The 72,089-nt window shown below is 44.7% G+C and overlaps 5 protein-coding genes across 5 annotated transcripts; 4 read left to right on the forward strand and 1 right to left on the reverse strand.

Annotated features, from left to right (window-relative positions):
• The first annotated feature begins 20,359 nt into the window (after positions 1-20,359).
• LOC127333857 (strigolactones hydrolase CXE15-like) lies at positions 20,360-21,668 on the forward strand. Its single transcript, XM_051360293.2, has one exon. The coding sequence runs from the start codon at positions 20,402-20,404 to the stop codon at positions 21,443-21,445; it is 1,044 nt and encodes a 347-aa protein (XP_051216253.1). The 5' UTR covers positions 20,360-20,401; the 3' UTR covers positions 21,446-21,668.
• Positions 21,669-30,138: 8,470 nt separating this feature from the next.
• Positions 30,139-31,489, forward strand: LOC127330259 (strigolactones hydrolase CXE15-like). The gene has a single exon (XM_051356529.2). It carries the CDS (start codon positions 30,249-30,251, stop codon positions 31,284-31,286), a length of 1,038 nt encoding a protein of 345 aa, XP_051212489.1. The 5' UTR covers positions 30,139-30,248; the 3' UTR covers positions 31,287-31,489.
• A 2,126-nt stretch (positions 31,490-33,615) lies between these two features.
• LOC127333856 (strigolactones hydrolase CXE15) lies at positions 33,616-34,886 on the forward strand. The gene has a single exon (XM_051360292.2). The coding sequence runs from the start codon at positions 33,667-33,669 to the stop codon at positions 34,657-34,659; it is 993 nt and encodes a 330-aa protein (XP_051216252.1). The 5' UTR covers positions 33,616-33,666; the 3' UTR covers positions 34,660-34,886.
• Positions 34,887-40,223: 5,337 nt separating this feature from the next.
• Positions 40,224-40,772, forward strand: LOC139835650 (uncharacterized). Its single transcript, XM_071825508.1, has one exon. The coding sequence runs from the start codon at positions 40,224-40,226 to the stop codon at positions 40,770-40,772; it is 549 nt and encodes a 182-aa protein (XP_071681609.1).
• A 3,197-nt stretch (positions 40,773-43,969) lies between these two features.
• Positions 43,970-45,817, reverse strand: LOC127333855 (peroxidase 2). The gene is made up of 2 exons (XM_051360291.2): positions 45,494-45,817; positions 43,970-44,982 (listed from the first exon to the last, which is right to left on the reverse strand). Exons 1-2 carry the CDS (start codon positions 45,713-45,715, stop codon positions 44,164-44,166), a joined length of 1,041 nt encoding a protein of 346 aa, XP_051216251.1. The 5' UTR covers positions 45,716-45,817; the 3' UTR covers positions 43,970-44,163.
• Positions 45,818-72,089: the final 26,272 nt, after the last annotated feature.

The raw sequence follows: 72,089 nt of genomic DNA on the forward strand, positions 1-72,089 counted from the left end.
ACTGGCCATGCCATGAGCTCATGCACACACCATGCCATCTCCCTCTCCACTCCCCTCCAGCCTGCAGCACCATGTCCAGGAGACTCCCCTCACTCTCCTGCACCTGCCCGTCCACGTTGTTGACCGAGAAGAAGCCATCACGGGCCAGCACAGGACCCGCCCATGACCGCCAGTGAAGCCAGGGCGCGCATGGTCGCGACGCACGGGCGTGCCAGAGCGCGACGTCGCCCCGTCAGCTCCGACCGCGCCTCGCCATCAGCGCCCGCCAGGAGAGTCACCATGACACCAGCAATGCGCCAGACACGCCCGCTCTCTCCCCCGTGCCTTGTCACCATCGCTCTCATCGCCGTCGTCCGCCACGGCCTGCCAGAACATGATGACCTCACCATCGCAGGAGACCGCTGATGTCTACGCACGCTTCTATTCCTCTAGACAGTGTTGGGCCTCCAAGAGCAGAGGTTTGTAGAACAGCAGCAAGTTTCCCTTAAGTGAATCACCCAAGGTTTATCGAACTCAGGAGGAAGAGGTCAAAGATATCCCTCTCAAGCAACCCTGCAATCACGATACAAGAAGTCTCTTGTGTCACTTGTCAGATGTATAGGTGCACTAGTTCGGCGAAGAGATAGTGAAATACAAGTAATATGGATGAATATGAGTGGTAATAGCAATCTGAAATAAAGATGGCAGCGAGTAAACATGCAACAGAACAGTAAATAAACGGAGTTTCAGTGCTTGGAAACAAGGCCTAGGGATCATACTTTCACTAGTGGACACTCTCAACATTGATCACATAACTGAATAAACAAATACTACTTTCTCTACACTCTCTTGTTGGATGACAAACACCATTCATTGTGTAGGGCTACAAGAGCACCTCAATGCCGGAGTTAACAAGCTCCACAACATTCGATGTTCATATTTAAATAACCTTAGAGTGCATGATAGACCAACACAATTATACCGAGTACTAACATAGCATGCACCTGTCAACATCAGCTATGAAAGGGGGAATAGATCACATCAATACTATCATAGTAATAGTTAACTTCATAATCTACAAGAGATCACAATCATAACCTACGCCAAGTACTACATGATGCACACACTGTCCATATTACATCATGAAGGAGGAATAGACTACTGTAATAACATCACTAGAGTAACACATAGATGAAATTCAACTAGATCACAAAGAGAGAGATGAACCACATAGCTACGGTAGAGCCCTCAGCCTCGGGGGAGAATTACTCCCTCCTCATCATGGAGACAGCGATGGCGGTGAAGATGGCGGTGGAGATGCCTTCCGGGGGCACTTCCCCATCCCGGCAGGGTGCCGGAACAGAGACTTATGTCCCCCGAATTGGAGTTTTGCGATGGCGGCGGCTCTGGAAGGTTTTCTGGTGTTTCGTCAATCCGTGTCGAAGATTTAGGTCAGGACGGCTTAAATAGGCGAAGAGGCGGAGTCGGAGGGGCCACGGGAGTCCCACACACTAGGGGGGCACGCCCCCCTGGGCCGCGCCGCCACCACGTGTGGGGCCCCCAGGGCTCCCCTCTGGTCCCTCTCTGGCTCTCTGGAAGCTTCCGGGAAAAATAAGGTTCTCGGCGTTGATTTCGTCCGATTCCGAGAATATTTCCTTTGTAGGATTTCTAAAACCAAAAACAGCAGAAAACAGTAACTGGCCCTTCGGCATCTCGTCAATAGGTTAGTTCCGGAAAATGCATCAAAACGATATAAAGTGTGAACAAAACATGTAGGTATTGTCATAAAACTAGCATGGAACATAAGAAATTATAGATACGTTGGAGACGTATCAACCGCCATTTTCTGTGCCATGATGCCTGTCCTGCTCGCCATGACACCGTGCACAGCGCAGCATCCATGCCTTGCCCCTTCGCCGCTCCAAATGCCGTTGCCATGCTCGCCCCCGTGAACCTCCACAGCACCTCGCCGCTCCTATAAAAGGAGGCCTCCCCCGCTCCAATTCTCCACGCCACTCTCATTCTCCCATCTCACAACCTCTCCTCGAGCACTGCCCCCTTCCAAGTTCATCGCCACCGCACCAATTGCTCACTGGAGTGCCGTGGAGCCGCCGCAGAAGAAGAAGAGGATTGGCGCCACCCCTGGAGACGCTGCCAGTACCAGGAGAACCGCCGTCGTCGACAACCTCGCCATGCGTCGTCGCCGATCATCGCCGGAGCACCGGTGAGCCGCCGACCTCCTACCCTCGCCGCGGCCAGTACACGATCTCGTCGGAGACGATGATGACTGTGAGCCGTTGGATCTATTTCTAATCATGCGGGCCACGTCGAAACTTACCGATTCGGGGTTTAAGTGCCACTGACAGGTGGAGCCCCTTGTCAGGCGTCCTGCTCGTGCGAGACATGCAGTGGGCCGGCCCGCTTCATTTTTCTTCCCTGGCCCAGTTTCATTTCCCGCGCAAGCCCACCAGTTCAAATTCGAATCAATCAATTTAGTTTGAATTCAATACTGGTGCCATGTTCAAAATTTAATAGAACAAAATCTACTGAGCCAAAATTTCTGAATTTAATATTGTTAGAAAGCTTATGAAATTTTCTATCCAACTACACTGGTCTCAAACCTAGATTCATTGTAGAATTCATGTAGTAAAAACAACAAGGTAGTAACTTTTCAAAATTCAATCATTTATTAAAAATCAACCATGATTCTATTTGAGGTGTTTCCAATTCTCGTAATTCACATTTCAAAAACTCTAATTGTTTATGCAAAAATATGACAGTGGTGTTTACCATGATCATGGGCTAGAGCAAAATAATGGCTATGTGGCCATTTCTAGTCCATTTAAATTACCAAAATTTATTTATTAAATAGTATGAGAGGTATCCTCTCATTTAAATCATTGTCTCAAGTAATTCTATATGAGGTAATGACCTTAGTCTATATAACCTCATGTTTAATTACTTAGGGATATTAAATTGCTTCCATAGTAGTGTTTAAATTGCATGAGGTGTAATATCTCATTTAAATCATTTTCCCCAAATGATAAATATGAAGTGGTGACTTTGGTCAACATGAGTTCATACTTTATTATTTGAGGAGATTAAATCTTAACAAGATTCAATGAGAGGAAATTATTCCTCAAAGGAAATAAATAGAAACCCTAATAAATATTTCAATGAGAGGAAATTATTTTTCTTAAAAAGAAAACAAAGCCAACCACCATGTTAATAATGTTGTGATGCTAGGATTGCTTGTGATCCCTTTGTGTGTTAAGTATAGTGATTAAGATTTGTTTGGTGATTGTATACCTCGTATCCGTTTATAGACGCTAGTACCAAAGGTTTCGAAGAAGAAGAGGTCTTCTACGAGGAAGAAGAAGAGAACTTTGATCGCTGTACCACTCAAGGAAAGATATACTCTTGCAAGCTACCCTAATGCAAAGCTCTACTAGAGCAAGGCAACATTACTATATTATTTTGTGTTAAGGATCCAATCCCAAGCTTTATTCTTGCAAGCTTTTACTTTGATTATCAAAGCTTACCTTTATAGTTAACTTTGGTCTAAGTATAGAGTGTTACAAGAACATCAAAATTAGCCTAGAGAGATACAAGCTAGTTAGCACCCCTCATGATTAGTTGCTAGTGCTAAAACTAAAATTGACTACTCTAGATGGGAACATGTAAAGCAAATGACTTTGAAAACCTTGGAATGATGAGTCATTCTACTGAAAGATTTTGAAGGTGAATATGACATGAATGACATAATGAATTTGACAAAAACTGATGATTGGGTTCGGATGCGATACCATTCCAATTTTTGAGTACCCCCACAATACCTGATTATGGATAGGGCTTAACTGGAAGTTTATGTATTTTAGTATGGGTTCCCTCTAAACAAGCGTCATAGGGGTTATGCCGAGGCTGCCTCCGTGAAATGTGAAATGACGTGAAATGAGGTGAATGTCCTACCCAAGCCCTGTGCAGTTCCCAGGCTAGCAGATTGCTTTCATTGGGAGGCCAAGGTCATGGGGAGAGGTGCCTATACCAGGGTATATAAGTGAAAGGTTATGGTTGATTATCCACATAACGAGTATGATCATTCAGGGCTATCCCTGACGGATGTAATCAAAAGTTATGGCACAAGTGTGCAACCTCTGCAGAGTGTAAACCTATTCGAATAGCCGTATCCGCGGGTATGTACCGTTGGATGGCCATACTGTTTCGTTGTCAGATATTTCTAAAAATGAACGGTGAATTGAAAGGTGAAATTTGAATTGATCACAACAGAGTTGTGGGAATGACACTAAGGTTCCCACTGGAGTTAGTTAGGCAAATAAAGAGTCCTTAATACTAAGTGCTTATGAAATAAAACTGGCTTTATGCAAATGAACCTAGAGCTTAGAACCGCCTTTACTATAGTTGATAGTGCTTACACTAGTATTAGTTTGCGAGTACTTTGAAGTACTCATGGCTGTGTCCCTGGCTATTCAAATGGCCAGACTATGAAGACGAGCACCAGTATCAAGAGGATGGACAGCAGGACGTCTATGATAACTAGGACTACCCGTGACGTCAAGCGTTGCCTGTGGAACAGATGGACCGCTACTACGTTTCTTCCACTGTGTGTTTTGTAATTGATCACTAGATCAACTTTTATTGTAAGACTAGATCATGTGATCCTTTGATGTAAGACAATTATGGTTTGTAATGAATGATGTTCTGTGATATCAATCTATTATGTCTCGCAAAAACAATATTCCTGGGATTGCGATGTATGGCATAATAGGCATCTGGACTTAAAAATCTGGGTGTTGACAAGTTGGTATCAGAGCCATTGTTTGACCTTAGGAGACCCTAGTTAGAATGGACGTCTGAAAAACTTAGTTTCAAAACAAATGAGGTGAATATTTATGAAAACTTATTCTCACTCTTATCCTTGAGATCTTTTCAACATGAGAAATCCATGCTCTACCTTTCCTTGTAACCCTACATAAAACTTTGCACCCTTGATCACTTCTCTAACTTACTCATCCTAATTGTTCACAGATGGAGTACCACTATGAGCACTACCAGCTTGGCCACGGAGGAAACCTAATTTTCGAGAAGGATTTGAAGCAACTAGTTGAATATTTAGGACGCCCATATCTCGAGTTCTTTGGAGTGCCACTCAATAATCAGTCGGGAAGACAACCTCAGTGGGAAGTTACTGCAGATCTGAGAGGAAAGCTAGGAGCCCCAATCTGGGAAACCATATGGTTTTCTGTAAGGGGAAACACTTGGAAGGATGGAATAGCCAAAGCCATGCAGGAAGCAATTGCCCGTCTGTGTGGACAAAATGTGAACCAGATCAAGAACACTCGCTTCTTCTACTACCCAAGACATGATCCCATGGGAAGAACAATAACCATGCCACCGAACCCGGAGATGAACCACTATGTTGCATACCTAGACTTAATGTTGTACAAGACCCGCAAGGAGTTGGACAACGCCCGCGCCTTTCGCCAAGCACATTACCCGTGAAGACGAAGAACCTACCATTCCGAAGGAAGAGTAGTATCACTAAAACACTTGAGTAGGTGTGAGTTTGTATCTGTCCCCTTGTATCGTAGAACGAATGAATGGTTCTTAAAACCAACGGTGTGTTAGTTTGTAATGTGTGTTGTTTGGCATGAATGAAAGAGTGTTGTTGGTTTTACCCCCTCAACACTACTCAAGTTTTAAATTTTTGAAACTTTACCCAAACAAGCCATAGAAATTTCCCTCTTATCTTATGATCTATCTCAAATATTTAGATAGCCCCTCCAACCCGCAGCACCAACCAGGATGCAATGCTGCAGATGCTACAAATGATGATGGCAGATAGAGAAGTTGAAAGAGCTGAGCGACAAGCCAACCTTGTCGTACTGCAGCAGCTAGCACAGAACAACCAAGGACATGGACATCATGATCATCCTGGATCTAAGCTGAAGAATTTCCAAAACACTAACCCTCCCATGTTCAGCAAGACTGAAGAGCCCCTAGATGCAGATGACTGGCTCCAAACAATGGAGAACAACTTGGAAGTTGCAGGAGTTGAAGCTGCAGAGAAAGTGTTGTTTGCCACCCACTATTTATCAGGACCTGCCAGAGCCTGGTGGACTAGTGCCCGTGCAATGAATGCGGGACATATGATGACCTGGGAAGATTTTAAGCTCAAGTTCAGCAAGTACCATGTGCCCCAGGGTTTAATCAAGAAAATGAGAGACGAGTTCAGGGAACTCAAACAAGGAAGGATGTCCGTGGTGGAATACCATGATAGGTTTCTCACTCTGTCTAGGTACGCCCCGGATGAGACCGACACCAACGAGAAGAGGAAGGAAAGATTTCTGAATGGACTGCATGATGAGATGCAGACTGTACTTGTGAACATCCCGTTTGCTGACTTGGAAGCCCTTGTGGACTCTGCCATCCAGATGGAAGGAAAGCTTCACCAAGCCAATGAGAACCGCAAGCGCCGTATGATGCACCAGAACGGACCCAGCAATACAGCAAGGCATCGCCCCAACTCAAGTGGAGGATTTGTCCCAAGACACAACAAGCCTGCTCAGACATTTCGTCCAAACTAGACCAACAACAATGGAGGACACCCGAAGCCCGGAGGCAACAACAACAACGACAACAACAACAACCCCAACAACAACAACCACCCCAATGGTAACAACAACTACAACCCCAATACTGCCCCAAGGACTGGAAGCAATGCTGTCCCCGTCACCCCAAAGGACAAGTCAACTGTGACTTGTTATGAATGTGGAGTTGTGGGTCACTACTCCAATGAGTGCCCCAAGAAGCTTGCCAAGACTGCCCCCAATACCGCTGCACCTGCCCAGCAACAGCGTCGTGTTTCCACTGGAAGGAACCCGAGCAACCGCAACGGTCGTTATTACCGCATGAATGCAACAGAAGCCCAGGAAGCACCCAATGCCATGTAGAGTATGTGTTCCTGTTAACCCAGTTGCCCAATCTCTCTTAGGTTCCTAACTTTTCTTAAATCTCGGGATGATATTTTGTTTAAGGGGGAAGGGTTTGTAACATCCCAAGTTTTAAAACAAAGAAGAAAATGAATTTCCTTTTTACAAATTTTGGAAACAACAAAAACTTTAATTTAACTAAGTTATGTGCATAGTGCTCATGCAGGTATGTGATGATCTTTGCCATGATTTTTTGTTGAAGTAGTTGAACATGTTTCTAAACCCTAAACCTTACCCTTTTTAAAATCCAAAGAGGATCAAATAAAAAGAAAACAAAAGAAAAGGAAAAGCATATGTGAGCAAATAGCCATATTTGCAAATAATGAACTATGCCATATTTACTTTACCAAAATGGTTATGAACCATTGTTAAACCCAACCTAACACTAACTAAACCCTAAACCATGTTTATTTGAATCAATAAGAGACAAAGAAAAAGGGAAGAAAATCAAAATAGTTTCCCATATGAGGCTATGGCCATTTTTTCCAAATCTTAACCTAGGCCATTTTGACTTGTGCCAATGGTTTGGAAATGTTACTAAACACTTAACAAACACTTTTGAATCAAATAAACACAAATCAAATCAAAAGAAATAGCAAAACCAAGTGACATGTGATAATGGTCAAATCTGCCAATTTTAACATCTTACCCACTTTGAGCCCCTGTATTAAGAAATTTTTAAACTAAACTCTCTCAACCCTTTGCACCTCATCCAAGACCTCATCAAGGTGAACACTTTTGGTAAAGAACACCTTTGCAAATTCTTTCTCCTCTGCTTAATATAATCAAGCAAAGTGGCAACACCAAATCAGAATTAAGATCATACCCATTTTGGGGTTTTCTCAAACCAGCATCATATTGCAAACCAACACCACCACTGTGTGCCAAATATTATTTGAATCACGCCCATGCAAAAGTTTGGCAAAATTCAAATTTTCATCTCATGCGGCCATTGTGTCGAGCACTTGGTGTGCACAAAACTATCAACTCAATACACTCTATTATCCACCAGGTTTTTGCCTAAACCATCAAGCTTAGGTCACCCCTCACTCCCTCTGGCATTCCCTGGACAGAACCATCCACTTGCACCCATGGTCAAAGCAAAGAAACTGACCAGAACTGGCCATGCCATGAGCTCATGCACACACCATGCCATCTCCCTCTCCACTCCCCTCTAGCCTGCATCACCATGTCCAGGAGACTCCCCTCACTCTCCTGCACCTGCCCGTCCACGTTGTTGACCGAGAAGAAGCCAGCACGGGCCAGCACAGGACTCGCCCATGACCGCCAGTGAAGCCTGGGCGCGCATGGTCACGACGCACGGGCGTGCCAGAGCGCGACGTCGCCCCGTCAGCTCCGACCGCGCCTCGCCATCAGCGCCCGCCAGGAGAGTCACCATGACACCAGCAACGCGCCAGACACGCCCTCTCTCTCCCCCGTGCCTTGTCACCGTTGCTCTCGTCGCCGTCGTCCGCCACGGCCTGCCAGAACATGATGACCTCACCATCGCAGGAGACCGCCATTTTCTGTGCCATGACGCATGTCCTGCTCGCCATGACACCGTGCACATCGCAGCGTCCATGCCTTGCCCCTTCGCTGCTCCAAATGCCGTCGCCATGCTCGCCCCCGTGAACCTCCGCAGCACCTCGCCGCTCCTATAAAAGGAGGCCTCCCCCGCTCCAATTCTCCACGCCACTCTCCTTCTCCCATCTCACAACCTCTCCTCGTGCATTGCCCCCTTCCAAGTTCATCGCCACCGCACCAATTGCTCACCGGAGTGTCGTGGAGCCGCCGCAGAAGAAGAAGAGGATTGGCGCCACCCCTGGAGACGCTGCCAGTACTAGGAGAACCGCCGTCGTTGACAACCTCGCCCTGCGTCGTCACCGATCATCGCCGGAGCGCCGGTGAGCCGCCGACCCCCTACCCTCTCCGCGGTCAGTACACGATCTCGTCGGAGACGATGATGACTATGAGCCGTTGGATCTATTTCTAATCGTGCGGGCCACGTCGAAACTTACCGATTCGGGGTTTAAGTGCCACTGACAGGTGGAGCCCCTTGTCAGGTGGCCTGCTCGTGCGAGACACGCAGTGGGCCGGCCCGCTTCATTTTTCTCCCCTGGCCCAGTTTCATTTCCCGCGCAAGCCCACCAGTTCAAATTCGAATCAATCAATTTAGTTTGAATTCAATACTGGTGCCATGTTCAAAATTTAATAGAACAAAATATACTAAGCCAAAATTTGTCAATTTGATATTGTTGGAAAGCGTATGAAATTGTCTATCCAACTACACTGGTCTCAAACCTAGACTCATTGTAGAATTCATGTAGTAAAAACAACAAGGCAGTAACTTTTCAAAATTCAATCATTTATTAAAAATCAACCATGATTCATTTTGAGGTGTTTCCAATTCTCATAATTCACATTTAAAAAACTCTAATTGTTTATGCAAAAATATGACAGTGGTGTTTACCATGATCATGGGGTAGAGCAAAATAATGGCTATGTGGCCATTTCTAGTCCATTTAAATTACCAAAATTTATTTATTAAATAGTATGAGAGGTATCCTCTCATTTAAATCATTGTCTCAAGTAATTCTATATGAGGTAATGACCTTGGTCTATATAACCTCATGTTTAATTACTTAGGGATATTAAATTTCTTCCATAGTAGTGTTTAAATTGCATGAGGTGTAATATCTCATTTAAATCATTTTCCTCAAATGATAAATATGAAGTGGTGACTTTGGTCAACGTGAGTTCATACTTTATTATTTGAGGAGATTAAATCTTAACAAGATTCAATGAGAGGAAATTATTCCTCAAAGGAAATAAATAGAAACCCTAATAAATATTTCAATGAGAGGAAATTATTTTTCTTAAAAAGAAAACAAAGCCAACCACCATGTTAATAATGTTGTGATGCTAGGATTGCTTGTGATCCCTTTGTGTGTTAAGTATTGTGATTAAGATTTGTTTGGTGATTGTATACCTCGTATCTGTTTATAGACGCTAGTACCGACAAAGAAGAAGAGGTCTTCTACGAGGAAGAAGAAAAGAACTTTGATCACTGTACCACTCAAGGCAAGATATAATCTTGCAAGCTACCCTAATGCAAAGCTCTACTAGAGCAAGGCACCATTACAATATTATTTTGGGTTAAGGATCCAATCCCAAGTTTTATTCTTGCAAGCTTTTACTTTGATTATCAAAGCTTACCTTTATATTTAACTTTGGTCTAAGTATAGAGTGTTACAAGAATATCAAAATTAGCCTAGAGAGATACAAGCTAGTAAGCACCCCTCATGATTAGTTGCTAGTGCTAAAACTAAAATTGACTACTCTAGATGGGAACATGTGAAGCAAATGACTTTGAAAACCTTGGAATGATGAGTCATTCTACTGAAAGATTTTGAAGGTGAATATGACATGAATGACATGATGAATTTGACAAAAACTGATGATTGGGTTCCGATGCGATACCATTCCAATTTTTGAGTACCCCCACAATACCTGATTATGGGTAGGGCTTAACTGGAAGTTTATGTATTTTAGTATGGGTTCCCTCTAAACAAGCGTCATAGGGGTTATGCCGAGGCTGCTTCCGTGAAATGTGAAATGACGTGAAATGAGGTGAATGTCCTACCCAAGCCCTGTGCAGTTCCTAGGCTAGTAGATTGCTTTCACTGGGAGGCCAAGCTCATGGGGAGAGGTGTCTATACTAGGGTATATAAGTGAAAGGTTATGGTTGATGATCCGCATACCGAGTATGATCATTCAGGGCTATCCCTGATGGATGTAATCAAAAGTTGTGGCACAAGTGTACAACCTCTGCAGAGTGTAAACCTATTCGAATAGCCGTGTCCGCGGGTATGGACGGTTGGATGGCCATACTGTTCCGTTGTCAGATATTTCTAAAAATGAATGGTGAATTGAAAGGTGAAAATTGAATTGATCACAACAGAGTTGTGGGAATGACACTAAGGTTCCCACTGGAGTTAGTTAGGCAAATAAAGAGTCCTTTACTACTAAGTGCTTATGAAATAAAACTGGCTTTATGCAAATGAACCTAGAGCTTAGAACCCCCTTTACTATAGTTGATAGTGCTTACACTAGTATTAGTTTGCGAGTACTTTAAAGTACTCATGGCTGTGTCCCTGGCTATTCAAATGGCCAGACTATGAAGAGGAGCACCAATATCAAGAGGATGGACAGCAGGACGTCTATGATAACTAGGACTACTCCTGACGTCAAGCGTTGCCTGTGAAACAGATGGACCACTATTACGTTTCTTCCGCTGTGTGTTTTGTAATTGATCACTAGATCAACTGTTATTGTAAGACTGGATCGTGTGATCCTTTGATGTAAGACAATTATGGTTTGTAATGAATGATGTTCTGTGATATCAATCTATTATGTCTCGCAAAAATAATATTCCTGGGATTGCGATGTATGGCATAATAGGCACCTGGACTTAAAAATCCGGGTGTTGACATCATCGCTCCTCCATTCACCATAAACACGTATCCTGGTTGAGACGTTGAGTCATCTGGATCGGTGTCAAAGCTTGCATCGATGTAACCCATTACATCTAGATTATCTTCACCTCCTCCATAGACAAGATACATATCCTTGGTTCTTTTCAACAAGTATTTCAGGATGTTCTTCACATGTCCAGTGTTCCATTCCAGGATTACTCTGGAAACGATTAGTCATACTAAACGTTAGGGCCACCTAACAGCGAGTGCACAACATAACATACATGATAGAACATATGGTTGAAGCATAGGGAATGTTAGACATTTTCTCTCTATCTTGTTTCGTTGCTGTACTATGAGTCGCACTCAATTTGGTACCTTTTATCACATGCAAGAGCCTCTTCTTGATTGATCCATTTTGAAAATTTTCAAAATCTTTTCTAGGTACGTGCTCTGACTTAATTCTAGTAGGCGCATCGATCTATATCTATAGAATTTAATGCCTGATATATACGTAGCTTCACCCATATCTTTCATGGAAAATTTATTATTCAAATAATCCTTCACGCTTTTCAGAAGATTTATATCATCCTCAATCAATAATATGTCATCCACATATAGTACTAGGAATGCACCGATCTCCCACCCACTTTCTTATAAATACAAGATTCTACAAAAGAAAAACCGGTAAAACCTCCAACCTTGAACATGCAACAAGTGTTCTGTGCAAAATGCATTCCCGATGAACTAAAGCTTGTAAATGGAAATAAACACAAGCTCTAAAACATCACATGGATAAGATCCAAATAACAACAAATAAAGATGATGCAAGGATGCAAATGTTTGAGCTCTCTCCGAATGGTACAATCAAGTTACTCACTCGAGAGCCCTCTTGATAGTACGGCAATTAACCTATAAACCGGTCTCCCAACTAAACCACCCTCTTGATAGTACGGAAATTAACCTATAAACTGGTCTCCCAAATAAACCATGAGACTGGTAAGAAAGAAATCATATCAAGAGCAAACCTTAACCTTGCGCATTGCACTTGAGCTCGATGATGACGATCTTGTCTGCAACAAGATGGAACGGCTTTTCTTGATTGTTGTTGCATGAAGAAGTCTTGCGGATTGCTCCCCATAATGCCTTATGGAGGAGTTTCTTCTTCGACACATCTTCACATATCCATGATCACCATATGAATGGCAAGCTTCAAGCAGATGATTTCTTTGAATTGGCTCATCTTGAACTTGCACCTTATTTCTTCTTTCTTCATTATGTTGATGTCTTGAAGATACACATGCGAGCTCACTTAGTCTTCTTCTTGAAGACATATTTGTCACTTGATATTTTTCATTAATTTATTCTTATTGCAACCTTGAAGCCAAAAAATGGTTTAAACATTGCTTATGGACAAATCCTACAAATATAACTCAATGCAAATATTAGTCCATAGGGTTGTCATTAATTACCAAAACCACACATGCACGGGGGCTCCATGCACTTTCATTAGTATCATCTTGTTCCGCTCCCACTGAAGAGGACAGTTCCGGAACATGTTCCGTTGCGTCGTTCGATGTTTGGAGAGTAGGTTCAATGATTTCATCAAGCTCTATTTTCCTCCCACTAACACCTTCGGCGAGAAACTCCTTCTCGAGAAATGTACCAATTGCATATGTCTACACATGTACATCTCAACACCTACCACTCGCTCATTCCCAGCTACACATGTACACAATACATACACACATGTACTTGTATTGGCTTTTGATCCTATGTGAATTAATGTTACTCGCTCATTCCAAGCACCCACCACTCTCTAGCTATGATGTACCTATAGTAGGAGTAAAATAATGTTTGGGGGCAGCATATCAAGGAGATGACCGGTGGCTGATCCATTTGCATCCTTGCATCGATGTAGAGCGTCGTCACACTCCACTCAAAGTGGTTGGGGGATGAGAGCACCCCCACCAAAAAAGTTTTGTGTCGGCACTCTATTACCGCCCGCGCACCAAATTTAGGGGCAACGGTGATACCCAAATAACACCTGCGTACCAAAAACTTGGTGCCCCGGGGGTAAGGGTTGTGATAACACTGGCGCACCAATATAGTCGTGCGCTGACAATAAGTGGTGGCAGATTTCCACCCCCTGGTGGATAGCCTTTTTAGATTTGAAAAAATGATAATTTTTTTGAAAATAAAATCATTCCAAATGACCATGTGTTTCATGTTCTAATTGTTAGGAAACTTAACAAACATGGATTTCTATATATTATGCAAAATGGCGGCATGCTTTAGTAAAACGGTTTTTCATACAACTTTCGATGAAAAAAAAGTTATATGAAAATGTATCAATGGAAAAATTTACATCCGATTTCAACGAACTACAGCCGTTTAGCGACTTTTTATATTCCTCAAAATCAAAAAGAAAATATGAGACTTCCGAGGTTTAAGATTTTGATGAAAAATGTTACAGCCATCGGGTGGATGGTTAAACCATACAACATTTTCAAGGTTCAAATTAGAAGTTTTGTATGTTAGCAACACACTTTCCGTTTCTTTATTCTTTTTGAGCATGCATGCGAGGCATAAAAAGACTATATATATTGAAGTATATTTTGTCGGATTTTAAGGGATCTAGGATCTATGTTCCCAAGGAAGTGGAAATCCCGATGATACATACTCCCTCAGTTGCAATAAATAAAGATATTTCTTTTAAAAAAGTCAAGCTAAATAAAGTTTACCAAAGTGTTAGGAAAACTCTCAAGAACCACGATAATATAAATATCATATGAAAATATATTTTATGATGTATCTAAAGGTATTGATTTCGGATTGTACATTATTACTATACTTATTTGGGAACCAACTTCTTTTTTCTCATAATTTTGAGGTTTGTTAAGAATTAACCTGGAGCTGACACGTCTGAACTTCATATCTTTAGAATTATGTGTGTACACTTCCGGTGCTCACTGAGAATTTTGCAAGGTGTTTCGGTCCGTCAGGTGCTGCTTCATTTGATCCTTTCCTATGTACCTGTAGCAGCGTAAGATGGGCCCAAAATCTTGGACTTTGTGTATGCCGCGTGCGGTCAAAGCGGTGGTCATGGTTTCACCAACACCGCTTACTGCAATAGTGCATCTATCGATGGGACAAGCCAGCAGCACGGAGGAGGAGCTCCGCGCACTTCTCTCCATTCCGGGCTGCTAGATCAATCTTCTGGCGGCGGCTCGACCTGCGGGCGGCTGTGTCGGCCCCGGTGGATTTTCCTGGAGACGAAGAAAAGGTGGAGGGGAAAAAGGGAGCGGCGGCGCGAGGGATCTGCGCTAGGTTTCTTGGAGGCTTGGATGGGGTGGAGCGTCCTCCTCTCTGTCCATGGTAGTCGTGGCAGGCTATCTCGGGCACCACCGCCATGCTCTCCAACTCCTTACCCTTTCCTCGCGGGACCGGTGCCCTCCTCTCTGTCCATGGTAGTCGTGGCACCTAGCGCGGCTGGTGGCGCTCCACACCCTCCTTTCTCTCCCGAGGCGGCTAGCCGTGCGCCACGCCCCTCTTTCCCTCCTAGACGGCTGGTGGCGCAGAGGAGCTCCGCGTCCCCCACTCCCTCCCGAGCTGGCTGGAAGCACAGAGGAGGACATCGGCACAGTCCTCTACCTCTCGAGGCAACGTGGTGCTCTGTCCCCAATCTCTGAAATTTTCAATCTGCATATGAGTACGAGTGCTCTATTCACATCCTCCCGATCGTCCTTTTTTGCATACGCGCACGAAGGCATTGATGCGGGTATGAGGATTGGAAATCTCCAACCCCGCTAACTGGTCAGCCATGTCACCGCTGGACGGCCAGCGGCACTTCCGCCTGCACCTGTTCCTGGACTGCGACGTCATGTGGAAGCCTCCCTGCTACCACCCCTGGCCGAGGACCATGACGCCCACGACACCGTCAGCAAAGCGGAGTGCGGACGACCGTGCCACTATGGCAGCCGTCAGAAGAAGCTCACAACAAGGCTACTTGCTGGTACTTTACTGTATCTTCCTTTCTTCTCTTTTAGCTTGATACTCAACGATACCCAAGGCTTAGGTTCACAATCGTTTTCCCTGTTAATGGCTCTGATGGACATTGCCACTCATGTTTTGTCTTTTCATTTCGTTTATTTATATGCTTTTGGCCTACTCTGGTTAATTAGGGCCAGAGATTTACCGGATGCAGGTCTAATATGCACCTGGATGGATCTTCTTTGATACATCATCCCATATTATCGACGATTTATCCTTTGCCACTGAAGTTATGCTAATGTGTTACTCAATGGTCATGGCTGTCGCTAAATTTTCTTTGTTGTACAAAATATATTTTCATATGAAAAGATGTCGTGCCTGAAGGTTCAGGCACTTAAAACTGCTCATGATTGGTTTATGTGGCACTTGTTCTTATTCATTACATCTGTGTCACTAGAAGTGCTAATTGGGACATTTGTTTGCAGTACAAATCCCTGCAACGAAATGAATAACATATTTGACCCACCGTTAGGACCTATACCTCATTTCCTTTTCAAGAGATTGGATATTTGCAAAGTCAATATGGTGGATGAGAGATCAGGGTAATCATTCAACGTAACACACCTAGCATAGATCAGTTCAAATAATTGTTCTGGTATAAATTTCGTGCACATTAACCTCAGTAGTTTTTTGGTGCAGATACTGCTCATACAGATACTTACTGGCGGGATCATGACCCCAACAAAAGATTGTCAATATCTACTGTCAAATCAACCTTCATGCCATGCAACCATTTTGTTGGAACATTTTACTATTACAGTGCTGGCAAACAATATGCAAGATGATCTGTAAGCACGGCTTAGTAGGTAACCGTGTTTAATATCTCTGGTAGCATAGCCTTTTTTATATAGAATTTCGTAATAGTGGGATCTATATAGCCTCTTTCATAGAAGGGTGAAACTGAAATCTAAGCATCTTTTAATATATGTGGTAGCATAGCCCTTTTTGTGTAGATTTGTAGAAGGCTATAACTGAAATCTAAGCTGATCATATGTGTTCAGAATCCAGTAAAGAGTATTGTGGACCGTCTTTTCCATCTCTCTAATTTTTGTCTTCCTCTGACAAATAAGAAACTCTATTCATAAATTATCTCATCTTCTTATTCATTATTAATAATATTTACATTTGGATGTAAGGAAGTAATTATCCACGTTTATCATCTATTTTTGGCCTCATTAACGCTACTCAGTACTGACCAGGCTAAATAAAGTTCTTACAATGCTTGAATTATTGACTTCATGAAAAATTATAGGGAATATGCATGCACGTATGTCACTAATATCAATGTTACTATATGAAATAGAACTTAACATCTTAACCCAGCTTTTAAACTGTCCAACGCAACTGCTGGGTTTGGTCGTTTCTCATGCTTCCTGGGTTGTGCAACCTTGGTTGGGGTTGTAGAGAGGCCAGCTGGAGGCACTGAGCAGCCTCTCCTGGGCAAGCTGCCCTTCCCCTCTCGGCATTGAGTCAGTAATATCCCTATCCCATGTGCCTACCTCTCCCCTAAGATGTGGTACCTGATTAAATTGCATCATTTGTCAAATCTCTTAGCATAAGATTGAGTTTTGGGTGTGCCTTCTAGCCTTAGATGTGCAATTTAATCTGCTCTGTTTTCGACTGAAGATAATTTCTTAGTTTTGGATTCAGTACACTGTGGTCTTGAACAGTTCCTCAGTTGTCTGTATAGATAAGCAGGGTTTTTTCTGAATCTTAGCACGATTTTTACTTAGATTGAGATAGTTACAACGTCATGCACATGTTCAAAGATGCTAGGCATCAAATCGCCATGCTTTCCATAAAGATGTGCTTAGTATGATAGCTCTTCCCAAGAAATCATCAGATTTGTTGCATTAACATGTATCCAGTTTTTCTAAAACGTCATGTCATTATGGCACTTCGAAATGCCAACGTCTCAAACTATAAGGCATAAGTTTAATCAAAAGTCAACATATTCTAAGCTCGACCAAGTTTGTACAAAAAAAGAACATCTAGAATACTAAATTAATATCAATAGATTCACCATAAAGTATATTTTCTCAAAATGTCTATCCAATATTTTAAATATTTATATTTTCCTATGAATATTTGGTCAAACTTAATAAGGGTTGACTTGTGATTAAACTTATACGCCTCATATTTTCGGACTAAGGGAGTAAGAACAAACATCTTTGCAAGATCATGGTCCATACTTGAGTATATTTTTAGAACTATGCACTGAAAAATCAGATGTTGTCAAAGCTCTGTCAACATTATTTGCATTTCTGCCACCTAGCTACTGATTACAAAGGGTAACCGATGCATTATGTGTTCCAACAAATATAGTCTAAAAAAATTTCTGCCACCAACTTCATTTGTCCCTTTGACGATTTGCTTGGTGACTCTGGTCCGGATATGCCATTGTTGTTTGGACTTTCTGCTGTATTTATTTGATATAAGTATATGTTTCCAGAGAATAATTTGTTCCCTAAGTACATGCTGGAAGAAAACAATTTCGTTACATGATAGAACATGGCACGGTAATTGCTGTCTCAGTTTATTCGGCTGCCTGCATTTCCCCTTCGATTCATATTAGGATAAAGTGGTGAGGTTACATAGCATGATAATCAGCTAGGTTTCTTTCTTGATGTAGCTGCTGAACTGCGTAACTACCTTGATGTTATCCATATGTACGGAGCACAATTAGTTCCATGGTGTAAAGATAGTAGCAGATGAGTTTTGTTACTCCAGATAGCTTCTCCTGTTTCCATGTCCTAACAAACTTAAAGTTCGGGCCTGTGGTGTTACTATAAGAAACAGAATCCAACATGATTATTGCGGTGTGCTCCGGTAGAGTGAAAGAATGTCCCTGTTCTGCCCTCTACTCCTCAGTTATATGCATATAATTTATGATTTACTAATGTTGTCAATGTTTAAAGAACCTTGTCTGCACTTGCTTATTCATCTCTGCACATGACGTTACCTTGCAGAAACTGTATTATCATTTTTAGAGACGGAGGTCACTCATTGTTAAGCCAGTTCACTGTCATTGTCGATTAATTTTACAATACGAAACTTGGGAAAATAGTAGTACCTTCCACGTGCTAAGCTGTTGTGTGTTGATAGTTCTGAATCACTTGATGTCCTACGGTTTACTGGAAATTTGTTACTACAAGCAAATCGGCAAAGTACAGGTATGTCTTCATGCTAGCATACCTCCCATTTTGTAAATCATAAGTTCGTGGTACTTCTAGCATACCTGAAAGTTATGCAATCTCTTTGGGGCCATGAATTTAGTAATCACCAATGCCATTGAGAAAATGAATCACCAATTCTATACAAAGAAAATGAATCACCAATTTTGTTTCGTGATTTTTGGCCAAAAGTAGCTGAAACAGTTTACCTTACTCAAAACTACCGTTGCAAGCTATCAATATCAGATGTTCTCCTAGGCCCTTCACCCTTACAACTATACTATATATACACTTAACCATAGGCTTTGAATGGAACCTATAGAGGAGACGAGCAAAGAATTCTTTGCTAATCTTTGTTATTCCCACTTTAGTCTCTTTTTGATGGGTGGATGAGAAGCGAAGAAAAAAACGCATGAGAAAACTGAACCATTTCCCCTCTCCAATAGCTCATGTTCTCTGACAAGTAGCTTGCTAGAAAAATCAAAATGAATGGCCAAGACCATTTGGTCTGCAGTGGAAAGAAATGATCGACTTAGTAAAGTAATTTTGTATTTCTAATTTCTGACCATATGTGTATGTTGCAACCAATCTATTCTGCCTTTTCTCACTTTCACTCCGTTAAATAAACTGTACTAGCTATGCAAAGAGCCTTGCTCCAAGATATGCCATTACTTCACTTTTTTCGTACTAAAACATGGTGCTACAAATTGGAGTTCATGGTCCATATATATTTATTACCTCATAAACCTATTGGCAAAATAGCAGTAATATCCATGTGTATATACCATTGTCCATCACCAAATACCAACAGCTCAAACCTCGGTAACACACTCAGCATATCTGAGTGCTCTACATGGTCTGTCACTTACCAAGTGATGCCAGCTACCATACAGATCAAGGCCCCATTACACTTTACAAATTCAACACATATTTCAGTGGACATTGAATGCAAGTGACATCCAAGAGCCTGTGTTACCCCGCACTCCCTTCACTCTTTGATGATTGTCTGGTCGTTGCCTTATGTGTAACCTGTTCATATTTCCCTAACGTTCTATTTCTATCCTTATGTGCAATTATGTTGTTTCACTTGCAAGTATGTGTCTTTGATCATTGTCTGGTTGTTGCCTTATGTGTAGCGTTTTCCTTTTTTCCCTCCGTTCTATTTTTGTTCTTACAAATTGTGTTGTTTTACTTGCACAGTATAATCTATGTATATTTTCTTGTTGTATTTCTTCTGACCGGTGTCGGTTTTGTTCACAATGTCATGCAGTTGTCTGTAAAAATAAAATGATCAGATCCGTGCTTTAGATTTTTTGGCCATTCAGAACAATAATCTATTCACTTAATGTGTTTACATGATGCTTATCCCCGTTTTTTTTATAACATCTCCACTATGTAGGCTCCTTTATTCTTCAATCCTTCAACTCCGACTACCACAAGGGCGCGGCGTGCCGCCGTGCCAGTCATTGCTAGTAATAATAATGGAATGGAGATAGTAGACACTTGAATCTATATGATTTTCCTGTGCTTAAGTTTGAACTCCTCCAAACGGACCTGAAACATTGTCAATCTGATTGTATATACGGGTCCCACATATGAAGCCTCTTTCAGTTGATAGTCCAGACATCTTATCTTGACGCTGCACTTGCCACACTAGTAGTTTCTACTCTCACATAACACTTGCTTGCCCATCGCTAGCTTGAATTAAACCATGTCATCGTTTTCTTCCTGTCCGGCATCGTCCGTCTCGGCCCCGGCACCGCCGCCGCACGTGGTGGAGGACTGCCTCGGCGTCGTGCAGCTCCTCAGCGACGGCACTGTAACGCGGCCCACGCGAAGCTTCCTCTCTGACCCTCCGGCGCATGAAATCCGCCGCGACCTGCCCGTCGAGTGGAAGGACGTCGTGTACGACGATTCCCGCGGCCTCCGGCTCCGCGTGTACAGGCCTACGACGGCGACCACCAAAGACGGCGAGAAGAAGAACCTTCCGGTGGTCGTCTACTTCCACGGCGGCGGTTTCTGCATCGGCAGCTTCGAGCACCCCAGCTTCCACGAAGTTGGCCTGCGGATCGCTCACGACCTACCGGCGGTCGTGCTCTCCGCAGACTACCGCCTCGCCCCCGAGCACCGCCTCCCCGCGGCGCAGCACGACGGGGAAACCGTGCTCTCGTGGCTAAGCGGCCATGCCGCGTCCGGCGCCGACCCGTGGCTCGCCGAGTCGGCTGACTTAGAACGGGTGTTCGTCTGGGGCGACTCGTGCGGCGGCAACATGGCGCACCACGTCGCCGTCCGGCACGGCTCCGGCTGCGGCCTCGATATTGACCCGGTACGCATCGCCGGGTACGTCCTGCTCTGCCCGTACTTCGGCGGGGAGGAGAGGATGGCGTCGGAGGCGTCCTTCCCGCGCGACGTGCTCATGGGCCTGGCGCTGTTCGACCAGATGTGGCGGCTGGCGCTGCCGGCGGGGGCGACGAGGGACCACCCGGCGGCCAACCCGTTCGGCCCCGATAGCGCCCCGCTGGACGGCGTCGCGTTACCGCCGGTGCTCGTCGCGGACGCCGAGAAGGACCTGCTGCGCGACCGGACCGCCGACTATGTCGCAAGGCTGAGGGCAATGGGGAAGCCCGTGGAGCTCGTGGTGTTCGAGGGGCAGGGGCACGGCTTCTTCGTCTACGAGCCGTGGGGCGCCGCGGCAGACGAGCTCGTCCGAGTGGTACGGCGGTTCGTGCACGGTGACCCACCGGCCACCAGCTGAGTACACAACTCCGGCGACGGTGTCAGCTAGGAACTCCGGATTATTAATTAGACTTGTGGTACTGTACATTCCGCACGGAATCCGCACACTTAATCTGCGACATATTAGTTGTCCGAATCTGCGACAAAGAACGGAGGTATGTCCATAATCGATGTATACATGCAGCCGCGGTTGATCTGACGAGCCTAGCCGTCAAATGAAGGTCGCTGGAGTACCGAACGAGTCTAGCTCGGTGCATATCCAATTGCTGATCCATTCCGTCAAATGGTCTGCTTCAGAACAGCGACTGCACGATCACTGACAGCGTCTGTCTGAGAGGAGCCCTTGGACCAACACCGATCACTGGTTGCATTTTATTGTCAACACACATCAACTAATCCGGCATTATCGTCTGCATCCATGATCGAGCGGAGAACCTAGGAGTGGCCAATAAGACAATTGTGACACGACAACACAACCGCACAAGCGATGTAGGGTAACAGAGGAATCTGTCATATACTGTACTCTCCATTCAAGCATGTTGTACAATTTGTAGTGGTGCCACAATAAATGGCTATTGTATATAGTTGATTTTAGAAATAATACAGTTTTTCTCTTGTCCATTAGCACAATTACTATGGCGGGTGACATTTGTGGTATTTAATATTTAAGCACCTACCAATATGCTTAGAATTGGTTAAAGATAATGGATTTACTAAAAAAAACTACTCCACGGCCGTTCACGATTATTTCACGTTCCAGGATTAGTCAAAATAAAATTTTATAGAATTAGAGTATATATTTTTAAAATATCAACACCTACAATATAAACTACTCCCTCCGTTTCTTTCTATAGTGCCTATAGATTTTTGGCATTTGTTTCAGAATATAAGGTTGTAGCTTAGCTATTTTTCAATTACCTCCTCCCCGTTCAGCTCCCAAATCGTTCAGCTCCCAAATTTGTTATGGTAAGTTAGTAAGATATGGATTTCCCAAATTTTACGTTGATCTCAAATCGTTCAGCTAGGGCTCTTGTGTAAAAAATACTCTTGCGCTAATTTCCGTGCTAAAAAACTATAGGCACTATAGAAAGGAACAGAGGAAGTATATTATACTATAATTGATATAAAGTATATTTTCACATTATATGTATTTTGTATTATGGAAATTAATATTTTTTACTGTAATTTTTTTACAAAATTCTCAGTAAGATGAAACAATACAATATTTTCTTATCTTCTCTTCTCTATTAGCATAACTACTATGGCGTACAACATTGGTGGCATTTAATACTCCATCACCTGCCAATACTATGTATATGCTTGAAATTGGTTAAATAGACTTAGTAAAAAAAACTAAACTAAGAGCATAAATTTGGACGAGAGTTTGTGCTTTATATTGGGCAACTTGAGTTAGAATGACGTAGTAACAAACTAGCATGATAGCCCTCGTAAATGTGAGGGCGTCCTCCGTCCAAATTGACCTGGAAATACATTTATGTTTTCATGAACATTCACATTATGCGATACGAAATAATTAATTCTTTAGCCACTATTAATGCTAAATAAGTATCACCTTGGTGTGTAGAAAATATACTTAATTTACCCGTGAATGTTTTGAGCAATTTCAAAAAAAAAGGTGATACATTTGTGACCATATGTGTCATTCATGTGTGACATTAAATTGGTATGTACACTGGGCGGGAACTTTTGGCTCTCGGTTTCCAGTGCACCCTATATGCGCCAAAATAATTAGTAATCTCGAATTAAGTCGGAAAATTCTGATTTTTGGGGAATCAAAGATGATCATGTCCTCACATAAAAATGTTTGGCCAAGAAAGAATTTTTGTTAACCTCAGGTAGACTGACATGGGTATACCTTTCGGGGACCCATTATTAGTATACCTGGCTCAGCTTGGCTCAATATGGAGAAGGCCCAATAAGGCAACCCGAAGAAGTAGTCGACTAGGACTCTTGTAAAACCCTAGGCTGGCTGGATATATAAAGCTAGCCAGGGCACCCGATAGCAAGGGGTACACAACAGATAGACAACATAGCTCCGCTACGGTGGCACCATGTAAACATATATATGATCATATACTAGATTGCTAGCAGCACGTAGGGATCCTCCACCGAGGGGACCCGAAGCTGGGTATATCGTATGCCCAATCTCGCTCCCGGAATCTTCATCGTCGCTTTCTCCCAAAACCCAAGTCTATAATACGTAGGCATTGGCGATGTGATCCCTTATCAATTGGCGCGGTCTGTGGGAATCGCGACGACTGGATTTCGTTATCCGGGCGGGATCCTTCATCATCAACAACCCTCGGAATTTCGAGTTCATCCGCAGCGTCATCAATGAGATTGGAAAATCGGAAATTTTGAATCTAATCCGATAAGCTACGTGCACGAAGGGTGCAACCCGGATCTGATTTCCCCTCTTTTCTCCCTCTTGTCCGGTAAGCCGGTAAGCCGCAGGTATGGGCTGTCGATTCTGATCTCGCGTTTGTCCGTTGAGATTCACGTCTCGTGGTTCTGTTCTGTTCTGTCTTGTTGGTATTGTATTCTGAAGTATATGCTGCTTCGATTTATGGTCGCGGCTAGCTTATTTTGTTTTTTCATCTTCCGATTTCATCTAGGGTCGTGGCTAATCTGTTATTGCCTGATTGCTTTAAGGACGTGGTTTACGTATTAGTGTATATATGTCCTACTCGTTCTCTTGGTTCAGATTGAGCTAGATTAATGATTCATATAGATGTGTGCTCAGCTCGTTGGCTTTGAATTCTGTTCGTTATGCTGGATTGCTAAGTTGTGAGTATAATTTTTGGATCAAAGCCAACGAGTAAGATTATCATTAGTTTTCCTTAATATAATACTACCCGACGCATTTCTGGATCAGTGGATTTATCATCTATGATTATTACTGGATTTATTTTCTTCGAATCAGTAAATTTATTTTACTCGGATTCATCTATATGGATATTACTGGTTCACTATTATACTATACTACCCGATACGTTTTCGGGTCAATGGATTTATCATCTATGATTATTACTGGATTTATTTTCTTCGGGTCAATGGATTCATCCTCTATGATATCGGCGATTCATCTTCAATATATGCTTTATATTTAATGGCGTAATCTTCAATATGGATTCATTTCAAATATTTCATCTTGGATCCATCGTCACTACTTTATCTCTCATGACGCAATCTTCAATGGTTTAATCTTCAAACGGTTCATCTCCAATGGCGTAAATTGTCAGTGGATTCATATGATATTATTGAAAATGGTTTCTTCCTAAATGGCTTCACCTTATATGACGTCGCGACTCCGTCAACTTCTTCCGACATCACGGCTAACACTCGGGGGCTCGACAACGACTTCGCCGCGGGTCACAACTACGAAATGGCGAATAAGCAACAATCATGATATCACCCCAGAAGCGCTCAGGGGTTCGGCTATTTCTCATCAACAATTTGGCGGCATCTATTTTCACTATTTGGTGGATTCTACTTCGGCGCGACTTCATTTCCGCACTCGAAGACTTCACGCGCGTCGACTCCGTCGTGCCCAATAAGCAAAGTGTTTCTTTATTTTACATAAAGTTGATTATCATTTACTTTCGCCGCACCCGACACTCGGGGGCTGCGCAGCATATATTCACTTTACATATCATCGAGTCCGGACACCACATGTGAAAAAGAGATTCAATGAAAAGATGGAAAAAGTTTGTTTATTTGTGCAGGAGGAAGCAAATTTGAAAGTATACAAGTTGTTGAGCCTATGCCTGGATGCGCGCACCCGACCATAGACTCGGGGGCTACTCCCATCGGGAGCGCTTGTCGCGCACCCGAAGAAATTTTCTTCAAGGAAGTCGACAAAATCTTCTTCAAGGTTGAACCCGACGAAATCTTCTTCTGGGAGCAACCCGATGAAATCTTTTTCAGGGAGGAACCCGACGAAATCTTCTTCAAGGAGGACCCGAAGAATTTTCCTCAAGGAGGACCTGAAGAATTTTCCTCAAGGAGGACCCGAAGAATTTTTCTTCAAGGAGGAAGTCGACGAAATTTTCATCAAGGAGGAACCCAAAAAAAAGGGATGGTGGAAAAATCTTCGGGTTCATTGACTCATCATTTATTCCGATCAAGAGCATCGACGTTGTACCTGATGACAATATAGAAGAACCCAATATATTGGGCTATCCCATCACGCCGTGAAAATATAAAAGAGCCCGAAAATGGGTCATTACATCAGCCGAACAAGGCGCTAGACAACATATTCTCGGAGCGCGTCCGCCACGGTAAAAACTCCGGATGCCGTGACTCGTAAAAGGTCACGAAGGTAAGACCCCAGGATCCGTCCTGTGTGGCATGGCATCGCACCTGAATGCGCTCTGCCACTTTATCCACATCAGCAGATGTGAAGAAAAACCCCGGCGGACGCGCTGTGGACCCGATAATTTTGCTGGAATTCAGTTTCGGTAAGTCCTAAAGCGGCACGTTCTGAATCACGCCAGTATCCCGAATTCGTGTCCGAGGACGCGAGTTTGAAGTAGGTTTATTTGGATTTTCCACTAGAGCAATTAACTGGTACCTGATCCATCAGATGAACCTGCCGCATTTACCAATATCCCTGTGCAATATATTTGATGAAGAAAATATAGTGTCTCTTTGGTCTCGAAGAATTTGAAAAGGAGAAAAAGCACGGAAATTTCATTCGATTCTGTAAATATATAAAGGCTTATAGATTCAAGTCGACTCTGCGACTCGAGTGGATCCTACTCCCATCGGGAGCGCTGGATTTCACTAAGTCCTCCAATAGGAGTTGATAAAAAGAGGGGATGCGTCCAGAAATATAGTCAAGTTCTTCATCTAGTAGTATAACTTGAGTCTATGCCCAAGTGCAAGCACTTGCCCATAGACTCGAGGGCTACTCCCATCGGGAGCGCTGGCCGCGCACCTGATAGAAAAATCATTTCGAGAATCGTCGACATCATCTACGCTACACATGATCTACAACATTGACCTGATGTAATTTCCGGATCAATGGTCTCGCCTTGTATTTCTTCGACTTCAGAGATGATTATGCTTGGAGTCTCTACGCAAGTCTTCGACTTCCCTAGATACTCGGGGGCTACTGACATGGGTATACCCTTCGGGTACCCATTATTAGTATACCTGGCTCGGCTCGGTCCAATATGGAGAAGGTCCAACAAGGCAACCCAAAAAAGTAGTCGACTAGAACTCTTGTAAAACCCTAGGCTGGTTGCATATATAAAGCTAGCCAGGGCACCCGATAGCAAGGGGGACACAACAGATAGACAACATAGCTCCGCTACGGTGGCACCATGTAAACATACAAATGTAATAACCCAGAACATAGGAACATCGAAGGGTAGATTTAGGAATGGGATGTGCATTTCATCGCAAAATGAGGGAAATTTTAGAGCCTTATTGCAACTAAACCTAAGAGGGATCGAGGTTCTCTCTCAACTGCAATTAGGGTTAGGCAAGTTGAGTTATGAATTTTGACATTAACTCTTTTGAATCTTGTTGATTTGGGAATTGATTTCATTTAACAAGTTAAATTGAATTTATAACTCAAAGAATAAACAATAAGCATTATTGAAAATGAAATATGAATTCATAATTCAAATACAACTCATAATTCAAATGACTTTGAATTGCAAATTGAAATATAGTTATAACAAGAATTTAAAATGGAATTATACAAATACAAATGAGCTCATAGTTAAACCTTGAGCTTTATTGATAGACATACACACATACATTGTCTTTACAATATTCTTGATACAAGAACTTAATGAAAAATAAACAGAAATAAAAAGAAGATTACATTGTTTGATCCTAAACTAAAATCCTAAAAATATAACTTGGAAGAAATTCTTCTGTAGTCATATTCACCTTCAAAACCCGCAAAGAACAAAGAGAAATACTATACAGGGGTAAATAGAAAGTTAGTATTCAGTTTTGGAATGAACCAAGTGTTGAACCTCTTTGAGCTCTCTCTACTCCATTGTTGAACCTCAAAAGCTTGCTTCCTCTCCCATCCATCATATGATTCTTGCATCTTTTTGAGAGCTTTTAAAGAGAATATCTAGATCTACAATCTCCATCAACACATTCATCCTTTAAGTGAGGGGAACTCTTTGGATCTATATCTTGGAGTCATTAGTTGATTTTCTCCACTGTTCTTCCTCTGTAATTCCAACCTACCACTTGTTTCTTTTGTATTATTTGAGTATGAAGGATTTGAACTCCTTTGGTATTCTTGCTTTGCATCCTTGCATTGTGTTGATCTCTCCATTATGATTTGTTTGAGTGAGATACCATGAGCTTATTACTCAACATGACCTCCTAGTTGGCTTGACGATTGGTGCTCTGATGACCTATTCATGGAAGATTGTGAAGAGGCTCGGGATTATCCTTCATGGAACTTGTGAAGTAGTTGTGGAGCTTTCCATCTCTGGAGTGGAGGAAAATATAGGCATAAGGAAAGTGCCCTTATCCTTCGTGGAATTATCTCGGAGAAGAAGGTGAGCCTTCGTGGCGTTCAGGAGACCTTCGTGGTAAACCGCATCTCTCGAATGTGACATGCCTCACTTCATGTAAACGAACACGGGAATACATCTTCGTCTCCACGTGCCTTGATTATCTCTATGTCCGAGTTTACTTCCTTATGATAGCCATTGTGCTTGAAGTACTTATATCTGCTTATCGCTTTTGCTATATGTATATCTTGTATCTATCTTGCTTAGATTAACTTTTTGTTTGTGCACTTAGTTGACCCTAGCTTATTTGAGTTTTGTGCTTGAAAATAAATATTAGTTTAATTCCACATTATTTTAAGCCAAATCCCTAATTAGGCAGTGCAAGGAGGCTTGCCTGATCGAAGCGTATGTATGGCAGCATGGCCTTCCTTTTAAGTTTGGATGCGACGACGCATTAGTTCGAGCAGGCAATTTTCAGTGGTGATAACTAGGATGAAGGCGGCAATGGGTGACTTATTTCGAGCAAGCAATTTCTAGTGGTGATTATTGGGATTTATGAGTCATTTTCATCAGCATTTGTGAGGAGGAGGCCTTACTTCACGGCCGGAAAATTTCATGGGAAGGGGGACGAAAGGTCGCGGCCGCTTAGGAGGATGAACAACGGTTCTGTTTTTTTTTCAAGTATAGGTTGAGCATCCAGGGAGTCAATAGTTGAGGTTGCAGGCCCATTAACAAGTCGGGAATCGAGGTTGGAAGCCCATGAACGAAATGCCAACCCACGTCAGTCTACCCTATGTACAAAGAATGAAGGGACAAAGCGACAAGAAGCTAGCCGCGAGGTAAACAAAGGTAGTAGGGGATTTCTATTTAGCTAGAGACAAAAGATAGCACCATTGTTTATCACATCTTATTTACTGTACCCATGACTGTCACATTGAGTGGAAGAAGATTTTCAAAGTTGAAATTATTAAAAAAGCTATTTGAGGTCAACAATAACTCAGGTTAAATGACAACATTATGCATGGAGAAGAAATTATTGGATGACATCAACATCGAGCCAATCATAAGTGACTTGCATCAAGAAATTCTAGAAGAAACTTTTAAGGCAATATATATAACTTATTTGATATGCCACTGCTTTTGGATGCATTTAAATGTTATCAACAACATATGGTGTATATTCATTATTATTGTTATTGTTATGTCTATATTAAGAGCCCGAGTTCCAATCTCGCCTTGGATCCCTAAAATCTCAGAACCACCCCGTTGATACCATGTTGGAACCCCTCAAAAAGAACCAAATTTAGTGTAAACCAACTAGAATTTGAGAGAGAAGTTTAGACATCGGATTGGACTTCAGAAAACTGGAACAGCTTCTAGAGCTCCGCCCCTCCTTTGTTTATCTACTCTCTCCGTTCCACGAAACATATCGAAGGTTCGCCAAAATTTGGATGCATCTAGACACTAAATAGTAGCTAGATACATCTAAATTTTGATAAATTTCAGACATATTTCATGGGACGGAGGAAGTATATCTTTTTTTTAAAAACTCATGTTCTCCTAGCATTTACAATTTACACTTTAGTACGCAAACATACCAAATACAAACATACAACCTTTATACTTAATAACATAATGGACGTATTGCCATATTTTGTTTTATTTGCAAAATACGTCCATGCGTTGCGCGGTGGACTACTGAAAACAACACTAGAAGTCTTCATCAGAACAGATCATGTTGGTCGCTAACTTGTTATGCAGCTAACTAACATTGGTGTTAAGTGTTAACCAACACCACCTATGTGGGCCGTGCGTACTGCGTATCGATCGTTGCAGCAGATACGACAGATGTTATACTTCTGTCAAAAAACACCGAACCAATACCGTGGTTCTCTTCCACTGCCACTACTCAATGTCCTAATCGATGGCCTTCAGTTCTTTGAAATGTGAGGTGAAATGAAATTGATCAGAATGAGATAACAGTGTCTCCGAATATTGGAAAGAGATCGAGGATGATATATATGCATGGCAGAGTGATTAAATAATTAAACCGGCTGTGAGATGCTCATGTCAGGTTTAACTAATCAAAGATAGCTCAAGTGGAATCGAAGCATAAATTTCGTGCAAAATGGATGGCGTGCATTAATCTGGGTAGAATAAGTTCTTCAAATTTAAAATTAACCACTGTTTTTTTTTTGTCTATGATAAATGCATATACGGAGCTACTGAAGTATAAAGAGCACCTACAGGCTCGATTGGTATACCATTGCTACGGCAGAGCAAACAGCAAAAACCCGGAAGAGAGCCGTCATGGTCATGTCCGTGCCGTCCTCCTCTCCTCCAGCAACAGCGGCTCCGTACGTCGTGGAGGACTGTGGTGATGCGCTGCAGGTTCTCAGCGACGGCACAATCGTTCGCTCCGCGCCGCCGCCCGCGCCTGTCCCTGACGACGGCCGCGTCCAGTGGAAGGACGCAGTGTACGACGCCGGCCGCGGCCTCGGCCTACGAATGTACAGGCCGCGCCGCCGCGACGTGACGGACACGGGAGAGGAGGAGGAGGAGAAGCTTCCCGTGCTCGTGTACTTCCACGGCGGCGGCTTCTGCGTCGGTTCCTGCTCCTGGCCCAACACCCACGCCGTCTGCCTCCGCCTCGCCGCCGAGCTCCCGTCGCTCGTGCTCTCCTTCGACTACCGACTAGCGCCGGAGCACCGCCTCCCCGCCGCCCACGAGGACGCCGCCAGGGCTCTCCTGTGGCTCCGCGACCAGCTGATCGCCCCCTCCTCCGAGAACGCGGCGTGGCTCGCCGAGTCCGCCGACTCACGCCGGGTGTTCGTCTCCGGCGTGTCCGCTGGCGGCAGCCTGGCGCACCACATGGCCGTTCAGTTCGGCACGGCGGGTCTCGAACCGGGGGCAAACGTCGTCGGATACATCCTGCTCATGCCGGGGCTTTTCTCGGCGGAGCCGACCAGGTCGGAGCTGGACACGCCGGAGACGGCGTTCCTTACGCAGGAGATGTTCGATAGGTTCTTCCGCCTGGGGATGCCGGCCGGAGCGACAAGAGATCACCCGCTGGTGAACCCATTCGCCCCGGAAAGCCCGAGCCTGGAGGCCGTGTGCGTGGGCCGCATGCTCGTTGTCGCCGCGGAGCGCGACTTCTTCAGGGACCGAAACGTGGAGTACGCCGAGCGGATGAAGGCCATGGGCAAGGACGTCGAGCTCGTCGTGTTCGCCGGCCAGGAGCACGGATTCTTCGGCATGGATCCTGCTTCGGACGCCGACCGCGAGCTGGTGCGAGTCATCACGCGTTTCGTGGGGCGGCAAGGGAACGGAAATTCACATGAGGTGTGAGTTCAGGTGTGTCATTCAGATCCATGTTACAACGTGGAGCCAGTTCCAGTTGATTTATAACGGGTTGATGCATTAAAGCTACACCCTCCGTTTCAAATCTAAAGAAAGTTCTGCCGTTTTTCTAAATCACATATACGTTTTAGTGTGTTCAATCATCTCAGTTCGTCGTAAGTATCCACAATAAACTATGCAGAACATCTTATAACTTGAAAGAGAGTGTGTATACATGAAAATATCCATTTCTTGGATTTTCGTTTATCAGCCAATAGAACATTTGCCCCTTTTATTCTAGGACGAGCGTTTGGTGCTCGATCGAGAAGAAAGAAAAAACTCTGTTCGGCGTCGGCCCCCATCCATAGGGGACGTATCGGAGACGCTCGCATGGATACCACGTTGGAAAGAAGCGGGTGGGGTCTGCTCACCACGCCGTCTGGTTTGGCCACCGCTGCCAAGAAACACCACGTATACACAACACTTTGCCTCACCCACCCCCACAGCAGTTTATGAAGCCACCCACATCTCCGGCCGAGTCATCTGATGCTGCATCTCTGGCGTAGTAATCTGCTCCTGCAACCACAAGTTTGCAGTCCGCGACCACCCCTTGCACCTCGACCAACCTCTGCACCTCGGCCGCGTGGCGCGCCGCGGCTTGTGGACAAGTCGGTGTACAACCGTGCCTCACGCCCACCTCGCGGGCACATCACCCACCACTTGTTCGACCTAATGTCTAGGTAAAGAAATTTGGGAGAACTTCCTTTTTTTCAATGACCGGTTTTTTATTTAATTGCTTTATTTTTATTAGTAGACTATGGATAGTGATGCATCAACTAAAATGCAAGACTGAAGAGGAGAAGCTAATGATCATAGCCGGCCCTTCTTCATCACGAGCGAGGATTAATGCGCCACCCTGAGACCTTGTTTACTTCTAGGGTATTTTCAACCCCTAGGGTTTTGGGGAAGGGAGGGGATTTGGTGAATCCATCCCTTTCACCCAATCCCCATTTCTCTCCAGATTTCCCCTCATTTTCCTAACCTCTCTAGTTACTTTTATTTTGGGGATGGTAGGGGATTGTGGTGTATGAAGCTTGATAATAAAAATTGAAACTTTACCTCCGTGTAGATATAGTCAATCGAGTAAAAATTCAATCTTTGCACTAAATATATGGATGTCTTTACAATAACCATTTCACAAGAAACTTTAAGGTTTAATTTTGCATATCAAGACAAATAAATACTCCCTTCGTTCACTTTTGTAAGGCCGGGAAGGAAATTCCAACAGCCCTCAAAACAGTCTCCGCCTCGGGATGCCGGCCGGAGCGACAAGAGATCACCGGCTTGTGAACCCGTTCACCCCGGAAAGCCCGAGCCTAGAGTCCGTGTGCGTGGGCCGCATGCTCGTTGTCGCCGCGGAGCGCGACTTCTTCAGGGACCGAAACGTAGAGTAAGCCGAGCGTATGGGCAAGGACGTCGAGCTCGTCGTGTTCGCTGGCCAGGGCCACGGATTCTTCAGCGTGCATCCCGCTTTGGACGCCGACCGCGAGCTGTTGCGAGTCATCCGGAGATTCGTGGAGGAACGGAAAACCAGATGAGGTGTAAGTTTAGGTGAGTTCAGATCCGTGTACAACGTGGAGCGACTTTTTTTTGGAAAAATTCCACCAATATATTAATAATCATTAAAAACAATATAAACATATCTAAAAACAATAAAAAAATAGAATTAGGTTCTTGGATCACCTACCGATGACTACAGACACTAGTGCGAGCTAAAGGCGTGGCGTTGTCCTCGTCCCTCCATCACCGAATCCGAGTAAAGCTTATCATAGCATAGCTTATTGTAGTAGACATATTAAAACCCCAAAGAATCAGCACACCAAAGCAACAACCATCGTAAATGATGACAAACATAGGTCGAAAAAACTGACCTAAAACTACAGTGACAAAAGAAAATCAACCGAATCCTAGGAAAATAAAATTAGAAAAATAAATAAATACATATGGAGGCTTTTAGTTCCGGTTGGTGTTACAAACGGGATTAAAGGTCCTCCGCCTCGGCTGGTAGTTCTGGTTGGAAAACCGGAAACTAAAGATCCTTACCAATCGGAACTAAAGGTCCATTTTCTACTAGTGCTTATTTTTTTATTAGTAGGCAAAGATAAAGATAATCTCATGTACTTTTTTTCGAAAGATTATGTCATGTACTCTCAGGAGCAACCTCCAGTTTTTTATTAAATATCTGCTAGATTACGTAACCGTGATTTTCAATGAATAAAAATGTGAGTAAGTTGACAAAAAAAACTAATGTAGCTATAATATGTGGGCGTGGGGGGCCCTTACAGACACGGCTCCATAACACACCGTAGCTCACGCGCGCAGGCTTTCAATGGCGTCCTCAGCTGTTCCCACCGCACAGCCCTACGTCGTGGAGGACTGCCGTGGGGTGCTGCAGCTTCTCAGCGACGGCACGGTCGTGCGCTCTGGCGCTTTGCCCTTCCCTGTCGGCAACGGCGCAGACCACGAGGATGGTCGCGTCGAGTGGAAGGACGCGGTGTACGACGCTGGCCGCTGCCTCGGTCTCCGTATGTACAAGCCGACGACGAATGGCGGAGAGGAGGGCAAGAAGCTCCCGGTGCTCGTCTACTTCCACGGCGGGGGCTTCTGCATTGGATCCTTCGCCTGGCCCAACTTCCACGCCGGCTGCCTGCGCCTCGCCGCCGAGATCCCGGCCGTGGTGCTCTCCTTCGACTACCGCCTCGCGCCGGAGCACCGCCTCCCCGCCGCCCACGAGGACGCCGCCGCGGCCCTACTCTGGCTCCGCGACCAGCTCGCGTCGGACCCGTGGGTCGCCGGCGTGGTCGACCCACACCGGGTGTTCGTCTCCGGCGAGTCTGCCGGCGGCAACATCGCGCACCACCTGGCCCTTCGGTTCGGCACGGCGGGGCTGGACCCTGTGAGGATAGCCGGGTACATCCTCCTCATGCCGGCGTTCTTGTCGGAGCAGCCGACGCAGTCCGAGCTGGACACACCGGCGACAGCGTTCCTGACCAGGGAGGCGTCCGACAGGTACACCCGCCTCTTCCTTCCCGCCGGAGCGAACAAGGACCACCCGCTGGTGAACCCTTTCGCCTCCGACGCCCCGAGCCTGGACAAGTTGGACGTCGGCCGCATGCTCGTCGTCGCAGCGGAGGGCGACATGTTGCGGGACAAGAATGTGGAGTACGCGGAGAGGCTGAGGGCGGCGCGTGGCGACGAGGTCGAGCTCCTCGTGTTCGCCGGCGAGGAGCACGCGTTCTTTGCATTGAAGCCCACTTCCGAGGTCACCGGCGAGCTCATCCAGGTCATCAGGCGTTTCCTCTCCACCGAAGCAACCAACTAATAATATCGTAGCTGTCGTGCTCGTCTGGGTCATCAGATCGTGACCGTGTGGAGGTTATCCTTTCTGCGTCGTGTCGTGTCGTGTATACGTTTTTCATGCTCTCCTCTTGCCTCATGTCCACAATAGTTCGGGGTCGACATATATTGATTGATGTGTGTACCGAACGATTTGCCGCTTTGCCATTGTCCTGCTTGAGTATTGGATAAATACGATGCTTTTATTACTTATTTGGTACTAGAGTGATGTGGAAATTAGTGAGAATAATAGTTTAGAGTATTGGGTGAAACTTTTGCTGTCACCCAATCCTCAGAAAACCTTATCCTCAATCCCCTAGGTTGGGTAGAGTATTGAAGACAGATAAAAATACACTAAGATTTGGGGGGGGGGATGGGATAAGCAGTGGGTTCATACTCTAGCACCAATCATGCATTTGAAATAAGTGGGGATTAAGTAAAGTATGAAGAAAACCGGAATTTGTAGAGGGTGTCCAGATTAAACCACAAACTCCAAAACCTGGAAAACTACACCCTGTACTTTACGTTCCCGGTCTAAGGTGGTATTTAGGTTGTTTCGAAACAAGGGATTGCTGGGGTGGCCAGGTTTCTTCCAATTCTCTTGGGCTCATAGCTATGGTTCACATATCACGTGTAAGTTTTTTTTCCTTTAATCTCTGCCTCCAGTCCTCCACCGCCATTGCTCTCTTTCGAGGCCGCATCCCATCTCAAGGAGCGGCGGCGCCTCACACCTCCAGCAGCGGTGATGCCTCGCACCTCCAGCCGCGGGAGGCGGCCCAATTCCCACACAGCTAGAGCAGTGGCTCCCATCCCGAGCGATAGCGGTACCCTTTTCCGGAGCACCGGCGGTGCCCACCATGCAGTACAACTGCAGCGGCAACTCCTGCCCCTAACATCAACGCCCCACTCCCATTGATGATTTTTCCAAGCATGCCGCTGCTTCCTGGAGATATACCGTAACAAATTTGTGAAGTCAATTGTTAATCTAATTGATAAAATTTTGATTATTTTGCGGGTCGACATCCGGTGAATAAAATCACCGCTACTGCTACCATAGAAATATTCCCTAAATAATAACGGTGTCTTACTACTCGAGGCTGACGCCTGTGACTGCTCCCGCTATACTGCGCATGTGGCCTGCTGTTGGGCGAGAACGCGTTGCTCATGTTCCGCCATTGGCGGAGGAGGAGGCCCTACGCCTCAGGCCCCTGTCCTACACGGCTGAGTCCTCCCTTGACTGCTCGCTCACCGGCTCACGGCCGCCAGCATTGCCGGACGATGCGGCCCACACAAGCCCGAGGGCCTTGCTGTCGTTCCGCGGACGGAGCACCAGCTAGCCCTCCTGACGAAAGATGGCGCTCGGAAGGAGCGCGATCTTGACGCAGAGGGTATTAAGGCATCTCCAACGGGGCGACGCAAACGGACTTTTTTCGTCCGTTTGCGTCTGCGCGGACAAAAAATGATCTCCAGCGGCTAGACGCAAAACATCCGCAGCGTTCGTCCTGACGCAAACGTGGACCAAATATGCGCTAGGGATGCGTCTGTGCGGACGCATCCACGCGTCTGTTTGCGTCCGTTTGGTCTGCATGCAGCCCTCTCTCTCCTCCTTTAATCACGCATGTGGTCATTCCTAGCGACACAAATAGAATCTTTCCCTCTCTCCTCTCTAATCACGCATGCGGTCAAATAAATGTGTCCCTGACGCTGGAGAAGGGGCAGACGCATGTGGACATGTGGACATTTTTTTGTCCGTACCCGACGCAAACGGACATAAATACGAGTCGCCCCGTTGGAGATGCCCTTACCCTGGCCTTCCTTCCTGACGACAACCACGTCCACGACACCCTTGACTCGGCTAATGCCGCTGGCTAGAACCACGCAAGGGAGCAAGTTTCATTATGTAGATTAGTTTAGAAAAGTCAACGACCCCACTAATGACAATGGCCACGTCACCAAACCCTTCCTAGAATGATCTCAAGCCAGAAAACCAGGATTTGTGAGCTGAGGATGTTGATTTCTGGGATTTGGAGTTTGAGGACCACCTCTACCAGTTCAAGGTTTTTTTCAGACTTCACTCGTGGGGATTTGAATTTTGGTGGGGATTATTCTCCCTAATCCCCACTAACACTCTAGTGCCAAACAAGGCCTTAAACGGTACCCCGGGTGAGTTACCTGCATCCTTTTTTTTACAAGCTCAGTTGTTAGATCTTACATTATTTACACCGGTCAACTAGGTGTTTGTTACTTCAAGATGGGTCTCGGCATCGCATGCAACTGTAAAAGGCCTCACAAGGTTTACAAACTCACAGTTAGAGCAAGAAAAAGAGTATATTCGACGACTAGCTCTAGCACATTGCCATGTTATTTATAGCTAACCTCGTAACTAAGTGAGCTACCAAAAAGGTATTACTTTAGTGGCACATGGCTCTTGAGAGCTGACTTTTGTATAAAACACTACTTACCTTCTCTCTCCTCCAAATCAGCTAAATATAATATTTAATCTCTTAGAGTCAGCTGACTAGGCTCTGCTACATGCTCTTAGTCTCTTAGTCTTAGGGTTGCAAATGCAGGTCCCACATAGGCCCGTAAAATGGAACATTTAGTATAAATTGTACTACAAACATAAGTTAGAACAAATCTACAAACTGTACTACGTGAGCTAAGCTTGCATCAGTTGCTCAGAAGCCCTCCCGCTTGCAACTCTACCCAAAGTCTAACCACCCTATACTCTCTAGGTAGTGAAATAAACAACCCCGCTTGCAATGCATCCCATTCTCATGATCATAACATAAGAACTAGAAGAACACAAATTTTCATTGATACTCGAACAATAAAAACTTGAATTTTCATCAATATAATATATGAACTCACATTGATGCCAGATGAATACTTTGACAACTAGGAACAGTGGGTCGGAAAGGCGTGGTATTCGATGATGAAACAACTAGGATAAGAGGATGAGAGGTTTCAGTCAGATCCCACCATTGTGGTTGCACGATGAAGTGGGGTGAATGGTAGTCAGTATGGAGAACTCCATGGAGGTAGGATCTAGCAACCTGACTTATTGTGCACTCCATGTTTGCATCAAAAAGGGAGAGTGAGGGGAGTGGGAAACATTGCCCAGGGAGTCAAAATGAGGGAGAGTAATATTTGGTTGGGGAGGAAGACAGATGGGTAATTGTTCCTACGATCACTGATTTAGGGGGGAAGCGACTACTTCATGTTGCAAATTCACTTTCTTGAAGATAGTATGTTGTGCTTTCAACTTAACGGGTTTGTTGAGACCAAGATAGCTTCCTTGTGTGTATTTACATAATCAAGGTACTAACCAGTCGTAAGAGATGATAGACCCGTCCTCGGTCTAGTGACTTAAAATAAATACTCCCTCTATTCATATTATTTGTCGCTGGTGTAGTATAATTTTATACTAAATCTATGACAACTAATATGAAAAGGATGAGTACATGATACCAATCTTGCCTCTGCAACTCTTCTCATGTGCTTGTCAGTCACAGTTGTTGCCTAGATTGACAAGATGCTACAATTGGACCGGGTTTCATAGATTCATGTAACAAATTTCATAGATATAAGTAATCTTTTTTGTGAGTGTAAATATGAATAATCAAAGGAGAAATAAATATATTTAATTGGAGAACATCTATATGAGCATTACGTCTCTAAATCCATATAGCCCAAATCCATCATTGGACATCTAGGTTTCCTTCCACGTACCCAAACCCATGGTGCACGCAAGGAATTAAGTAAAACATGGTGCTCATCCTGCTCCATCATAAGTTTAATGGACTTTCTACCTCACTACCACTGATGATAAGTTTAATCGAGCATGATCTCGAATAGGTAAGAAATCTGGAATTGATATTATCAACTTTTGAGAAACTTTTAGTAGTCAAAATATGCCGAACAATTTGGTTTAGCTATTTAGATATTCGATACACTACTAGAGAATTACTAATGTTGAATGGAAACACGCCGATGAAAGGTTACAAAAGGGATTAAGAAGTTTCCAAGGAAAATTACTTTCCCTTGGCATAAGGTTAGTTCTCATTAATTTGGTACTAAGTAATATGGCATTGTATTTTTTTCTTCCAACTATCCAAAGCAGTCACTCCGCCTATGTTGTCCCAACATAGCCGGTCCCAAGCCCGGGTAAAGGCGGAGGGTTGTGATAGGCTTGGCGAGCCAACGTAAAAAACCCAGACACTTTTATGGAGATGAAACCCAAAAGATTTTCATTGGGGCGTAACCCTCTTACGACGCGCCATATCGGAATCCGAGTGTGGTGTCAAATGGGCAAGGGCCGGGTCGTCACCCCATAGGTGGCGCACCGTCTCTTGATCTGGATACGGTGGCAAGTGAGCAAGGATCGGGTCGTCGCATCCTTAGTGGCGCGCTACATCGGCGCCCGGGTGTAGTGGAAAATGAGCAAGGGTGTTCGCATTTGACTCGACGAGTGCGAAGGGTAAGGAAGCTAGCCGAGCCTAGAAGGTTTCGTGTAGGTAGCTGGAACGTAGGGTCCCTGACAGGTAAGCTTCAGGAGCTAGTTGATACCGCAGTGAGGAGAGGTGTTGATATCCTTTGCGTCCAGGAGACCAAGTGGAGGGGACAAAAGGCGAAGAAAGTAGAGGATACCGGCTTCAAGCTGTGGTATATAGGAACGACTCCAAACAGAAATGGAGTATGCATCTTGATCAACAAGAGCCTCAAATCTGGAGTGGTAGACGTCAAGAGATGTGGGGACCGGATTATCCTGGTCAAGCTGGTAGTTGGGGACTTAGTTCTCAATGTTATTAGCGCTTATGTCCCGCAAATAGGCCACAACGAGAACACCAAAAGGGAGTTCCGAGAAAGCCTAGAGGACTTGGTTAGGGGTGTACCTAGTGGCGAAAAGCTCTTCATAGTAGGAGACATTAATGGCCACATGGGTACATCTAACATAGGTTTTGAAGGGGTGCATAGGAGCTTTAGCTATGGTATCAGGAATCAAGAAGTGGAAGATGTCCTAAGCTTTGCTTTAGCGTACGACATAATCATAGCTAACACCCTCTTTAAAAAGAGAGAATCACATCTAGTGACTTTTAGTAGTGGCCACGACAGTAGCCAGATTGACTTCATACTCTCAAGGAGAGAAGGCAGGAGTGCGTGCCTAGATTGTAAGGTGATACCTGGAGAGAGTGTTATCCATCAGCATAAGCTTGTGGTGGCTGACTTCCGCTTTCGATTTCGTGTCCAGCGGGATAAGCGTGCGAAAGTCGCTAGAACGAAGTGGTGGAAGCTCAAGGGGGAGGTAGCACAGACGTTCAAGGAGAGGGTCATTAAGGAAGGCCCTTGGGAGGAAGGAGGTGATACGGACAATATGTGGATGAAGATGGCGACCTGTATTCTAAGCTGGCCTCAGAGGAGTTTGGAGTGTCCAGGGGAAGCAGAAGAGAAGTTAGGGATACCTGGTGGTGGAACACTAATGTCCAGAAGGCTACTAAGGAGAAGAAGAATTGTTTCAGATGCATGTACCTGGATAGGAGTGCAGACAACATGGAGAAGTACAAGATGGGAAAGAAGGCTGCAAAGCGAGTTGTGAGTGAAGCAAGGGGTCAGGCGTATGAGGACCTCTACCAGCGGTTCGGCACGAAGGAAGGCAAAAAGGACATCTATAGGATGGCCAAGATCCGAGAGAGGAAGATGGGGGATGTTGACCAAGTCAAATGCATCACGGACGGAGCTGACCAACTCCTGGTGAAGGAGAAGGAGATTAAGCATAAATGGTGGGAGTACTTCGACGGGCTATTCAATGGGGAGACAGAGAGCTGCACCATTGAACTGGACAACTCCTTTGATGATACCAGTCGGGATTTTGTGCGGCGAATCCAGGAGTCTGAGGTCAAGGAGGCGTTGAAAAGGATGAAGGGAGGCAAGGCAATGGGCCCTGATTGTATCCCCATTGAGGTGTGGAGAGGCCTCAGAGACATAGCGATAGTATGGCTAACTAAGCTCTTCAACTCCATTTTTCGGGCAAACAAGATGCCAGAAGAATGGAGACGCAGTATATTAGTACCAATCTTCAAGAACAAGGGGGATGTTTAGAGTTATACTAACTACCGTGGAATTAAGCTTATGAGCCAGACAATGAAGCTATGGGAGAGAGTCATTGAGCACCGTTTAAGACGAATGACAAGCATGACCAAACATCAGTTTGGTTTCATGCCTGGGAGGTCGACCATGGAAGCCATCTTCTTGGTACGACAACTCATGGAGAGATACAAGGAGCAAAATAAGGACCTGCATATGGTGTTCATTGACTTGGAGAAAGCATACGATAAGATACCGCGACACGTCATGTGGTGGGACTTGGAGAAACACAAAGTCCCAGCAAAGTACATTACCCTCTTCAAGGACATGTACGATAATGCTATGACAAGTGTTCGAACAAGAGATGGAGATACTGATAACTTCCTGATTAAAATAGTTATACACCAGGGGTCATCTTTGAGCCCTTATCTATTTGATTTGGTGATGGATGAGGTCACAAGGGATATACAAGGAGATATCCCACAGTGTATGCTCTTTGTGGATGATGTGGTCCTAATCGATGATAGTCGAACGAGGGCCAATAGGAAGTTAGAACTATGGAGATAAACCTTGGAATCGAAAGGTTTTAGACTTAGTAGAACTAAAACTGAGTACATGATGTGAGGTTTTAGTACTACTAGGCAAGAGGAGGAGGAGGTTAGCCTGGATGGGCAGGTGGTGCCTCAGAAGGATACCTTTCGATATTTAGGGTCAATCATGCACAAGAATGGGGATATTGATTAAGATGTGAACCACCGGATCAAAGCCGGATGGATGAAGTGGCGCCAAGCTTCTGGCATTCTTTGTGATAAGCGAGTGCCTCAAAAGCTAAAAGGGAAGTTCTATAGGACGGTGGTTCGACTTGCAATGTTGTATGACGCTAAGTGTTGGCCGACTAAAAAGCGGCATGTTCAATAGTTAGGTGTGGCGGAGATGCGCATGTTAAGATGGATGTGTGGCCACATGAGGAAGGATCGAGTCCGGAATGATGATATACGAGATAGAGTTAGGGTAGCACCGATTGCAGAGAAGCTTGTTCAATATCGTCTAACATGGTTTGGGCATATTCAGCGCAGGCCTTCAGAAGCTCCGGTGCATAGTGGACGGCTAAAGCGTGTTGACAATGTCAAGAGAGGAGGGGGTAGACCATACTTGATATGGGAGGAGTCAGTAGAGAGAGATCTGGAGGACTGAAGTATCACCAAAGAACTAGCCATGGAAAAAGCCGCGTGGAAGCTTGCTATCCATGTGCCAGAACCATGAGTTGGTTACGAGGTCTTATGGGTTTCACCTCTAGCCTACCCCAACTTGTTTGGGAATAAAGTCTTTGTTGTTGCTATTGTTGTTGTTGTTGTTAGCCAAAGCAGTATTACATCGGTTGGGTTATTTTTGAGCAAGATTCTTTTGAAAAGAAGATAGTGAGAACAAGAAGTATTTGTTGGCTAAATGGAGTATGGTTTACATACCCAAATATCTAGGAGGTCTAGGGATCTATAATCTTTAGGTTAAGAACTAGCAAAATTGTCCGTACGTTGTTACGGCCAAACAATTATAGACCTAGAAAATTAATCTTGTAAACTTCCAGCATAAAGGTTGTAGACATATCTTGACCTAATTAGAATTCCAGAAATAACACATGCCATCCACTCATTCCGAGTTTATTTTTGTTAAACACTCATGATCAAGTATTTCATCCTGTGCCTCCTCCACTTTCTCGGTCCGCTTATGCAGGTAGCCGCACCTCCTTCACTTTTCATCTTGGCCTACTTATGCGTGTCGCGAGACCTTCCTGATCGATAAGGCGTTGGCCCTTTGTTACATTATGAAACTGTGGAAAATCAGCTTTTTTTTTTGCTCGTCCACAAAATATAACCAAACCTTGAAACCCTATCAGAATATCACCACATGTATGGATCTTTAAAATTCAATGTAGTGTTTAAGCCTTCTAACTTATTGTCAAATTGATTTTGAAAATTGTTGTCCTAGCCTTAAATTATATAAACTTAATTTTCTGATCTGCACCATGTCGCTGGCAAACACCGCGGCAGTTAAGCAGTTTACTTCGGCCAGAGCAATTTATTTTGCGAATTATTGTCCTTGCCTTAACTTATATAAACTTAGTTTTCTTTTATTCACCATGTCACCAGCAAATACCGTTGAAATTTACTTCGATCAGAGCGCAAAAAGCAGAGTAGGGTCAGTACTGACTCTATCCCACACATGTGTAAGTTTTCACTTGCAACTTTTGCACGAAGTGTTGACCCCTAAGTAGAGCATGAACACGACGACAATGCCGGAGCAGGTGATGTTTTTCTTCCTTCTAGAACCGATGAAAGCAAGCGATGATGTAGCCAGCTCCAGCAAACATACCTAGATGTTCTGGAGCTGCATAGCAAAACAGCATAGGTGATAGAGGCCACTGATCATACTCTTGTACTGCGTTTTGCTTCAGAGGGTTGAGGGTATGCTAACTGATATCCACCAGAAAGTTTGGTGTGGTGCCAATTTTGTGATTAAATTAAGTAACGAACCTAAACAACATCAAATTCATAGAATAACCATCTCAATGCTGCCATTTTGCCCGAGCAATGGGACTCACCGGAGGGATATCTGTGTAGGCAGTACCGTTCTACACCGTTCGTCAGACCTGGAACAGCAAGGAAGAGCATCCTTGAAATCAAACTGCAGGGCGTTGAGCGGAGAGCCGGAGACTACCATCTAGCCATTTGGCAGCTGGCTACATGGTGTAGATCATAGGTTTAGAATTCTTATTATGGCAGGAAGGCTTATCGATGTTTGATCGCTTTACCTATTTAGAAATAATAATATGGTTTTTAATGTAGAAAATTTTCTCTATTGCAGGTTATCTACCGATGCACTGTTTTTCTCTGTTCTTGGTTGTCTCTACAATGTGTGGAGAATCAAGACCAATTTTGATTTTTTCGATAAGGGGCGCTTTATTACTTATAAGGTTTTAAGTAATACACCCAGCCTCTGCATAACTAGGATGCACACAGCCGTTTAAAAGGTCCACAAATCATCGACGAAAAGATACATAGAGTGATATAAAAAAAAGGCCAACTACTATGACGCTCCGTTGGCTTCAATCCTCCGATTATGCAGCCACCCATGTTGGGAAATAAACTCCGTGTATTTCCCAATTTTGATGGCATCACTTTACCGAGAATTAAGACCGGAATGAGTCACACCCATAAGATATAGCATGGCTTTATTGTAGTGATATGTTGAGAAATATATAACAGATCAAGAGATCTGGAAAACACAAAAAAAGTTAATCAAAAGAATGGATTGAACAACAAAACCACAAGATTACTGAACTCCACCGGTCACACACACACACACGCCAAATGATTCTTCATTGGATCTCCATGAATTCATGTACGATTTAGTGCAGGGGGTGGCTGACGATGCTACACTTCTTCCTGATCCCGCCCTTGCTCCCGGCCGGCATGGACAGCTTGCTGAGCTTGATCATGGATTCGCCGAAGTCGTCGTTCCAGAGCGTGGCATTGTCAGCGTACTCATGGACGTGGCCCCGGGCCTCCTTGTGCGTCATCAGCACCCAGTCGGAGTTGAAGCTGACGATCCTAGCGAGGTTGTTGTGGTAGTAGGAGTTGTCGAACAGGTCCCTGATCTTGCGCACCCGGCTCTTGAACCCTGGCATGTACTTGGAGACGGTGTTGTAGTCCTCGTCGCGGACGTTGTTCACCACGAGCGGGTTGCTTCTCTGGCCGCACTTGTCATTGAGCAGGTTGCGGTAGGCCGGGGTGATCTGGTCTGCAGGCGCAGTGAGACGGCCTTTGAAGGACGAGCAGTGTGCCATGCCGATGGAGTGAGCGCCGGAGAGGATGACGAGCTCCTCGACGTCGAAGTTCTTGCGAGCGAAGTTGTCGATAAGCTGCTGGGCGGTGAAAGTGGAGTCCGGGAGCTCCGCTTGGGCCTCAGAGGCCGAGGAGACCATGCCATCGAGACGGCCGGCGGGGACATCGTAGTTGATGTGGCCCTTGCTGAGGATTTTGGTGGCGTCACGGGCAGCGTAGACAAGTATGTCGGAGCAGGATACCACGCCGGGGCACTTCTTCTCGATGTCGGCCTTGATCATCTCAAGGATGTCGAAGGCGGCGAGCCCGATGTTCGCCGGCGCCTCCTTCTCCGGGTGAAGGTTTTGGGCGGACTTGTCAAGGAGGACGGAGCCATCGCACCCCTGCATGGATAGTCAACTTCATGTCATTATTATGTTATCATTAGCTCGACGCCGGACCACGTATGGAACTCTACATTTTGCAATTAGTTTTTCCACAATTGTGTGGGCGTCTCGTCCATTTATAGGACCCCATATTTTTATCTAACAGTGAAATCAAAAGGTGCATTGGGTTTCGTTTCTCCATGACGACAGATCGTGAGATCGAATGTCTAAATGAAAAGCTTCACTGTGAACACTTTCCTAGAGAATGAAAACTTTGGGTCCTGATCTGAACTGCATAAAAGAACATGCAAGTTAAAGCTTTGGCTTCGGGGTCTGAAAATGCATCAAAGCATATGCATTCAATCATCTCTCTCAAGTTCTTGAATCTTGTCCACAAACGTGACAGAATTCATGACTTTTACCAAATGCTAGGAACTCTGTCGGTTCATTTTGAAACATGTAATAATGAATATGGGGAACAAATACTCCAGCAAAAAAAGCACAAGAGAAAAAATATCAATAGACATACCCTAACGAAGCAGTCATGGAATACGAGCCGGACAAGAGCGGCGCCGACACGGGGGTTCTTCTTCATAGCCCGGATGATGTGGCCTTTGACGACGGCCTCCACGCCCTTACATTTCCTGTTGTAGTAGCCGACCTTCAGCCCGCTAGCCTCTGCCGATGGCGCTGCAAGCAGCGCGGCCTGGACGGCAACCAGGGCACACAGGATAATCACCGAGAGCTTCATGTCTCGCGGGCAGCGAGGAGATAACCTGCAGCTAGTCGTAGAGACAAGCTAGCTAGCTTGCCTTAATTGGTTTTGCTGCTTTGGGATGCTGTGATGTTGTGCTGAAGCTTAGAGGGGTTATATAGCGCCGATATTCTGTCGGTGTTTTAACGGTTCATGATTTGTATTTTTATTCGAAGGAACGGTTCATGATCTGCTGCTCATCCGATAATGAGATCCCAACGAGAACAGGGGAGCGACTTAGCGAACATGACCCAGTGTTCTGTGTACATGCTATTATTGCTGATTCTGGTCGAACGTTGATATTATTATAGTACGGAAATTATGTCTAACAGCCGGCAAATTATGGTTGTCTAGAGCAATCCAATTATGAACCTCGCCTTCTTACCTTCCTTTCTGCTGCAACCTCTAAGCGATCGTGCCGATAATTAAGCTGCTGTTTCAAGGACAGCGGGATACAGCAGTGATGCCCGTAAACAAATGTGCAAGTTAGTCGCCGATCACTCAGCATGCATGTCACAAGCAACAGCTCGCAGCGAGGCAGCCACACGCCGGAAACCGCAATGCTCAATGCTGCGGCGGAGATTCTTGGACGAAACAACCACTTCGACGAACCAACGACCAAACGAAAGTAGGAAACAACCAGCACCAGCCCGTTCTCTGACGCCCCGCTACAAGTGAACGAGCCGCCCTCTCTTCGTCTCTGAGGCCAGGGGGCAATGTTGGGATTCGGCTACAGAATAATCACATAAAAGTACACATGCAAACCATAAAATTTATCGCTAAGGCTGGTCATAGTGGTAGTATCATAGGTAGTATCATGCATTTTAGACCCACAAAAATGATGATGTGGCATCTAATTAAGGAGGAGAGATAGGATTAGAGTAACATATGCGGATACTGTATCATAGCGCATGTTAGGAGAAAAATAAATGGAAAATAAATCTTGTACGTAGATTTACATTGAGATTCTACAAAACATTAAATTTGGAAGTTTATGATACTACTCTATAATACCACCCACTATAGAGATAGTATCACATGCATGATATTAGTATATGATACTATGCACTATGACCAGTCTAAGGGTGTGAGTTGCACCCTATAATTTTCCTCTCTTTATTTGTTTTCTCAATCTTGTTGCATGCTCACCCAACCTGGTCGTGTATATATACCATTGGTTAAAATAGCATGCTGTATAGCTCGGTGCGCTACAGTCTTACGCGAGGTCTGTGGCTACAGGTACAGCTTCAAAGGCTAAAATGAAAATAGCCGCTAATAGCTTGTCAAAGGCAATTTAGCCCCATGGAAGCCAACTTCCCGCTCAACCGGCCCATCATTTTGGACCAAAAGTTTCAGCACCGCAGCCCATTTCTTTGGCAAAATCCCCACGAGGCTAACCCTAGCCACAAAATATCCCTGTCTCTTATCTCCCAAACTAGGCAGGATAGGCGATCATAGCGGCGCGTCCTCGTTACTGAACCTGACCTTCTTCGTTGCTGACCCTGGACACCCTCGGTGATGGAGGTGCCCAAGCTCTTCACGGTGCTGCTGAACACGGAGGAGGCGAGTTGCTCAATCTCTGCCTGATCTATCCTCGCTGTGAGCGACCCAAGCAGTATTTCTTGAACTATTTAACAATGTTGTAATATTTGAACAAAACTATTTATTTAACTATCTATGAACTATGTCTTGATTATGTGTATCTCTTGTGTGGAGATGTTATGACATTATGTATATGTGAATTATTGATACATATACGATTATATCATGCCTAAATATTATTATTTTTCTTCATTACCAAATCGGCTATATATCTTTAGTTGCGCTATAGCCGACTATAGCATTTTATACCTTCAAAAATTGTCGCGGCTATCATCTATATCCCGCTATTTTAACCAGACATATATACACGAACCATCCATACGAAACTAATCGACTCGTGCAAAGTTTCCTAGCTAGATACAGACTCTAAACTGACTCCATCTTTTTTCTTAAACAGGGGAGGGCCTCGAAGGGCCCCGAAGCTGCAAATAATATAACATCGGTGAGTACATTTTACATATTGGACCTTGAAATAAAAGAAAAAATACAACGCAATCCAATAAATTGGACTAAAGGCCCTGAAAGAAATGAAGAGAAAACAATCAACACCAAGATCCTCTCCACCAGATGCAAGCCTCCATCGTCGGCCGTCTTGACACCGCCAGGGACGAACAACTTGGCGGCGAGAAGCTGCAAAGAGGGCTTTCACACTGGAGGTAGAAGAAACGCCATATCGGCGCTTGGAGAGGCCGCCTCTTTGGTCACAGGTCACGGTGGTGAACGTGGCCACCGCGTGATTCTCTCCGATCTGCAGCAAAGATCTTCCCCGCCATCTTCCAGATGCACACGGCGATGCACTGCTCCGCATCTTTCCCTCGCCACCGCGGCCGGCCAGAAAGAGCTTAACAATACCTTGGATGCACCTGGAGAGATCGACACGAGCCTCGGATTTATTGAAGGATACTTTGCTCCGCTTCCTCGCTTTCACCTCCGTCCTCTGGAGTAGAAGAACGACGAAGAGGAATCCTAATCCGCACAAGATCATGCCGAACAGATCGAGCACTCCGCTCCACTCCAATGGCATAGCGCCAACCTCTACATGGGTAAACATCCTACTTCTACTCTTATGCACAAAGGAAGGCCGGACTCCCCTGCCCCTTCCACTCCGGCCGGTGAGGCCGCCCGAGGAGAGGGGGAAGAGACCCGTGAAGCACCACGGAAGCCATCCACGAAACCTTCACCTAATTGGACTATGACACCTCCCTAACTTTGAAACACACGTGCTAATCTTATTACTACTCTCTATTATATTAGGGCAAGATTATTGCTTACAAGCAACAATGAAAAACTGAAGCGGACTATCATGTCGATTAGGAATTATCACTGGCTGGTAGGTAGGGCTGCCAGTGGTGCGTTCTGAAACTATTAGTGCAAATTATCTAGAGAAATTAGGAATGGCACCCGCAGGCAGGGTAAGGGTACATGTAGAGCTATCCATGCCCGTACATGTCACATTCAAACATACCCGTTACCCGTACCCGTACTTGTACTCGTATCTGTTAACGGGTATAAATTTTTCGCATACCCATCACCCAGCAGGGTAAATAGGAACCCGCGGGTAGAAATAATACCTGCACTTACAACACATCAAATTGGTCAAAAACTATGATAGGAGATGAAGTAATCCGAAATAGAGGTTGTGAGACCGGAAAATTATGAGGTTCAGCCTAGCAACGTTGAAACCGTGATTGGAGGAAAAATTGAGTAGTTTGGAATATTACAACGACCCACTTATTAAATTTAGTTGGGTAAATGGATACACGGGTATGGGTTCTACGATCCCATACCCATACTATAGCTGGGCATGGGCAAACCGTTCCGGACGGTCCGACCCAACCTAGCCCAAAAATCTCGTGTCGGGCTTGCATGTCGCGCCGGGTTCGGGCCTGATATTGGAGCCCGAACGTCGGGCCAGGCCATGCTCGGGCTTGCAGAAAACATGATTCAGACTTAGTTCGGTCGGGATGGGCTTTTGTCTTTTTGGTCCTAGTTTATAAGCCCGGAGGTCGGGCTCGGGTTGGGCTCAGGCCTGGGAATTTAGGTTCGAACTTTTTCGGGCCTGGCCCGAAACCTGACCCGGCCCGAGAAATGCCCAGGTGTAACTCGTACTACCCGATGGATATTATATTTCACTATTTACAAATCTATGGGTAATATTTTGTCCGATACTCATACTTTTATTGGATTTTTACCCGGCGGGAACGCGGGTCATGGGTACCCATTGTCATCCCTAGTTAGGATCTAAGGCCTCTAGTAGTTTGAACTAGGCATTGCCATTTAAGGAATATGCGGGGCCTCGCTTTTACAACCCTACTAGCTGGTGATGTGATCTGCACTTCGACCGTAGAGAACGGAACGAACCCATGGGCTCACACATGATGTCGGCCTTTTCTTCACCGAGGGTGTAAGGACTCATCGTTCATTTCACTGGCGGACCTGCTATTTTTGCAATGTGTATGTTCCACATATTTTTTACGGCAATTCTGGTAAATATTTATTAATTCAATACATAACTGTACAATTAGTATTGTAAACGATAATTTTATTGTCTTTTATGTTCTTTGTACTACTATAAAAAATTACCAATAGATCAGTGGCTATTTCGAAAAATTCTTATTAAAATATTAACTTACAAAGTTGCACAAGTTACCACACAAATAGGTCAAATACACCAAACCCTGAAATCTTCTATCTCTAAATAGCTAGCCTCCACTAGTAGATTTTCCTGCAATTCTATGCAACCACGTCACCCCAAAATACCAGATTTGGCACCGATGCAGTCCCTCCACACATTCAGTTTTTCCACCTCTTAACCGATCACTCAAACCCATCAATCCTCTTTAATGGTTAGCTTCAGTTAGATCGCAACGTTCCCCTCGCACTAATTTTATTCTCCCCACTATCCATGTCCGAATAAATTCCTCGCATTCCCCGAGAGACCTTAAATCCCCGTGCTCACCCGCAAGCCAGGCTGCAGCGCTGCCCCTGCGTTTGAGAGTCCGTCTCTATCCACGTCACCATCGCCAGCTATGCTGACCCATCGGATCCCTGCCGCCGCCAAGAGACTCGCAACCAGCGTTTCCTTTTTCTAGTAGCAATCAGGTGAAGTACACTTGGTCAGAACAAAGGCTTGGTTCACTCTTCGCCCATCAAGTCAAGTTCCTCTTCTTCCAAATTTCAGTTTCACCATGCCATCATGGTGTGTGTGCGCGATGTGCTTTCTAATGATGTTTAAACTCCATGTAAATATTTGATTCGTACAAATGTGTTTTTCTTTTATTTTCAATGTTGATGCCACATGTGCCCAAAGCATACCTGTGATTCTGGTGCTTGGATGTTTATAACCAGTCACCACGAGCAGGTAATTCAGTTAAACAACGTTTCTGACCATTCGGTACAACACGCGCCCGAGCTCGTGGCCTCGTGGGTTTATGTGATGCATGTATTCTCAACCTACTATGTGGTAAGTACGATCAAGCACCATTTCCTGCTTACTACTTTATTCTCCGTAATTTCTAATCCCTTAATTTCTGAAGATATACGTGTCTCAACCCTTTGGGGAAATACAGTTAAACAATGTTGTGCTATTTGAGATGTTTTCTTATAGCTTTCCACTTTTTAATCTTTCTCAATAATATAAAAAGGAGTACTTAATTAGGCAGGAAGAAACATGACATGACGAAGAGTATCGTTCCTGTTCTGGCCCGAAAAAAGAAGTCACACTACCTTGCAACTACTGTTTCTACTGTTCCTGTTCAGGTGTGATTAAATAGAACAGATCAATCAAATACTATAGATGTGTACCTTGTAATAACCCAGAACATATATAGGAACAACGAAGGGTAGATTTAGAAATGGGATGTGCATTTCATCGCAAAACGGAGGAAATTTTCGCGCCTTATTGCAACTAAACCTAAGAGGGATCGAGATTCTCTCTCATTTTGCACTTAGGGTTAGGCAATGTGAGTTAGGAAAATTTCGACATGATCTCTTTTGTATCTTGTTGATTTGGGGAATGATTTCATTTGACAAGTTATAATACATTGAACAATAAGCAATAAGCACTATGGAAATTCAATTCACAATTCAAATACAACTTATGAATTCAAATGACTTTGAATTTCAAATTAAATATTAAATACAATATTTAATCAAGAATATAAACATTACATAAATCAAAAGCTCATAAGCAAAACTTGAGCTTTATTGATAACCAACACAGATTACATTGTCTTTACAATATTCTTGATACAAGAATTGATGAACAATAAACAGAAATGAAAATGGAAGATTACAATATTGTCCTAAACTAAAACCTAGACTAAATGACTTGAAGAATATCTTCATGGTCATATTCATCTTCAAAACCTGCAAAACAGAATAGCAAGTACTAGCCAGAATGTTAAGTGTTAGGAAGAAATTCAGTTTGGACAGAGTGAAGGTTTGACAGAATTCAGTTTGGACAGAAGCACACTGTCCTACACACCTGTGCTTGTCCAAAACCCTGGACATCACAAGATAAGAGCAAGCAGACCAAACCTGAGCACCACCAGAGGGCTCAAGTTTCAGCATATGAGAGCACACAGCTCATGTGTGCTGGGCAAGCCACAGCAAGGCAATGCACAAGCTTAGTCACCAAAGCAAGCCAGGCTTGTGTGTCATGGCAAGAACAGAAGTAGAGTTCATAAAAGGGGCACAAACCCTAGAAACAGTAACCAGTCGACCAGATAAGGATTCACAAGGTAAGGTGAAGGTAGCACAACATAGTTCATCCAGTTCTTGCTCAAGAACAGAACCAACACACACAACCACTCAACCACCAGAAATCATGGTGACCTGAGAAGATCAACCAAGATCTGGAGGTGAAGGGCTGTGACACAAACCACAAGTCTGCATCAACACAAAATCTCACTCTAGGAGCTGGAACAAGGTATACCTAGTTCCTAGAGAAGATCCAATGGATCTAATCCATAAATCATGCATGACACAGTCATGGGATTGAGCAGATGCTCAAAAGGGTAAATCATCACTTGGTTTTCACCAAGGATTACTGCCAGTCTAGAAGCCACTAAAACAGAAATCATCCAGATACAGATCTTGTGCACAGAAGCTAGCAATCATGCACAGATGCACACACTAGCAAGATCTCATGCACAGATAGCACCAGTAGATGTATTGCAATGATTAGCAGCTAATAAAGACTACACAGAAAATCCTAAGCATATAACCATCAGTAAACCCTAGATTTCTTCACAGGCAAGCATATTGGCATTCATATTTAGTATGATCCCCAAATATGCAAGCAAAGATGAGTAGCCAACAAAATCCAGCCAACCATGTGAGCAACCAGTCAGTAGCAAGGCTACTGAGGTCACATCACACTTAGCACCATTCAAAGCAAAGCCAAATACAAAGCATCATTATCCAGAGATGGATTCAGATTCATTTGCTTGTCAAATAATCATGAACAGCAAATTCATACACAAGCAAGTAATTTAATCATCACTGCATAAAGAAGTTCATCATTAATTAATTTATTCAAGCAAGAATACATAACAGATTCATGCTATATATTGACAGTAGCACACTGTGAGGCAACACAACACTTGTCACTGCATCATAGCCACTGGATCAAGTCCAGTGAGCTAGGAAGATGAGCAGCACACACATACAGTAACATAATCATGCTTGAGCAGCAGCATCAGTAAGCAAATAATTTACTTAGCCACAGAAATTAATCAGCAACCAAGCCACTGACATTTAATTGATCAAATGGATCAATTGAATCAAGTCAAGCCACACAGATAAGCTATCCAACAAGAAATGGTTGATCCAATGGATCATTGGATTACACAGGAGGCACAAAAGCACCTCACAGGCATCACTGGCATTCACAAGTGTAACAGATGCATAGCAGTACACCTAGACAAGCAAGTATAATATGCCAGTAAGCACAAGCAAGCTCATAAGCATGAATAGCATGGCATAGCAAGCTCATAAGCAAGTACAGCATGGCATAGCAAGATCATAGCATGAGAGGAGCAGTAAGCAAGCAACACATGGCATGCACAGCAAGCAACACACACTGGCCAGTACCAGAGATTGGTGAGTTGGCCAGAGCTTGCAGAAAATGGAAGCACAGGTAGCTTAAGCAGCAGTAGCAAGGCTCTGCATGATCACAGGATCATCAGCAAGCCGTAGAGCAAGAGGAGAAGAAGCACAGAAGATTGGGAGGCGCATAGGCATGGAGAGGAGAAGGAGAAGGAGCAGAGAAACTTACACACGCCTGGTGGCAGAGGCTATGGCATGGCGAGGCAGTGCTCGCGTGGCCATAGCAGCTGCAAAGCCAGGGAAGTCGCCGGCGTTACGCCGACGAACACAAGCACCACCACCAGTAGCACAGCACCGGAGACGACGGCACAGGTACTGCGAGCAGCACCCGTGCCAGGTCGATCTCGGAGGTGCACACGTCGACGGCGAGGACGAGAGCTTGTCGGAGACCACCAATCGCCCGAGGCGATTCTCCACGAGATCCAGAGAGGAGGCGATTCGCCAGGAGAGGAAGTAATCGGAGAAACCACGCGGACAGATCGATAGATCGTCTCGCGGCGGTCCAGATCAGGTAGGTGGCGAGGTCAGGGAAGCAAGGAGATGGTCGGAGCATGGCGGCGGCCATGGCGGCGACGCCATCGCCTCGCGTGTCGCCAGAGGTTAGGGTTAGGGTGAACGAGTGAGAGAGACGAGTGAGTGAGTGAGGTGGGCCGCTTCGGCGCCACCAACCCGTTATGGGACACGCCTTAGTGGGCTGTCCCATGGGCTTTAGTTAGTGGGCTGGCCCAACAGGGGCCAGGGGTATTTTGGATTTTTCACAATTTAGAAAAAGGCCAGAATTTCACCAATTTTTAGTAAATAAAATACAACTCTAAAAATCCATTAAAAATTGGATTTGTGAATGAAAAATTATTCTTAACAAGAATAAAATATGAAATAGAATTTAAGAAACAAATTCAAATTTATGAATTCGATGAATTTAAAATAAAAACTTGGAATTTCAAACTATTATTTCCTTGTATTTAAAAATCAAGGAAAAATCTCAAATAAGTTCAAATAATTATTTTCAAACATTTCAAAAGGAAATTCTATTATTCCAAGTCATTTCTATTTGAAAAGGTATTTTCCAAAGGAAAATACTCTATTCCTTTTTGTTCCAAAAATATAGAGGCAACTCTATTATTTCAACTCATTTTTGGAATGAATAACGAATCACCAAGGTAAAGTAGTTTTACTTTGAATAATTTTACTTTATGAATTAAAGTGGTTTACACATTAAAGCAATTGCAAATTACTACCAAAGGCATAAATCTTAACTCAACCCTAAATTGTAATAACTCATTGGGGTAAAGGGATTCCACATAAAATAATACATTCATGACTGCATTATTTGGATTTTATAACATTGTCCTTACCGGACAATGATGCTTCTTACATAACCCGAGGTCCAGGTTCCATCAGCTGCATTGAACTGCACTATCTCGCAGTCCACATGCAAGTTCACCCTTGCTCATACCAACTTGAGTATTTTCTATTACTTTAATGCAAAGCTATATACTTATCATTCCTGCATCACAAATAAAATGTTACTTTCCAACTATGAATATGACTATGTGGCTGGCAATGGAACCATGGTATGTGTTGATATGGTGGCGGTTCCATTGCATGGGTTATATTAACCTAGGATTAATTACCAATGCCGTCCAGTGATTCTAGCGCCGTACAAACCGCGTTAACCATGAGATCTATAATGGCTCTAGGGAAGCTAGCCGTATCTTTTCCCTCCTGCACGCCAACGGACTGGTAGATCTGCGGGGTGTTGGAGGCACTGCCGTAGGTTGGGATAGCCTTTTAAATCCCCATCCATTTGTGATGTTGAGCTCTACGGTCTATGATGGATTGTCCAAAGTACACCGTGAGTAAAGCCGTATTATCGGGAGAAGTCTACTGGGGGTGTACGGGTGGACAAAAGGGTGGGTTTGCAGGGTCGCGGAGAAGGCGGTGTGGGCTTGGATTTTCATACCTGGCCTCACACCAAAGGAAGTGTGAACAGGGGCAAGTCCCTGCGGATTGCAAAAAGGTGGGATCTCTTGTGGGAAAAGTAACACACTGATACGTCTCAAACGTATCTATAATTTCTTATGTTCCATGCTACTTTATTGATGATACTCACATGTTTTATACACACTTTATGTCATATTTATGCATTTTCCGGCACTAACCTATTGACAAGATGCCGAAGAGCCAGTTGTTGTTTTCTGCTGTTTTTGGTTTCAGAAATCCTAGTAAGGAAATATTCTCGGAATTGGACGAAATCAATGCCCAGGGTCTTATTTTTCCACGAAGCTTCCAGAAGTCCGAAAGGGAAACATAGTGGGGCGACGAGGCGGCCACACAACAGGGCGGCGCAGCCCACCCCTTGGCCGCGCGGCCCTAGCGTGTGGGCCCCTCATGACGCCTCCTGACCTACCCTTCCGCCTACATATAGCCTTCGTCGAGATAACCCCAGTACCGAGAGCCACGATACGGAAAACCTTCCAGAGACGCCGCCGCCGCCAATCCCATCTCGGGGGATTCAGGAGATCGCCTCCGGCACCATGCCGGAGAGGGGAATCATCTCCCGGAGGATTCTTCATCGCCATGATCGCCTCCGGAGTGATGTGTGAGTAGTTCACCCCTGGACTATGGGTCCATAGCAGTAGCTAGATGGTTGTCTTCTCCTTATTGTGCTTTCATTGTTAGATCTTGTGAGCTGCCTAACATGATCAAGATCATCTATTTGTAATGCTACATGTTGCGTTTGTTGGGATCCGATGAATATGGAATACTATGTTATGTTGATTATCATTCTATCATCTATGTGATGTTTAAGATCTTGCATGCTCTCCGTTATTAGTAGAGGCTCTGGCAAAGTCGTTACCTGTAACTCCAAGAGGGAGTATTTATGCTCGATAGTGGGTTCATGCCTCCATTAAATCTGGGAAAGTGACAGAAAGTTCTAAGGTTGTGGATGTGCTGTTGCCACTAGGGATAAAACATCAATGCTTTGTCTAAGGATATTTGTGTTGATTACATTACGCACCATACTTAATGCAATTGTTTGTTGTTTGCAACTTAATACTGGAAGGGGTGCGGACGCTAACCTGAAGGTGGACTTTTTAGGCATAGATGCATGCTGGATAGCGGTCTATGTACTTTGTCATAATGCCCAATTAAATCTCACACTACTCATCATAATATGTATGTGCATTGTCATGCCATCTTTATTTGTCAATTGCCCAACTGTAATTTGTTCACCCAACATGCTATTTCTTATCGGAGAGACACCACTAGTGAACTGTGGACCCCGGTCCATTCTTTACATCAAATACAATCTACTGCAATACTCGTTCTTACTGTTCTTTGCAAACATCATCATCCACACTATACATCTAATCCTTTGTTACAGCAAGCCGGTGAGATTGACAACCTCACTGTTAAGTTGGGGCAAAGTATTTTGGTTGTGTTGTGTAGGTTCCACGTTGGCGCCGGAATCCCTGGTGTTGCGCCGCACTACACTCCGCCACCATCAACCTTCAACGTGCTTCTTGACTCCTACTGGTTCGATAACCTTGGTTTCTTTCTGAGGGAAAACTCGCCGCTGTACGCATCACACCTTCCTCTTGGGGTTCCCAACGGACGTGTGCTTTACCGTCACAGGAACGCACCTCTGCAGAGTGTATCAAATTGTGGCTGTCACTCCTTGTTCCGGGAAGGGAACTGCGAACACGGCAGGAAAGGAACTCCACGAAGTTCTGGTCAACCTGTGAAGACGGACGGGCATAGTTTTCATAATAAAAGCAACCTTTTGAAGAAATGATTTCAAAACATGCATTGACCTGTGATTTCCTAATCAATGGTCGTAGCTAGTGCATCAAACACCTTTTACTCTTTTATAACTTGCTGAGCACCTCTGTACTCACTTTCTTTCGACACCCTTGCTAGACTGTGATCCGGAAGTGGAGGCCATCAACGATGGAGCACCAGAAGGAAGCTACGAGCTGGTCTACGAGGAACCTGATCTTACCGGCGGAGTTGAAGGATTAGACTGTGGGATAGTCTACGGACCCGATGACACGGAGGCGGAGGAGTAGTGATATACCCTAGCATCATAGAGCCGAGCAACGTAGATCTTACCTAAATAAGTTGTTGAGCTCTCTTTTATATATGGTTATGAGTTGTAATCGTACTTAAGTAGTATCTTAGGGTGTTCTCATAGGACCTGTGAGAATGCCAACTTGTTAAGACCATGTTTGTAATAATATATGGAGTGTTATGACCTGCAATGTTTCTGTTGTACCACTCTGAGGGATATGGCAATTGTGAAGAAGTCTCTTCACAAAGATCATATCAACGACTTGTATACTACAACATGCAGTGGTATGCTGGGTCACCGCAGCTGGTATCAGAGCAAATGTTGCGACCTTAGGTTGGAAAAACCTACTATAGGGAAGAAACCTGTAGGAGTCAAGTAGAAATAGTAAAGGATTCTCTAGAAATATGGTGATTATTCACATGGGAATAGCAAAACCATATATTTTAGTTCGATAATTCTTTATTATAGCTATTATGATGCATCATCACCACTAATATTCTGCTTTTGTATATAGCCATAATGGCGAACACTTTTCCTAAGAGGACTTTGAGGAAGGTTGAGGGATGGCTCGGTGATTATGATGGACAAATCACAGATCTCCTGCATGGGATGCTGAAGGAACTCCATTGTGACCCACGGATACCTATTATCAAGTATATCTATTATGATGGGGAAATCCTAGCCAAGTGCAGGGTATTGGTCCAATTACCGATGCAACTGATGATGAGTCGTATAATGCCATACGAAGAAGCCAAAACCATCACCACAGCCTATCACATGGCCCTATTCAAGGCAATCCTTGAGATAAGGCAGCACAAGTCAGTAGAGCTGCTATGTTCAAAGTATTCTCATATACCTCATGCCGAGGAAGATGAGGATCCCACTCTGAATCATCTGGTGTTAGCACACAGAAGCCCTGAAGCTGCAGCACAACACATGGATAGCTGTAAGTCGTACGGAGATGGGCCGCGATTGAGATGGGCTTAGAGAATATACACGGAAAATATTCATGAATCGGCCTTGTACGAGAGTTTGGGCTAAATTGCCCGTGTATTTGTATAATATGGTAGATCTAGAGTTAAGAGATAGAGTTAGTTCGTACGATGTTAGGTTTATTCCGAAAATAGAAAGTCTACGGACTATAAATATGTATCTAGGGTTATTGAGAAAGGAGGACGATCACGTTCGCAACAAACCAATCTAGGCGCATCGCCACCCCTTGTTTCGAGGGTTTCTTCCGGGTAAGCGCCATGCTGCCTAGATCGCATCTTGCGATCTAAGCAGCATCAAGTTTATTCGTTATTTATGTGTTGCTCGTACTGAAGCCTTGTTGATGGCGAGCAACGTTGTTATCATTGATGTGTTAGGGTTAGCATCGATACTTTCTTGATGTACTCGCTTAGCTATGCTACCCCTAGATATCTAGCTGCCTTTGCACCTATCTTAGGTGTAAGGGCAGCATCTTGCTTAGTCTTTATTTAGTAGATTCGATCTGTTATGGTTGTTCCTTGTTCTTCAAGGATTAGTTTGACATCCATATGGTTAGGCCTTGCAAACGGGTTGGATGATCCAGTAGTGCGTGAGGTACGGTTTGCTGATCCTAGAGGAGACGTTCCGGGAATCAACTCTACGTTGGTTTTTAGGCCTTTGCTAGGGCTGGTTTTCCGTTATCTTTCGTATCTGCCAGGCTCAACTACGTGTAGGACGTTATGTGGTGAAAACCCTAAATCGTCGTAGATCGTTTTAACTTAGCATTGATCAAGCAGGACCACCATGTTATCGTAAATCCAATACGAATCATGGGTGGATCGGCTCCTTGAGCCGATTCACAGGACACCTGAGAGCCGATCGAGGCTCGTATTTAATGTTTACGTGTCTGCCATGCAGGAAATTAATCGAAGCAATCCATCACCTTCCTGACCAGGTATAGGTAAGGTGGCACGCCCTTGAACCAGCTAGGACGTGTGCCGGAGCATTGCGGGCCGTCGCCCGAGGGACCAGGACCCACCAGCAGTCCTGGGAGCCTCCCGGCTCTCCGTGTTGCCCGTCGCTGCTCGCCGGTGGGTTTTGGCAGGCAACACATTCTGGCACGCCCGGTGGGACATTCTACATCAACTGCGTCAACATCATCTGCAGCTGAGATGGTGGAGAAAACACCAGTCACGTACGAAGAGCTGTCTAACGAGCACAAAAAGAAGTATGATGAGCTGAAAGCTCTCTTCGAATCCAATCTCATCGGCTCTTTCGAGAGGATCCGTACACATGGCATTAGGTGGAAAGGTTTCTCAGCTGAAGGGGCTCTCGATGAAGTAGACCTGTCTCTCCCTTCGGAGGATCGCACCAGAGCTCTGCGCCAGGAGGTTAATTACATGGTGGCTCATTCTCTACACCGTCATTCTGAGAGCCTGGTGAACGCTTTCGAGCGCGTTGCGGTTCGCGTGGTTCAGGAGATCATGAAGCATCAATACTCTCCGTCAGGGCCTGCCCTAGGGACTCACCAGGAAGAGATACCGTTCCAGACCAGACCGCAGCTGCCATTCTCGCTTGCGGCTCCAGAGCCGCCGGGTTCACCGGCGTACGTCGTCTACAAGATTGGAGGTGATCCTGCTGATTACCAGTTCCTGCTTGAACCGCCTAAAGAAATCCCGCATGGATACATGTGCACGTACGTGCCGGACTGCAATAATTTGGCGCGCACGAACCAGATTACAGCAGGAGGGATTTCTGGAGCAGCAGGAGGGATTTCTGGAGTAGACGCCGATAAGCAGGCGTGGCTGGCCAAATACGCCACCAGAACGAGTCATCAAAGCTCGGCCCCTGCAACTCATACAGTGGACCAAATCAGTGCAATTTTGAGAGACCAGTTTGGCATGGTGCCAAAAAGGAGGGCAATCGGCTATTCCAAGCCGTACCCCAACGAGTATGATTTGATTCCACTGCCGCCCAAGTATTGGCTCCCTGAGTTCTCAAAGTTTAGTGGCACAGAAGGGTCTAGTTCAATTGAGCATGTGAGCCGGTATTTAGCACAGTTGGGCATGATTTCAGCATCAGACCAGTTGCGTGTGAGGTTTTTCGCACAATCTCTCACAGGGCCAGCTTTTGGGTGGTACACCTCGTTGCCACCAGATTCAATCCGGACGTGGAAGCAGCTGGAAGAGCATTTTCACATGCAATATCACTCAGAAGCTACCGAGGCTGGCATTGCCGATCTGGCACAAGTGCGACAGAAGCGCGGAGAAACGGTGTCAGAATACATTCAGCGCTTCAGGACTGTGAGGAACCGATGTTATTCGGCTCGACTGAATGAGAAAGAAGCAGTCGATCTGGCAGTGTTGGGCCTCGCGGCGCCGATCAAGGATCTGGCTTGCCAAGCGGAATACACTTCACTGGCGCATATGGTTCAGAAATTATCATTGTATGAACAGCGCCACCCAGAATTGTACCAAGACAAGTTCAAACGCCCAATAAGCCTGGTTGAGACAGAAAATGTTGAAGACTCTGCAGGAGACCAGGAAGTAGCTGTGGCTGAATGGGCTCGGGGGGCAAACCCCGTGTCCTACAAATGGGTGAAGCAACAAGGGCCTGCAAAAGGGTTCGACTTCGATATAAGCAAAGCTGAGCAGATATTCGACTTATTGCTGAAGGAAAAGCAGCTGAAGTTACCCGAAGGCCATAAAATCCCTACGGTGCAAGAGTTGAACGGAAGGCCGTACTGCAAGTGGCATCACTCGTTCACCCATATCACCAACGACTGCATAGTGTTGCGTCAGCAGATCCAAATGGCGATAGAACAAGGGCGTCTGATTTTTGGTCAGTATGCCATGAAAGTAGACATGCAACCATTCCCTGCCGTCAACATGGTGGAGTGCAGTCACCCCACGAGGCGTCGGCCAAATTTCTCGTTCGATATTAACATGGCAGGGCCTGTATACCACCCTGGCAAGGACAAAGAAGAGAGCAGTCGTTCTCGTGGTAAGGAAAAGGAGGAGGCCGGTCCACGTGACCGCACCCGATATGATGACAGACGGTACGTCACCGAGGAACAAGTGAGAAGCGTGTGGTATCAACGACCACTCTCCGAGCATCTCCTTAACAAATATGAGCGTCAGTATGACCGACGCCGGCGGTATGACACAGCCGACGAAAGATATCGTCGGTCTGACGTAAACGACAGAAAGTATCATCGGTATGATATAGACGACGAAGGATATGAGCGCCGCACTAAGGGAAGGTCAAGGGAGCAAGAAGACATGGACAGACACTGGGATTGTCCTTTCTTTAAGCATTGCTGGGATTCAGGAATGAGCCGATTGCCTACAATCGACAACCGCCCGGAATGTAGACAGAAGAAGAAAGACACAGGCGACAAGTCAGTGTTCAAACGTCTGGGACCTCTCCCATCTCGGAACAAGCAAGCTGAGTCCTCTCGGGTGGAAGATCTCGAGGAGTTAGACGATGAAGATGAAGAAGAAGAAGAAGAGGATAGATACCACCGGCCAAGGTGGTGCCCTGATGGACTCACTCACTCTCAAAAGTGTAGGGTTCAGCGGCCACGTAGCTTGGAGGAAGCCGAAAGGCAATACCTGCACACGCTGAGGAAAGCGCGACCCGATCTGGCCGTGAAAATTCAGCAAACTTTGGACGAGGAGAGTCGTCCACGGAAGAAAGAATGGCGCCCCAAGCAAATGAAAGCCGATGAGAAGACATCGGCTGGCACAAATATGGTGTTCATCCTTCCGGCGGAGTTTTGTGCTCCAAGAACAGAAGAAGCGTCTGTAGCACAGTTCGACTATGGTCCACGGCCAGTTATCTTTGAAAAACCACAGGAGAAGGGCTACAAACATCTAAAAGCCCTATACCTAAAAGGTTACATCAATGGGCAGCCTGTCAGCAAGATGTTGGTTGACACCGGAGCGGCAGTCAATATAATGCCGTACTCCATGCTACGACGTTTGGGACGCTCTGCGGAGCATCTGATCAAAACCAACGTCACACTAAGTGCTGGCGCAAAGTTGACGTGGGAGTTAGAGATCTCTGTGGCGTAACTTTTCTTCAGTTCCCCGGCAACGGCGCCAGAAATTTGCTTGATGCGTGTGGTTGACACGTCCGTTGGGAACCCCAAGAGGAAGGTGTGATGCGCACAGCGGCAAGTTTCCCTCAGTAAGAAACCAAGGTTTAATCGAACCAGTAGGAGTCAAGAAGCACGTTGAAGGTTGATGGCGGCGGGATGTAGTGTGGCGCAACACCAGAGATTCCGGCGCCAACGTGGAACCTGCACAACACAACCAAAGTACTTTGCCCCAACGAAACAGTGAGGTTGTCAATCTCACCGGCTTGCTGTAACAAAGGATTAACCGTATTGTGTGGAAGATGATTGTTTGCAGAAAATAGTAGAAACAGTATTGCAAAGAGATTGTATTTCAGTATAGAGAATTGGACCGGGGTCCACAGTTCACTAGAGGTGTCTCTCCCATAAGATAAACAGCATGTTGGGTGAACAAATTACAGTTGGGCAATTGACAAATAAAGAGGGCATGACCATGCACATACATATTATGATGAGTATAGTGAGATTTAATTGGGCATTACGACAAAGTACATAGACCGCCATCCAGCATGCATCTATGCCTAAAAAGTCCACCTTCAGGTTATCATCCGAACCCCCTCCAGTATTAAGTTGCTAACAACAGACAATTGCATTAAGTATTGCGCGTAATGTAATCAGTGACTACATCCTTGAACATAGCACCAATGTTTTATCCCTAGTGGCAACAGCACATCCATAACCTTAGAGGTTCTTGTCACCCGTCCAGATTCACGGAGACATGAACCCACTATCGAGCATAAATACTCCCTCTTGGAGTTACTAGCATCAACTTGGCCAGAGCATCTACTAATAACGGAGAGCATGCAAGATCATAAACAACACATAGACATAACTTTGATAATCAACATAACAAGTATTCTCTATTCATCGGATCCCAACAAACGCAACATATAGAATTACAGATAGATGATCTTGATCATGTTAGGCAGCTCACAAGATCCGACAATGAAGCACAATGGGGAGAAGACAACCATCTAGCTACTGCTATGGACCCATAGTCCAGGGGTAGACTACTCACACATCACTCCGGAGGCGACCATGGCGGCGTAGAGTCCTCCGGGAGATGATTCCCCTCTCCGGCAGGGTGCCGGAGGCGATCTCCTGGATCCCCCGAGATGGGATCGGCGGCGGCGGCGTCTCTGGAAGGTTTTCCGTATCGTGGCTCTCGGTACTGGGGGTTTCGCGACGGAGGCTTTAAGTAGGCGGAAGGGCAGGTCAGGAGGCGGCACGAGGGCCCCACACCACAGGGCCGCGCGGCCAAGGGGGGGGCGCGCCGCCCTAGGGTGTGGCCACCTCGTGGCCCCACTTCGTCTCCTCTTCGGACTTCTGGAAGCTTCGTGGCAAAATAGGACCCTGGGCGTTGATTTCGTCCAATTCCGAGAATATTTCGTTACTAGGATTTCTGAAACCAAAAACAATGAAACAGCAATCGGCACTTCGGCATCTTGTTAATAGGTTAGTTCAGAAAATGCACAAATATGACATAAAGTTTGCATAAAACATGTATATAACATCAATAAATTGGCATGGAACAAAAGAAAATATCGATACGTCGGAGACGTATCAGCATCCCCAAGCTTAGTTCTGCTCGCCCCGAGCAGGTAAAACGATAACACAGATAATTTCTGGAGTGACATGCCATCATAACCTTGATCATACTATTTGTAAAGCATATGTAGTGAATGCAGCGATCAAAACAATGTATATGACAGGAGTAAACAAGTGAATCATAAAGCAAAGACTTTTCATGAATAGCACTTCAAGACAAGCATCAATAAGTCTTACATAAGAGTTAACTCATAAAGCAATAATTCAAAGTAAAGGCATTGAAGCAACACAAAGGAAGATTAAGTTTCAGCGGTTGCTTTCAACTTATAACATGTATATCTCATGGATATTGTCAACATAGAGTAATATAATAAGTGCAATAAGCAAATATGTAGGAATCAATGCACAGTTCACACAAGTGTTTGCTTCTTGAGGTGGAGAGAAATAGGTGAACTGACTCAACATTGAAAGTAAAAGAATGGTCCTCCATAGAGGAAAAGCATCGATTGCTATATTTGTGCTAGAGCTTTGATTTTGAAAACATGAAACAATTTTGTCAACGGTAGAAATAAAGCATATGTATCATGTAAATTATATCTTACAAGTTGCAAGCCTCATGCATAGTATACTAATAGTGCCCGCACCTTGTCCTAATTAGCTTGGACTACCGGATCATCGCAATGCACATGTTTTAACCAAGTGTCACAAAGGGGTACCTCTATGCCGCCTGTACAAAGGTCTAAGGAGAAAGCTCGCATTGGATTTCTCGCTATTGATTATTCTCAACTTAGACATCCATACCGGGACAACATAGACAACAGATAATGGACTCCTCTTTTATGCATAAGCATGTAACAACAATTAATAATTCTTCTCATATGAGATTGAGGATATTTGTCCAAAACTGAAACTTCCACCATGGATCATGGCTTTAGTTAGCGGCCCAATGTTCTTCTCTAACAATATGCATGCTTGACCATAAGGTGGTAGATCGCTCTTACTTCAGACAAGACGAACATGCATAGCAACTCACATGAAATTCAACAAAGAGTAGTTGATGGCGTCCCCAGTGAACATGATTATCGCACAACAAGCAACTTAATAAGAGATAAAGTGCATAATTACATATTCAATACCACAATAGTTTTTAAGCTATTTGTCCCATGAGCTATATATTGCAAAGGTGAATGATGGAATTTTAAAGGTAGCACTTAAGCAATTTACTTTGGAATGGCGGGAAATACCATGTAGTAGGTAGGTATGGTGGACACAAATGGCATAGTGGTTGGCTCAAGGATTTTGGATGCATGAGAAGTATTCCCTCTCGATACAAGGTTTAGGCTAGCAAGGCTTATTTGAAACAAACACAAGGATGAACCGGTGCAGCAAAACTCACATAAAAGACATATTGAAAACATTATAAGACTCTACACCGTCTTCCTTGTTGTTCAAACTCAATACTAGAAATTATCTAGACCTTAGAGAGACCAAATATGCAAACCAAATTTTAGCATGCTCTATGTATTTCTTCATTAATGGGTGCAAAGCATATGATGCAAGAGCTTAAACATGAGCACAACAATTGCCAAGTATCACATTACCCAAGACATTTATAGCAATTACTACATGTATCATTTTCCAATTCCAACCATATAACAATTTAACGAAGGAGAAACTTCGCCATGAATACTATGAGTAGAAACTAAGGACATACTTGTCCATATGCTACAGCGGAGCGTGTCTCTCTCCCATAAAGTGAATGCTAGGATCCATTTTATTCAAACAAAACAAAAAACAAAAACAAACCGACGCTCCAAGCAAAGCACATAAGATGTGATGGAATAAAAATATAGTTTCAGGGGAGGAACCTGATAATGTTGTCGATGAAGAAGGGGATGCCTTGGGCATCCCCAAGCTTAGACGCTTGAGTCTTCTTAGAATATGCAGGGGTGAACCACCGGGGCATCCCCAAGCTTAGAGCTTTCACTCTCCTTGATCATGTTGCATCATACTCCTCTCTTGATCCTTGAAAACTTCCTCCACACCAAACTTAGAACAACTCATTAGAGGGTTAGCGACAATAAAAATTAACATGTTCAGAGGTGACACAATCATTCTTAACACTTCTGGACATTGCATAAAGCTACTGGACATTAATGGATCAAAGAAATTCATCCAACATAGCAAAAGAGGCAATGCGAAATAAAAGGCAGAATCTGTCAAAACAGAACAGTTCGTATTGACGAATTTTATCGAGGCACCAGACTTGCTCAAATGAAAATACTCAAATTGAATGAAAGTTGCGTACTTATCTGAGAATCACTCACGTAAATTGGCATAATTTTCTGAGTTACCTACAGAGAAAACAGCCCAGATTCGTGACAGCAAAGAAATCTGTTTCGGCGCAGTAATCCAAATCTAGTATGAACTTTTCTATCAACGACTTTACTTGGCACAACAAAACACTAAACTAAGATAAGGAGAGGTTGCTACAGTAGTAAACAACTTCCAAGACACAAAATAAAAACAAAGTAATGTAGGTAAAAACATGGGTTGTCTCCCATAAGCGCTTTTCTTTAACGCCTTTCAGCTAGGCACAGAAAGTGTGTATCAAGTATTATCGGAGGGTGGTGCATTCTCAGCGGGGCGTGGAGTTTTCTCAACCAGGCATAGTATATTAGATACATAAGTTTTAGCATCTCCCTTTTCATTAGTCTTAGGCGTGCTACTCGCATCAAACAAATTTTCAGGAACAAGCCAAGCATAGTTATTTTCTAGTGCATCATTCATAGCTAGGAGTTTACATGGTATTGGTGCTTTAATATCCCCCTCATAATTAACTTTATTAGTGTACTTTTGTCTATCCTTTTCCATCTTCTCAAGGGTACTGGCAAAGTTGGTATAAGAGCCTAGCATATTATATTTAGTGAAGACTTTTCTAGCTTCTCTCGCTATTCCCCCAAATTCTTTAAGAAGGGTTTCTAATACAAAATCTTTCTTTTCTCCTTCTTCCATATCACTGAGTGTAAGAAACATATGTTGAATCACAGGATTAAGATTAACAAATCTAGCTTCTAACGCGTGTACTAAAGAAGCAACAGCAATTTCATAAGTGGGAGCAAGTTCTACCAAGTGTCTATCTTCAAAATCTTCGACCGTGCTAATATGAGTGAAAAAATCTTCTATATTGTCTTTCCCAAGGATAGACCCTCGACCTACCGGTACATCTTTAAGAACAAACTTAGGAGGAAACATGATGAAATAAGTAAAGCAAATACATGTAACTAATTTTTTTGTGTTTTTGATATAGTAAACAAGATAGCAAATAAAGTAAAACTAGCAACTAATTTTTTTGTATTTTGATTTAGTGCAGCAAACAAAGTAGTAAATAAAACAAGCAAGACAAAAACAAAGTAAAGAGATTGGGAAGTGGAGACTCCCCTTGCAGCGTGTCTTGATCTCCCCGGCAACGGCGCCAGAAATTTGCTGCTGGCGCAAAGTTGACGTGGGAGTTAGAGATCTCTGTGGCGTAACTTTTCTTCAGTTCCCCGGCAACGGCGCCAGAAATTTGTTTGATGCGTGTGGTTGACACGTCCGTTGGGAACCCCAAGAGGAAGGTGTGATGCGCACAGCGGCAAGTTTCCCTCAGTAAGAAACCAAGGTTTAATCGAACCAGTAGGAGTCAAGAAGCACGTTGAAGGTTGATGGCGGCGGGATGTAGTGCGGCGCAACACCAGAGATTCCGGCGCCAACGTGGAACCTGCACAACACAACCAAAGTACTTTGCCCCAACGAAACAGTGAGGTTGTCAATCTCACCGGCTTGCTGTAACAAAGGATTAACCGTATTGTGTGGAAGATGATTGTTTGCAGAAAACAGTAGAACAGTATTGCAGTAGATTGTATTTCAGTATAGAGAATTGGACCGGGGTCCACAGTTCACTAGAGGTGTCTCTCCCATAAGATAAACAGCATGTTGGGTGAACAAATTACAGTTGGGCAATTGACAAATAAAGAGGGCATGACCATGCACATACATATTATGATGAGTATAGTGAGATTTAATTGGGCATTACGACAAAGTACATAGACCGCCATCCAGCATGCATCTATGCCTAAAAAGTCCACCTTCAGGTTATCATCCGAACCCCTTCCAGTATTAAGTTGCTAACAACAGACAATTGCATTAAGTATTGCGCGTAATGTAATCAGTGACTACATCCTTGAACATAGCACCAATGTTTTATCCCTAGTGGCAACAGCACATCCATAACCTTAGAGGTTCTTGTCACCCCTCCAGATTCACGGAGACATGAACCCACTATCGAGCATAAATACTCCCTCTTGGAGTTACTAGCATCAACTTGGCCAGAGCATCTACTAATAACGGAGAGCATGCAAGATCATAAACAACACATAGACATAACTTTGATAATCAACATAACAAGTATTCTCTATTCATCGGATCCCAACAAACGCAACATATAGAATTACAGATAGATGATCTTGATCATGTTAGGCAGCTCACAAGATCCGACAATGAAGCACAATGGGGAGAAGACAACCATCTAGCTACTGCTATGGACCCATAGTCCAGGGGTAGACTACTCACACATCACTCCGGAGGCGACCATGGCGGCGTAGAGTCCTCCGGGAGATGATTCCCCTCTCCGGCAGGGTGCCGGAGGCGATCTCCTGGATCCCCCGAGATGGGATCGGCGGCGGCGTCTCTGGAAGGTTTTCGTATCGTGGCTCTCGGTACTGGGGGTTTCGCGACGGAGGCTTTAAGTAGGCGGAAGGGCAGGTCAGGAGGCGGCACGAGGGCCCCACACCACCGGGCCGCGCGGCCAAGGGGGGGGCCGCGCCGCCCTAGGGTGTGGCCACCTCGTGGCCCCACTTCGTCTCCTCTTCGGACTTCTGGAAGCTTCGTGGCAAAATAGGACCCTGGGCGTTGATTTCGTCCAATTCCGAGAATATTTCGTTACTAGGATTTCTGAAACCAAAAGCAGAAACAAAGAATCGGCATTTCGGCATCTTGTTAATAGGTTAGTTCCAGAAAATGCACAAATATGACATAAAGTGTGCATAAAACATGTAGATAACATCAATAATGTGGCATGGAACATAAGAAATTATTGATACGTCGGAGACGTATCACTAAGCGACTTCAACGGCCAAGCATCAGAGACGCAAGGCGTTCTAAACGTGGATCTAAACGTAGGCCGAAAAACCATCCCTACATCGTTCTTCATCGTCGACAGCAAAAGCACCTACGCTGTCCTGCTAGGGAGGGATTGGATTCACGCCAACTGCTGCATTCCGTCCACAATGCACCAATGCCTGATACAGTGGGATGGAGATGAAGTGGAGGTCGTTCATGCAGATGACTCTATCGAGATCTCAATAGCTGGCATGAATATCTGGGACGCGGAAGACCAAGGGCCGCTCTCTGGAGTCAGTTTGGACGGCTGTGAGCGCATCGAGGCTACAAAAAAGGGGTGAGGCTGGTCTTATCCACCGGCCTGACGGAGTAGCAAAGTCAATGGACGTACGTGACAAGGCCGATCCTTGTGATCGGCCCCAAAAAATAGAAAGCAATGATCTCACCTCAAGCATATCACGTAGTCATAGTAGGGAGACTCTCTCCCGTAGTAGAGCACAAGCAAGTTGTAAACCTTCATTGAGCAATTCAATCAAAAAGGGGGCCGATTCTAGCAATCGGCCCAAATTATCCTCTCCATACGTTTTGCCTGTGTTCAGCATTGACCTAGCAAGCGATGGAAAGCTAGGGTATGGGTTTACATCGGCTGATGAGCTAGAAGAGATTAACATTGGTCCTGGGGATAAGCCACGACCAACATTTATCAGCAAAAAGTTAGATCCGCGTCTGAGGGACCTGATGATAGCTTTGTTGAAAGAATACCCGGATTGTTTTGCTTGGGATTACACAGAAATGCCCGGGTTAGACAGGAGCATCATTGAGCATCGGCTCCCTCTCAAGAAAGGATTTCGGCCGTTCCAGCAGCGAGCACGTCAAATGAAGGCCGACATTTTAGAAGAAGTCAAGAAAGAGATCGAGAAAATGTTGACCGCAGGGTTCATCAGGCCATGCAGGTACGCTGAGTGGATTTCTAGTATCGTGCCTGTGCAGAAAAAGGACGGCCGATGGCGAGTCGCCATAGATTTTCGAGACCTCAATAGAGCCACTCCAAAGGATGAATATCCCATGCCGGTAGCAGAGACATTGATCAATGCAGCTGCTGGTCACAAGGTTTTAAGTTTCATGGATGGCAATGCCGGCTACAACCAGATTTTCATGCCTCCAGAAGATATACACAAGACTGCATTCAGAGTGCCAGGTTCGGTGGGCTTGTTTGAATATGTAGTCATGACATTTGGGTTGAAAAATGCCGGCGCAACGTACCAAAGGGCCATGAATTACATCTTTCATGATCTGATCGGCAAGTTGGTAGAGATATACATCGATGACGTGGTGGTCAAGTCTATTTCACTAGAAGGACACTTGGAGGACTTGCGACGCATCCTAGACCGAACTAGGAAATTCGGACTAAGAATGAATCCAAAGAAGTGTGCTTTTGGTGTAACGACCGGTCAATTCTTGGGTTTCTTGGTTCATGAACGCGGAATTGAGATCGGCTTGAAAAGTCAGGAGGCAGTGCGAACGATGCAGCCACCTACAATGAAGAAAGAACTCCAGTCTCTCATCGGCAAAATCAACTTCGTCAGAAGGTTCATTTCCAATCTATCAAGGCGAATCGAGCCGTTCATGGGACTGGTGAAAATTAAATCTGATGAGGAGTTTCGCTGGGGGGCAGAGCAACAGCGAGCGTTCGATGAGATTAAAGAATATCTGATGAAGCCACCTGTGTTGGTTCCACCCCAGCAAGACAGGCCATTCTATATCTACTTGTTAGTGGCTGACACTTCCATCGCCTCAGTGGTGGTGCAACTTTATGATGGTCTGGAGAGAGTCGCTTTCAACCTCAGCAGAAGGATGTTGGATGCAGAGACGAGGTACCCTGAGATTGAGAAGTTGTGCCTCTGCCTATTTTTTACCTGCACCAAGCTTCGTCACGTCTTCTTGTCAGCAGAAATTGTCATCATATGCAAGTTAGACGTCGTCAAACATATGCTGTCGGCTCCTGTGCTGAAAGGCCGACTCGGTAAATGGATGTTTGCATTATCAGAATTTGATCTCCGGTATCAACCTGCAAAGGCAGTCAAGGGACAAGCGTTGGCCGATCTTATTGCTGAACGGATTAACACTGATATAGCAGCACTATCGGTACGTGCATGGGCCATGTTTTTCGATGGCTTAGTTTGTGGCGATGGTTGCGGCATCGGCATTTTACTCGTCTCGCCCCGGGGGGCAACATATTCCTTCTCCATCAGGTTACCTACCCCTTGCACCAACAATGTTGCTGAGTATGAAGCAATACGCAAGGGAATGGAGTTGCTATTGGAAGCTGGGGCAGAAGCAGTGGAACTTTTTGGAGACTCAAAATTGGTGATTTCTCAGCTCACAGAGGAATACAAATGTGAGAGCGAGTCACTCTTCCCATTATGGATGCAATGCCGCGAGCTGATGGCATAATTTAGGTACATAAATTTCAATTGGATCCCGAGGTCGCAAAATACCAAGGCAAACGATCTTGCACAGATGGCGTCAGGCTACAAGGACGTAGCAGAAGGAGACGATGTTCAGGTACAGTTCCTGGAACCGGATGACTGGAGAGCCGATATCTTCAATTACTTGAAAGATCCGGCTCGGGGGGCACCTAAACGGATAAGGTACAAGGCCATGAAATATGTCCTTATAGGAGATGACATGTTCTACAGGACTTTGGAGGGATTACTTCTCAAATGCCTGGGTCCAGCCGAGTCGAATCGGCTCTTGCACGAGGTACA

Source organism: Lolium perenne, chromosome 2 (assembly GCF_019359855.2).
Source record: "Lolium perenne isolate Kyuss_39 chromosome 2, Kyuss_2.0, whole genome shotgun sequence".
NCBI classification, from domain to species: Eukaryota; Viridiplantae; Streptophyta; class Magnoliopsida; order Poales; family Poaceae; genus Lolium; species Lolium perenne.

Excerpts from the sequence above, each read along its gene's own strand:
- LOC127330259 (XM_051356529.2), top strand. The coding sequence starts at position 30,249 with ATGGTCATGTCCGTGCCGTCCTCCTCTCCTCCAGCAACAGCGGCTCCG.
- LOC127333855 (XM_051360291.2), bottom strand. The coding sequence starts at position 45,715 with ATGAAGCTCTCGGTGATTATCCTGTGTGCCCTGGTTGCCGTCCAGGCC. Across the intron at positions 44,983-45,493 it reads TCCATGACTGCTTCGTTAGG|GGGTGCGATGGCTCCGTCCT; the intron begins GTATGTCTATTG and ends CTATCCATGCAG.
- LOC139835650 (XM_071825508.1), top strand. The coding sequence starts at position 40,224 with ATGGAGAAGTACAAGATGGGAAAGAAGGCTGCAAAGCGAGTTGTGAGT.
- LOC127333857 (XM_051360293.2), top strand. The coding sequence starts at position 20,402 with ATGTCATCGTTTTCTTCCTGTCCGGCATCGTCCGTCTCGGCCCCGGCA.
- LOC127333856 (XM_051360292.2), top strand. The coding sequence starts at position 33,667 with ATGGCGTCCTCAGCTGTTCCCACCGCACAGCCCTACGTCGTGGAGGAC.